Here is a 70,000-nt window from a genome sequence, read left to right as displayed (position 1 = left end):
TTGTTTGTTGTTGATAAAGTGTGTTTTTATCTCCTTCGTCTAAGTCCTTTCTGAGTTGAATTAAAGAACACCGAGGTCTCGTTTCAGGAGGGGATCAGACCTGGGGACACAACCAGCACTTTTTGTGGGACGCCAAACTACATCGCACCTGAAATCCTGCGAGGAGAAGATTACGGTACACAAGAAACACCCATCAATCAACACAAACACTAAACCTGTCAATCACCATCAACACTGAACACTAGATTTGACTTAATTACCTCACAGCATATTATAGCGTATAGAACAGATCTCTCTCTCTGTCTCTCAGGGTTCAGTGTGGACTGGTGGGCTCTTGGGGTGTTGATGTTTGAGATGATGGCTGGTAGATCTCCCTTCGACATCATGACTGACAATCCAGATATGAACACAGAAGAGTATCTCTTCCAGGGTGAGACACACACACACACACACACACACACACTCTACATGCTTACATACCATACACTCTGTTTATTGTCTCGTACCTGGATGTTTGTGGTGCTTTTCATTTGCATAAAGCATAAACTGTAGAACAGGAAGCCACAACCAAATATAGAAAGGATATAAATATGGAATCCAGTTAGCATTAAGCATGACTGTTAACAAGAACAGGAAGCTGTTACCATGTAAGGAAAGTGGAAAACAACAGGGGACACAGATATGTGTGGAGTGTTTTGGCATGTGACGAAAAATTCCTTCATCATACACCCAAAGACACACACTCACTCACACACACACACACACACACACACATACACACACACTACCCATGCTGACATGGTCATCTGCTGCTCTGTCTGTTCGCCTCCACCCCCCCCAACTGAGAGGGTAGCATGCTGTTAGAGACACACACACACACACACACACACACACACACATGCACGCACACACATGCACGCACACACATGCACGCACACACACCCATGCACCTCTGTAACTTACCTCGTTGCCATAACCCTGACCCCCCATTCCTCACTGCTGCTCTGCAATTCTCCCATATGCTGCAGTAGAGCGCACACACACACACACACACACACACACACACACACACACACACACACACCTACCGCTGTGTTCTAATCCTTCCAGGCAGAGATTATATAGACAGCGAGAGAGAGTTGTCTATAATCCATCTTTCTCCAAAAATGGAGAGAAAGGTAGAGAGACAGATATTTATTGTTTGTATTTACATGATTGTAAACAGACTGCTGGAAGAGTTACTTCTATCAATACAATAAAAATGTGTGTGTGTGTGTGTGTGTGTGTGTGTTAGATCCACCCACCCTTCTTGCCTACAACACAATGGCAGCACTTAGCAGGAATGACTCACAATTTTTCTTCTCTCTCTCTCAGTGATTTTGGAGAAGCCGATCCGTATTCCTCGCTCGTTGTCAGTGAAAGCAGCGAGTGTGTTAAAAGGCTTTTTGAACAAGGTGAGAGAGCATTCTGTCCTTCACACACTCCTGGTCTGTGTTCACTTAAATATTCACTTCATCTTTCTTCTGCACTCTGTATGTGCGCGTGTTTCGTCCTCTAACCTTCATTACCTTTGCTTCATGACGTTTTTGGTTAATACATAGAGTTATGTCAAAAATATTTCCATGAGAGGTATTCAGTGTTATGCAGCTGCTGAAGACAATAAATCAAGGTGATGAAATTGTAATGTGTGTGAAACGTAAGAGTTTATCACACTTTTATTACACTATTTTTATTTGTAGAATTAATAAAATGAAATCAGTGTTTGTGTTAATTCGATGTGCTCTGCTGTAAAGAAAGAGAATGTGTCCACAGTGTGAAGGTGAATCTGACCCAGTGCTCATCTGCTACACTTACAGAGAAACTTTAACTTCATTCAGAATTTTATCCGTAAAATATTCTGTCCTCCAGATAAGACATGTCCCTGATTTAAGATGCGTCTCCTCTGATGTCATCTGTGTGAAAAATAAAATATTTACATGCACTTTAAAGGGATGAGATCATTAATTAATGAATTGTGTCATATTTATTGATCACAAGCAACATTCCACAGTGTGTGTGTGTGTGTGTGTGTGTGTGTGTGTGTGTGTGTTTACAGCCAAAACATATATTTCAGTAAGACGTTGTAGTTCCATCAAACTGCCAGATAGTGGCGCTGGACTAAATCCTGCTGCTGAATAATGTTTCAGTCTGGTGTTGTGTGTGAGGTCTGAGTACTGAAGTGTGTCATTTCAGTAGTAAATCCTCACTGTGTGTGTTCTGAATACAGAGCTGAGTGTAAATGTGTTTCTTTGTTTGTTTTGATGTTTCACTATTTTCCGACTCATTGACTCTCCAGAACTCAATGGGTTTCTCATCACATTGTGTGTTCTTCAGGATCCAAAGGAGCGGCTGGGCTGCCAGGTTCAGACAGGATTCACAGATATTAAATCTCACACGTTCTTCAGGAGCATCGACTGGGACCAGGTGAGAACTTCAATGAGATTTATGATATTGATGTTCTTTTAGTCTAGGTTCGTTAGTTCATGATCACTACTTTACTGGAAGACAAAAGTTACATGAAGATGAGTGACACTGTGTGACGGTGAACGCAAGTGTGTGATGGTGAACTTCAGTATGTGGTGAACATTGATGCGTGATGGCGAACATTGGTGCATGACAGTGAATTTCGGTGTGTGACAGTGAACATCAGTTTTTAATAGTGAATGCCGCTGTGTGACGGTAAATGTCAGTATGTGACAGTGAACATCAGTGTTTGATGGTGAATGAAGTTGTTTGATGGTGAATGAAGGTGTGTGATGGTGAAAGTCTGTGTGTGATGGTGAACATCTGTGCGTGATGATGAATATAGGTGTGTGATGGTGAATGTCGGTGTGTGATGGTGAACATCAGTGTGTGATGGTGAATGAAGGTGTGTGATGGTGAATGTCGGTGTGTGATGGTGAATGTCGGTGTTGGATGTGAATGTAGGTGTGATGGTGAACGTAGGTGTATGATGGTGGAGGTCAGTGTGTGATGGTGAATGAAGGTGTGTGGTGGTGAACGTCGGTGTGTGATGGTGAACGTAGGTGTGTGATGGTGAACGAAGGTGTGTGATGGTGAATGTCGGTGTGTGATGGTGAACGTAGGTGTGTGATGGTGAATGTCGGTGTTGGATGTGAATGTAGGTGTGTGATGGTGAATGTAGGTGTGTGATGGTGAACGTCGGTGTGTGATGGTGAACGAAGGTGTGTGATGGTGAACGTTGGTGTTGGATGTGAATGAAGGTGTGTGATGGTGAACGTCGGTGTGTGATGGTGAACGAAGGTGTGTGATTGTTGCGTCCGTTAAGTTATTAGTGAGTAGGAGGAGTCAAGTTGGGCAATCAATTAAAGCAATTGGATGCAATGAGTGGAGAGGACTTTCTTACTTACCTTGTTAAAGTGTTTGGAGCTGGTAAATCCTCATAGGCTGGTTTGTATCCAATGAATTTTAGACTGTATAAAAGTTGGAGTGCGCACAAAGTCAGTATTGCCACCTTGTCAAGAGAGCTACACGGCACTGGTAAGCTGCTGGTTTTATTCATTGCGCTGCTTGGGTTTGGTCTGCCGCTGTGCATGACGTATTGTTTGCTTAGTTAAGTCCTCTCCTTAGTTTTTGTGACATTGTGTGTGTAACGGTGGCTTAATAGTGACTGTTTGTTGTCCTGTGCTTCCACTCGCATCATATGTTTAAAACATTTCCTGGTTGCAAAGCAAGCGGTGCATGCTGGGTAGTGTAGTCGCTTGTTGGGAAATACTTACCTGTGTTGAGTAAGCTGGTAATGTAGTCTAGTTGAAACATTGACGTACTCAGTGTGGCTTTGGCTTTATTGTGAAGAAATGAAATCAGCATTTGGCCTTATACATTTGTCATGCTGCTTTGACTTGACTTGTCAGAATGAAATGTATGCTTAGTAGTTTGTGCATAGACATTTATTTATTGGTGTCTTGATGTTAAACATATTTAGGAGCCATCAATTAAATTAATTGTTGTATTTATAGTAAAGTGCTGTTGCTTATGGATGTTTGTATGAACACTTGATTTATATGTTGTGGGTTATACTGGTATTTATTAATTGTATTGTGGTTTTATTTGACTGTGTATTATGTGGTTTACATTGTTATCTTCATATGTGTCAGAATTGCTGGTTTACAATACAGCCTTTTGTTTCACAGGTTTATAACCTGCCAAACGCTGCTATTGTACTGCCACTAATGTATTGTACTGCCTAATACTGTAGCATGTACAGCTACTGAAGCAAATTGTGGACAAAATAAAATAAACCAAAGACGAGTTATAACCTTCCAGTGTGCTCTTTTGATGCCCCGTTCGGTGGGAAAATCAGGAAGAACCGAACAGTTGTAAACCACCGCCCACTGCATCGGAGGAAGTGCAGCAAATTAATCCCTGGGACTGATTCAAAAAGGACTCAATTATTTGCTTGTGGAATAGCCAGCCTGTCACTCCTGTGCCTGCCTGCACCATTGTCCAGCCCTGCCACTGACTACATAGCCCATTGACGAGGATTAAGAAGTTCTAAAGGCCCATTGGTGGCAACAGTTAGTTCCCCGGTCAACATAAAAGGAGTTCAAGTAAAATGGCAGACTTGGATAAATTTAAAAGTGCACGTTCAAGAGCACAAGCAGTATTCACCAAGAGGGCCAACGCACTCACCAAGCCAGGACTATTGGAGTCAACTGAAATTATTAAAGAATGGAAAAGTTTCAAAGCTGACTTCTCAAAAGTCACTGACGCGGGGTATGAGTATGTAGAAGTTCTACGGGAAACCCCTGGTGAAGAGGCTGAAGCATGCGCAAATGAGATTGAGAAAAAGACCCAGGAGTGTGAAAATCGCTTCCTGGAAGTTAAAAGGACCACTCAAGAGACTTTCTGGAATAATTATGCTGAGGAGGCATTTTTTAAACAAGCCAGAATGGCTGAGTCTGCTGTCACACAAGCCGAGGAGGAGGAAATCAGTTCTCAAGACTCGTTCAAGGACCGCAGACTGCGGAACAGAGTCCTGGACCGTGAGATTGTGGAGCTTGGACACATGCTGATGGAGTGGGAAGAGCTGATTCCGGGACCAAAGTCCTTGGACCTGCAAATGTGTTATGGTGGACTGAAAAAGCGAGTCCTGGTATTGTGTGACAAGTTGGAGGAAGACGAAGCAGAAGAGCTGAGGAGTGGAGGAAGAAAAGGAGTGGATGGAGACATCGCTGCTGATCGAATAAAGGATCCTTCCTTCCTCTCCCTTCCTGACCTGTCGGTTGACACAAAGATAAAGCCCCGTATGAATGTCGGGGTGTCAATCATAAATACTCAGCCACCCTCCCGGCAAAGCAGCCCAAGACCAGCCCAAGTAGACAGTAATTCCAAGCCCCAAATCAGCCTTCAACGAGCACGATTGCCCACATTCTCTGGTGAGATGAGGGATTATTATCGCTGGAAGTCTGAGTGGGAGGACTTGCAGGAATTGGGCAACCCAGAAGGTGTGGACTGCATTGCAAAATTCCACCTATTAAATAGTTTAGATGAGAAGGTCAAAAAGGAGCTTGTCCTAACCAGTTGTGGATCAACTAAAGATGTGTTTAAATTGCTGGATAATAAATATGGGAACAAGGCAAAGATAGTTTTGCTCATCATTAACGAGGTCCAGTCTCTGCCCCCCATCAAAGGAAACAACCCGAGGAAAACAATCGAGCTCATTCAGGCTGTGGAAAGAGCGCTGTGCAGCCTCCAGATCCTGGGCGAAGAGGATGCTGTAAAAAACCGCATTGTTGCTCAATCCCTAGAAAGCAAGCTGCCCAGTTCTCTTAAGAAGGAGTGGATAGTGTATAAAATTGACCCTGCAAATCATTTCTCTCCACTAAATCACTTTGATTCTCTCCTGGAATTCCTAAAAAAGCAGGAAGAAATTTTGGAAGAATTGGATCAGTTGGAGCAGAGTCCAGCAGAAAAAGGCCCTGGAGGTCTCAAAGGCCACTCAAACAAAACAGTCCAGAAGTCTTTCACCAAGTCTACGGCAGGTCAAAAGGATGATCAGCTAAGCTGTCCTGTCTGTGATGATAACTCCCATGCCGGCAAGCTGTTTTCTTGCAAAGTGTTCAGAGAACAAAACTTTTCAAGTAAAATGGCCCATGTGAAAAAAATGGGGTTGTGCACTAAGTGTTTACGGTCTCACCCCAAGGATGGGAAAGGATGTACGCCCAGATTTCTCTGCCCAAAGGTAGACTGTCGGAAGGAAGGGGGTTCGGACCACAACTACCTGCTGTGTTCTAAGCCACCAACTGCTAAAAGGGATGGTAGCAGTGAAGGGCAAAGTGGCACAAGAAACAGAGGGAAGGTACCCCTGGGCCTAACCACTCAACAGGAGGTGTTCCTAGCTGAGCTCACTCCGGACCTGCGGGAAAAGTACAAGAAGGCGTTCTCAAATAAGGCGTCATCAACTGCTTGCACAGAGTACAGAGATGGGGCAAAAGAACATCCAGTGGTGATGATGCTACTGGAGGTCACCACAAACTCCGGCTGTTTAATCGGCACCTTGATTGACCTTGCCTCCGACACAAATTACATCACCCATGTGGCGGCTGATCGCCTTGGACTGTGTGGTGAAAACATTAAACTTATAGTCCATGGAGTTGGGGGCATGAAGAGGACTGTCCTGACCAAACGTTACTTCCTGCGGCTGAAAGTGAAAACTTCCAAAGGAAAAGTTGCAGTGCACAAGATCCTTTGCTATGGCCTTGAGAGCATTGCAGAGGTAACTTATGCTGTATCTCCTGAGCGGCTGCAAGAGTTCTTTCCAAATGTGTCAAGGGACGAATTGGTCCGTCCCACAAAGATAGACCTATTGATCAGTCACCGAGAAGGTCGACTTGTTCCCCAGCCAATCAACATTGTGGGGGACCTAGTACTTTGGGACGGTCCATTGGGTAAGACCGTCGGAGGAACCCATCCCAACCTTATTGAGAGGGTGGACTTGACTGTGCACCGCTCTGACACCCACCTTGCTAGGAGTATGAGGTCAGCCTCAGCTGTATACATAGAGACAATCATACCCCAGCAGGGAAATGCCCAAGCCTGGAGCACAGCAACGTCCAACAAGGAAGTCCTTGAATGGTTTAAGTGGGACAGCATAGGAGCGGCCTGCAGTCCTCAGTGTGGTGGCTGTAAGTGTGGCATGTGCCCCCCAGGAGGAAAAGAAATGACCCTCAAGGAAGAGCGGGATCTTGAAAAAATTAAAGACTGCCTTACTTACATGCTGGCAGACAAACACAGTAATTCTCCTCATTGGGATGCTGCATATCCCTGGAAAGGAGATCTTACAATGCTTCCAGACAATCGGCAAGCAGTGAAGGCAACATTTAAAAATATGGAGAAACGTTTGGAAAAGGAGCCTGCATGGAAGTCTGCATACCGGGACCAAATCAATGAAATGGTCTCCAGAGGAGCTGCTGTGAAACTTTCACAGGAAGAAATTAATGTTTGGAAGGGGCCCAAATGGTATATTAGCCATCTCGTCGCCCCTAACCCTCATTCTTCTTCAACCCCTGTAAGAATTGTTTGGAATAGCAGTCAGGAGTTCCATGGCATTAGTCTTAACGATCTCCTTCACAAAGGCCCTGATGTCCTCAACCCCATTAGGGGAGTCCTTTTGCGGTTCAGAAGTGGACGTTATGCTGCACTGGGTGATGTTAAGAAAATGTATAACTCAGTGTGGCTTAAAGACAATGAAGTCCACCTCCATCGTTTTCTATGGAGAGACAACCCAGAAGATGACATTGAGGAGTATGCAGTCGTTAGGGTCAATATTGGCGACAAACCTGCAGGTTGTATCGCCCAAGTTGCCATGAGGGAAACGGCCAGCCTTCCTCAGTTCGCTAACATGGCTGAAGAACGGCGAGTCCTAACTGAGGACAGTTATGTGGATGATATTCTAACCTCCCACAATAATCTTGAGACTTTGAAGAGGATCATTAAAGGAGTGGAGGAAATTCTGGAAGCAGGAGGCTTCTTTCTTAAGCCTTGGGTCCTGTCTCATCAAAGTGGGAGGAGTGAAGATCTTTCTGGTCCCAGTGAAGATGGTGCTGCACCCAAGACACTAGTACTGCCTAATCAAATGTCCGATAGTGAGAACAAAGCACTTGGCGTTGGCTACGAACCCGGAACAGACCAACTTCGGCTTCTCACATCTGTTAACTTTTCAAAGAAAAGGGGAAAAATGAGGACTGGACTCAATCTGCATATGGATGAAGTTAGGGAAGAAACGCCCAACCCCCTGACTCGACGTATACTCCTTAGTCAGATTGCTGGGTTCTATGACCCAATTGGTCTTGCCTCACCAGCAAAGCAGAAGGGAGTGATGCTGGTTAGGGAGTCATTTCAGGAGGCTGGTAAGAACAACCAGGACACGTGGGATGTCCCACTTTCGCCCAAGCTTCGAGATGCTGCAGTAAACCTTTTTGAAGAATATGTGAGACTGGGCCAGATTAGGTTTAATAGGAGCCTTACACCACCTGATGCCTTGGGCCCACCGATGGGAATAACATTCTCTGATGGAAGCGAGTCCTCATATGGAGCTGTACTCTATCTCCGGTGGGAGACTAATGGAGAAGTCATAGTGACCTTAGTAGAGTCAAAAGCAAAGCTGACACCCCTTGATCAAAAGGGAGATGTGATAAAGGCGGAACTGTGTGGTGCAGTTTTTGCTACTCGTCTTAAGAAGTACTTTGAAAAGCATTGCTATATAAAAGTCAGGTGCTGGATTCACTTTGTGGACAGCCAGACAATCCTGGCAGCCATACAGAAAGACAGCTACGGTTACCAGACCTTCTTCGCTAACCGAATTGGTGAGATCCAGAAGGATACTCAAGTGGAGAACTGGAGATGGATCGAAGGCAACCGAAATATCGCTGATATACTTACCAGAGGTGCAACTCCTGAGGAACTCGATGAAGGCTCAGAATGGCAACAAGGCCCCAAATTCTTGCAATTGCCTGAATCAGAATGGCCAATGAAGATGGTCAATGAAGTCATATCTTCTGCTGCTGAAGTTGTGGGAAAATTGCAGCGAAAGGCCTTTTCGGCAGTGGCTACTCGGACCCAGTCAAAAGTGAAAACTGAGTCCAACACCACAGAACACCCTGACATCAAGGATGAAGGAGCCAAAGATGGATCGCCTCCACAACATGTATCAAGTACAGTATCTGCAGACAGACAAAGACCCTGGGGAATTGGGCTGGTGTGCCTTGTCAATCCCGAGCGCTTCAGTTCTCTGTCCAGATTGTGCGCTGCAATAGCATGGACGCGACGAGCTGCAAAAGTTTGGCTGGGAAAATTCCAGGTCTCTGTGCATCCAAAGTGGGAGGTAACTCGCCCTGCATTGTCTGCTGAAGAAAGGGCACAAGCCTTCCAAGACCTGGTCCTTGCAGTCCAAAATGGCAGTCAGTTTCTGGACTCAACATTGAACCGCTTGGTTGTGTACAAGGACAAGAAGTCAGGACTCCTCCTCTGTGGAGGCAGAATCCAGTCTTGGACTGTAGATGGAGCAGCTGTTCCTCTCCTCCCCTTTAAATCCTGGATCGCGACCCTGGTGGCAAGAGAAGCGCATGATGAGAATCATGAAGGTGTTGCTGCCACTCTATTACGTACCAGAAAAAGGACGTGGATTGTACAAGGGCGGAGAATAGTGAAGAAAACTGTTATTAACTGTGTCAAAAAAAAAAAAAAAAAAAAAAAAAAAAGTTGTGATGTATAATGGGTATGGCTGTGACCTCTTTGAATCATTTTTGATCAGTCGGTCAAGTGGGAGGTGTTGCGTCCGTTAAGTTATTAGTGAGTAGGAGGAGTCAAGTTGGGCAATCAATTAAAGCAATTGGATGCAATGAGTGGAGAGGACTTTCTTACTTACCTTGTTAAAGTGTTTGGAGCTGGTAAATCCTCATAGGCTGGTTTGTATCCAATGAATTTTAGACTGTATAAAAGTTGGAGTGCGCACAAAGTCAGTATTGCCACCTTGTCAAGAGAGCTACACGGCACTGGTAAGCTGCTGGTTTTATTCATTGCGCTGCTTGGGTTTGGTCTGCCGCTGTGCATGACGTATTGTTTGCTTAGTTAAGTCCTCTCCTTAGTTTTTGTGACATTGTGTGTGTAACGGTGGCTTAATAGTGACTGTTTGTTGTCCTGTGCTTCCACTCGCATCATATGTTTAAAACATTTCCTGGTTGCAAAGCAAGCGGTGCATGCTGGGTAGTGTAGTCGCTTGTTGGGAAATACTTACCTGTGTTGAGTAAGCTGGTAATGTAGTCTAGTTGAAACATTGACGTACTCAGTGTGGCTTTGGCTTTATTGTGAAGAAATGAAATCAGCATTTGGCCTTATACATTTGTCATGCTGCTTTGACTTGACTTGTCAGAATGAAATGTATGCTTAGTAGTTTGTGCATAGACATTTATTTATTGGTGTCTTGATGTTAAACATATTTAGGAGCCATCAATTAAATTAATTGTTGTATTTATAGTAAAGTGCTGTTGCTTATGGATGTTTGTATGAACACTTGATTTATATGTTGTGGGTTATACTGGTATTTATTAATTGTATTGTGGTTTTATTTGACTGTGTATTATGTGGTTTACATTGTTATCTTCATATGTGTCAGAATTGCTGGTTTACAATACAGCCTTTTGTTTCACAGGTTTATAACCTGCCAAACGCTGCTATTGTACTGCCACTAATGTATTGTACTGCCTAATACTGTAGCATGTACAGCTACTGAAGCAAATTGTGGACAAAATAAAATAAACCAAAGACGAGTTATAACCTTCCAGTGTGCTCTTTTGATGCCCCGTTCGGTGGGAAAATCAGGAAGAACCGAACAGTGATGGTGAACGTAGGTGTGTGATGGTGAATGTTGGTGTTGGATGTGAACGAAGGTGTGTGATGGTGAACGTAGGTGTGTGATGGTGAATGTTGGTGTTGGATGTGAATGAAGGTGTGTGATGGTGAACGTCGGTGTGTGATGGTGAACGAAGGTGTGTGATGGTGAATGTTGGTGTTGGATGTGAATGAAGGTGTGTGATGGTGAACGTCGGTGTGTGATGGTGAACGAAGGTGTGTGATGGTGAACGTTGGTGTTGGATGTGAATGAAGGTGTGTGATGGTGAACGTCGGTGTGTGATGGTGAACGAAGGTGTGTGATGGTGAACGTAGGTGTGTGATGGTGAATGTTGGTGTTGGATGTGAACGAAGGTGTGTGATGGTGAACGTAGGTTTGTGATGGTGAATGTTGGTGTTGGATGTGAATGAAGGTGTGTGATGGTGAACGTCGGTGTGTGATGGTGAATGAAGGTGTGTGATGGTGAATGTTGGTGTTGGATGTGAATGAAGGTGTGTGATGGTGAACGTCGGTGTGTGATGGTGAACGAAGGTGTGTGATGGTGAATGTTGGTGTTGGATGTGAATGAAGGTGTGTGATGGTGAACGTCGGTTTGTGATGATGAACGTCGGTGTGTGATGGTGAATGTTGGTGTGTGATGGTGAACGTCGGTGTGTGATGGTGAACGTAGGTGTGTGATGGTGAATGTTGGTGTTGGATGTGAATGAAGGTGTGTGATGGTGAACGTCAGTTTGTGATGATGAACGTCGGTGTGTGATGGTGAATGTTGGTGTGTGATGGTGAATGTTGCTGTGTGATGGTGAATGTCGGTGTGTGATGGTGAATGTCGGTGTTGGATGTGAATGAAGGTGTGTGATGGTGAATGTAGGTGTGTGATGGTGAATGTCGGTGTTGGATGTGAATGTAGGTGTGTGATGGTGAACGTCGTTGTGTGATGGTGAATGTCGGTGTGTGATGGTGAACGTCGTTGTGTGATGGTGGAGGTCAGTGTGTGATGGTGAACGTAGGTGTGTGATGGTGAACGTAGGTGTGTGATGGTGAATGTCGGTGTTGGATGTGAATGAAGGTGTGTGATGGTGAATGTCGGTGTTGGATGTGAATGTAGGTGTGTGATGGTGAACGCCGGTGTGTGATGGTGAATGTAGGTGTGTGATGGTGAATGTAGGTGCGTGATGGTGAACGTAGGTGTGTGATGGTGAATGTCGGTGTTGGATGTGAATGAAGGTGTGTGATGGTGAATGTCGTTGTGTGATGATGAACATCGGTGTGTGATGATGAACGTCGGTGTGTGATGATGAACGTCGGTGTGTGATGGTGAATGTAGGTGTGTGATGGTGAATGTCGGTGTTGGATGTGAATGAAGGTGTGTGATGGTGAACGTCGGTGTGTGATGATGAACGTCAGTGTGTGATGGTGAATGTAGGTGTGTGATGGTGAATGTAGGTGTGTGATGGTGAACGTCGGTGTGTGATGGTGAATGTCGGTGTGTGATGGTGAATGTAGGTGTGTGATGGTGAACGTAGGTGTGTGATGGTGAACGTAGGTGTTGGATGTGAATGTAGGTGTGTGATGGTGAACGCCGGTGTGTGATGATGAACGTCGGTGTGTGATGGTGAATGTAGGTGTGTGATGGTGAATGTCGGTGTGTGATGGTGAATGTAGGTGTGTGATGGTGAATGTCGGTGTTGGATGTGAATGAAGGTGTGTGATGGTGAACGCCGGTGTGTGATGATGAACGTAGGTGTGTGATGGTGAATGTAGGTGTGTGATGGTGAATGTAGGTGTGTGATGGTGAATGTCGGTGTTGGATGTGAATGAAGGTGTGTGATGGTGAACGCCGGTGTGTGATGATGAACGTAGGTGTGTGATGGTGAATGTCGGTGTTGGATGTGAATGAAGGTGTGTGATGATGAATGTCGGTGTTGGATGTGAATGTAGGTGTGTGATGGTGAACGTCGTTGTGTGATGATGAACGTCGGTGTGTGATGGTGAATGTAGGTGTGTGATGGTGAATGTCGGTGTTGGATGTGAATGAAGGTGTGTGATGGTGAATGTCGGTGTGTGATGATGAACATCAGTGTGTGATGGTGAATGTCGGTGTTGGATGTGAATGCAGGTGTGTGATGATGAACGTCAGTGTGTGATGGTGAACGTCGGTGTGTGATGATGAACGTAGGTGTGTGATGGTGAATGTCGGTGTTGGATGTGAATGTAGGTGTGTGATGGTGAACGCCGGTGTGTGATGATGAACGTCGGTGTGTGATGGTGAATGAAGGTGTGTGATGGTGAACGCCGGTGTGTGATGATGAACGTAGGTGTGTGATGGTGAATGTAGGTGTGTGATGGTGAATGTAGGTGTGTGATGGTGAATGTCGGTGTGTGATGGTGAACGTAGGTGTGTGATGATGAACGTAGGTGTGTGATGGTGAATGTAGGTGTGTGATGGTGAATGAAGGTGTGTGATGGTGAACGTCGGTGTGTGATGGTGAACGTAGGTGTGTGATGGTGAACGTAGGTGTGTGATGGTGAATGTCGGTGTTGGATGTGAATGAAGGTGTGTGATGGTGAACGCCGGTGTGTGATGGTGAACGTAGGTGTGTGATGGTGAACGTAGGTGTGTGATGGTGAATGTCGGTGTTGGATGTGAATGTAGGTGTGTGATGATGAACGTCGGTGTGTGATGGTGAACGTAGGTGTGTGATGGTGAATGTCGGTGTTGGATGTGAATGTAGGGCCCAATCCCAGTTCTAATTTCTACCCCTCCCCCTTCCCCTCCGCCTTCCCCTTGGCCCTTCCCCTTGAAACTGAGCTACAAGGGATAGGGCTTGAAATTCAACCCTTACGTATTGGGATAGCCCTTCAACGATCGCATACGTCATCGCGTACCTCCGTCAGCGTTTACGTTAGCAAAACGCGACCAAATGCGTCATTGGCTGCGACCAGCCGCTACAGTCAGAGCCAGAAATCTCTGCTGGCAGGGTGTGATTTGTTAACTAACACCACTGAATGGGATATCTTTGGCGCTTCGTGCACCACATCCGACAGAATGAGGTGTCAGAACACTCATGTAAACAATAAAAGCGAGAATAACAGAACAAAACGTACGCAGTAAAGCAACCGAAAATAATACTCACTCCCAAAGCTTTTTAGCAGCAGCTTGGATTTCAGAAATCGCTGCTCATTCTCAGCTCGAAAGCGAATCAAGCGGCGTGTTTCCTCTGGATAACAACTTAAAACATGTAAATAATGGAGAAAATACATTTATGACAATCTTTCGCCGCGGGAACCGCCATCTTTCTGAAATCCACATGAAATCTCGCTGAAATCCGCATGGCATTGTGGGAAATCACTCAAACCCCTTCGTTCGGAGTCAGCTCCATCCAGGAAAATCTCCGTTTGGAGGGGTACAGAAGCCCTCCCCCTTCCCCTACCCCTCCGCGTTAACTGGGATTGGGATACCCCTACCCCTTCACGTGAACGCGCAAAATGGAGGGGAAGGGCCAAGGGGTTGGTCCAAGGGGTGAAATGGGATTCGGCCTAGATGTGTGATGGTGAACGCCGGTGTGTGATGATGAACGTCGGTGTGTGATGGTGAATGTAGGTGTGTGATGGTGAATGTAGGTGTGTGATGGTGAATGTCGGTGTGTGATGGTGAATGAAGGTGTGTGATGGTGAATGTCGGTTTTGGATGTGAATGAAGGTGTGTGATGGTGAACGCCGGTGTGTGATGATGAACGTCGGTGTGTGATGGTGAACGTAGGTGTGTGATGGTGAATGTCGGTGTTGGATGTGAATGTAGGTGTGTGATGGTGAACGTCAGTGTGTGATGGTGAATGTAGGTGTGTGATGATGAACGTCAGTGTGTGATGGTGAATGTAGGTGTGTGATGATGAACGTCAGTGTGTGATGGTGAACGTCAGTGTGTGATGGTGAATGTAGGTGTGTGATGGTGAACGTCAGTGTGTGATGGTGAATGTAGGTGTGTGATGATGAACGTCAGTGTGTGATGGTGAATGTAGGTGTGTGATGATGAACGTCGGTGTGTGATGGTGAATGTAGGTGTGTGATGATGAACGTCGGTGTGTGATGGTGAATGTCGGTTTTGGATGTGAATGAAGGTGTGTGATGGTGAACGCCGGTGTGTGATGATGAACGTCGGTGTGTGATGGTGAACGTAGGTGTGTGATGGTGAATGTCGGTGTTGGATGTGAATGTAGGTGTGTGATGGTGAACGCCGGTGTGTGATGATGAACGTCGGTGTGTGATGGTGAATGTAGGTGTGTGATGGTGAATGTAGGTGTGTGATGGTGAATGTCGGTGTGTGATGGTGAATGAAGGTGTGTGATGGTGAATGTCGGTGTTGGATGTGAATGAAGGTGTGTGATGGTGAACGCCGGTGTGTGATGATGAACGTAGGTGTGTGATGGTGAATGTCGGTGTTGGATGTGAATGAAGGTGTGTGATGGTGAACGCCGGTGTGTGATGATGAACGTAGGTGTGTGATGGTGAATGTCGGTGTTGGATGTGAATGTAGGTGTGTGATGGTGAATGTCGTTGTGTGATGATGAACGTCGGTGTGTGATGGTGAATGTAGGTGTGTGATGGTGAATGTAGGTGTGTGATGGTGAATGTAGGTGTGTGATGGTGAATGTCGGTGTTGGATGTGAATGAAGGTGTGTGATGGTGAACGCCGGTGTGTGATGATGAACATCAGTGTGTGATGGTGAACGCCGGTGTGTGATGATGAACGTCGGTGTGTGATGATGAACGTAGGTGTGTGATGGTGAATGTCGGTGTTGGATGTGAATGTAGGTGTGTGATGGTGAATGTCGTTGTGTGATGATGAACGTCGGTGTGTGATGGTGAATGTAGGTGTGTGATGGTGAATGTAGGTGTGTGATGGTGAATGTAGGTGTGTGATGGTGAATGTCGGTGTTGGATGTGAATGAAGGTGTGTGATGGTGAACGTCGGTGTGTGATGATGAACATCAGTGTGTGATGGTGAACGTCGGTGTGTGATGGTGAACGTAGGTGTGTGATGGTGAATGTCGGTGTTGGATGTGAATGTAGGTGTGTGATGGTGAACGTCGTTGTGTGATGATGAACATCGGTGTGTGATGGTGAATGTAGGTGTGTGATGGTGAATGTCGGTGTTGGATGTGAATGTAGGTGTGTGATGGTGAACGTCGTTGTGTGATGATGAACGTCGGTGTGTGATGGTGAATGTAGGTGTGTGATGGTGAATGTAGGTGTGTGATGGTGAATGTAGGTGTGTGATGGTGAATGTCGGTGTTGGATGTGAATGAAGGTGTGTGATGGTGAACGTCGGTGTGTGATGATGAACGTAGGTGTGTGATGGTGAATGTCGGTGTTGGATGTGAATGTAGGTGTGTGATGGTGAACGTCGTTGTGTGATGATGAACGTCGGTGTGTGATGGTGAATGTAGGTGTGTGATGGTGAATGTCGGTGTTGGATGTGAATGAAGGTGTGTGATGGTGAACGTCGGTGTGTGATGATGAACATCAGTGTGTGATGGTGAATGTCGGTGTTGGATGTAAATGTAGGTGTGTGATGATGAACGTCAGTGTGTGATGGTGAATGTAGGTGTGTGATGATGAACGTCAGTGTGTGATGGTGAATGTAGGTGTGTGATGATGAACGTCAGTGTGTGATGGTGAATGTAGGTGTGTGATGATGAACGTCAGTGTGTGATGGTGAACGTCAGTGTGTGATGGTGAATGTAGGTGTGTGATGGTGAACGTCAGTGTGTGATGGTGAATGTAGGTGTGTGATGATGAACGTCAGTGTGTGATGGTGAATGTAGGTGTGTGATGATGAACGTCGGTGTGTGATGGTGAATGTAGGTGTGTGATGATGAACGTCGGTGTGTGATGGTGAATGTCGGTGTTGGATGTGAATGTAGGTGTGTGATGATGTACGAAGGTGTGTGATGGTGAACATCAGTGTGAGAAGGTGAATATTGGTGCATGATGGTGAATATTGGTGTTTAGTTATTTATGTTTACAGGAGTAATAATTAAAGAAGCACCTGATTTTCCTCTTTAGTTTGATTGAAATGTTTCCATGTGTGTAATATTGATTACACAGAAAGATCACGCTAAATACAAGAAATATTTGTCTGTGTGTTTGCTGAGTAAGTCACAGAAACTGCTAAAAGGCAAAATATATCTGGAAAACAAATATATGGTAATAGTATCTCATTTATCACCTCAATGACAGTGTGTGTGTGTGTGTGTGTGTGTGTGTGTGTGAGAGAGAGACTCATGAGGCTGTAGAATGACGCAGTTGGATGGTGACGAGAGCGTGCTCATGCTTGCCTCTATAGCAAGAGACCAATTACACACATCCATACACACACACACACACACTCTTTTTCTGTGCAGTCTGTAATACACTGGGTTGATATTTAATAATTATATATTTATGAACACGCTTCAGGGTCAGAAACTCTACCGCCCTAAAGCAGAGGCAGAAACAGAGAGAGAGATACATACATAAACCGAGGATGTGTATTTGTGTAATTTGTGTGTTTGGTGTGTTTGGTGTAATTTGTGTATTTGGTGTAATTTGTGTGTTTGGTGTAATTTGTGTATTTGGTGTAATTTGTGTGTTTGGTGTGATTTGTGTATTTGGTGTAATTTCTGTGTTTGGTGTATTTGGTGTAATTTGTGTATTTGGTGTGTTTGGTGTAATTTGTGTATTTGGTGTGTTTGGTGTAATTTGTGTATTTGGTGTGTTTGGTGTAATTTGTGTATTTGGTGTAATTTGTGTATTTGGTGTGTTTGGTGTAATTTGTGTGTTTGGTGTAATTTGTGTGTTTGGTGTAATTTGTGTATTTGGTGTGTTTGGTGTAATTTGTGTATTTGTTGTAATTTGTGTATTTGGTGTGTTTGGTGTAATTTGTGTGTTTGGTGTAATTTGTGTATTTGGTGTGTTTGGTGTAATTTGTGTATTTGTTGTGTTTGGTGTAATTTGTGTATTTGGTGTAATTTGTGTATTTGGTGTGTTTGGTGTAATTTGTGTATTTGGTGTAATTTGTGTATTTGGTGTGTTTGGTGTAATTTGTGTGTTTGGTGTAATTTGTGTATTTGGTGTGTTTGGTGTAATTTGTGTATTTGTTGTGTTTGGTGTAATTTGTGTATTTGGTGTAATTTGTGTATTTGGTGTGTTTGGTGTAATTTGGTGTGTTTGGTGTAATTTGTGTATTTGGTGTAATTTGTGTATTTGGTGTAATTTGTGTGTTTGGTGTATTTGGTGTAATTTGTGTGTTTGGTATAATTTGTGTATTTGGTGTGTTTGGTGTAATTTGTGTATTTGGTGTAATTCGTGTATTTGGTGTGTTTGGTGTAATTTGTGTATTTGGTGTAATTTGTGTGTTTGGTGTAATTTGTGTATTTGGTGTGTTTGGTGTAATTTGTGTATTTGGTGTAATTTGTGTATTTGGTGTAATTTGTGTGTTTGGTGTAATTTGTGTTATTTGTGTGTTTGGTGTAATTTGTGTATTTGGTGTGTTTGTTGTAATTTGTGTATTTGGTGTAATTTGTGTATTTGGTGTAATTTGTGTGTTTGGTGTATTTGGTGTAATTTGTGTGTTTGGTATAATTTGTGTATTTGGTGTATTTGGTGTAATTTGTGTATTTGGTGTAATTTGTGTATTTGGTGTAATTTGTGTGTTTGGTATAATTTGTGTATTTGGTGTAATTCGTGTATTTGGTGTGTTTGGTGTAATTTGTGTATTTGGTGTAATTTGTGTGTTTGGTGTATTTTGTGTATTTGGTGTAATTTGTGTGTTTGGTGTAATTTGTGTGTTTGGTGTAATTTGTGTATTTGGTGTAATTTGTGTGTTTGGTGTAATTTGTGTTATTTGTGTGTTTGGTGTAATTTGTGTATTTGGTGTGTTTGGTGTAATTTGTATGTTTGGTGTAATTTGTGTAGTTGGTGTAATTTGTGTATTTGGTGTAATTTGTGTGTTTGGTGTAATCTGTGTGTCTGGTGTAATTTGTGTATTTGGTGTAATTTGTGTATTTGGTGTAATTTGTGTATTTGGTGTAATTTGTGTGTCTGGTGTAATTTGTGTATTTGGTGTAATTTGTGTATTTGGTGTAATCCGTGTATTTGGTGTAATTTGTGTGTTTGGTGTAATCTGTGTATTTGGTGTAATCTGTGTGTCTGGTGTAATTTGTGTATTTGGTGTAATTTGTGTGTTTGGTGTAATTTGTGTAGTTGGTGTAATTTGTGTATTTGGTGTAATTTGTGTGTTTGGTGTAATCTGTGTGTCTGGTGTAATTTGTGTATTTGGTGTAATTTGTGTGTCTGGTGTAATGTGTGTATTTGGTGTAATTTGTGTATTTGGTGTAATCCGTGTATTTGGTGTAATTTGTGTGTTTGGTGTAATCTGTGTATTTGGTGTAATTTGTGTGTTTGGTATAATTTGTGTATTTGGTGTATTTGGTGTAATTTGTGTATTTGGTGTAATTTGTGTATTTGGTGTAATTTGTGTATTTGGTGTAATTTGTGTATTTGGTGTAATTCGTGTATTTGGTGTGTTTGGTGTATTTTGTGTATTTGGTGTAATTCGTGTATTTGGTGTAATTTGTGTATTTGGTGTAATTCGTGTATTTGGTGTGTTTGGTGTATTTTGTGTATTTGGTGTAATTTGTGTGTTTGGTGTAATTTGTGTAATTTGTGTGTTTGGTGTAATTTGTGTATTTGGTGTGTTTGGTGTAATTTGTATGTTTGGTGTAATTTGTGTAGTTGGTGTAATTTGTGTATTTGGTGTAATTTGTGTGTTTGGTGTAATCTGTGTGTCTGGTGTAATTTGTGTATTTGGTGTAATTTGTGTATTTGGTGTAATTTGTGTGTCTGGTGTAATTTGTGTATTTGGTGTAATTTGTGTATTTGGTGTAATCCGTGTATTTGGTGTAATTTGTGTGTTTGGTGTAATCTGTGTATTTGGTGTAATCTGTGTGTCTGGTGTAATTTGTGTATTTGGTGTAATTTGTGTGTTTGGTGTAATTTGTGTAGTTGGTGTAATTTGTGTATTTGGTGTAATTTGTGTGTTTGGTGTAATCTGTGTGTCTGGTGTAATTTGTGTATTTGGTGTAATTTGTGTGTTTGGTGTGTCTGGTGTAATTTGTGTATTTGGTGTAATTTGTGTATTTGGTGTAATTTGTGTATTTGGTGTAATTTGTGTGTCTGGTGTAATTTGTGTATTTGGTGTAATCCGTGTATTTGGTGTAATCCGTGTATTTGGTGTAATTTGTGTGTCTGGTGTAATTTGTGTGTTTGGTGTAATTTGTGTGTTTGGTGTAATTTGTGTATTTGGTGTAATCTGTGTATTTGGTGTAATTTGTGTGTTTGGTGTAATTTGTGTTATTTGTGTGTTTGGTGTAATTTGTGTGTTTGGTGTAATTTGTGTGTTTGGTGTAATTTGTGTTGTGTGTTTGGTGTAATTTGTGTGTTTGGTGTAATTTGTGTATTTGGTGTAATTTGTGTATTTGGTGTAATTTGTGTATTTGGTGTAATTCGTGTATTTGGTGTAATTTGTGTGTTTGGTGTAATTTGTGTTATTTGTGTGTTTGGTGTAATTTGTGTATTTGGTGTGTTTGGTATAATTTGTGTATTTGGTGTAATTCGTGTATTTGGTGTAATTTGTGTATTTGGTGTAATTCGTGTATTTGGTGTGTTTGGTGTATTTTGTGTATTTGGTGTAATTTGTGTGTTTGGTGTAATTTGTGTAATTTGTGTGTTTGGTGTAATTTGTGTATTTGGTGTGTTTGGTGTAATTTGTATGTTTGGTGTAATTTGTGTAGTTGGTGTAATTTGTGTATTTGGTGTAATTTGTGTGTTTGGTGTAATCTGTGTGTCTGGTGTAATTTGTGTATTTGGTGTAATTTGTGTATTTGGTGTAATTTGTGTCTTTGGTGTAATTTGTGTGTCTGGTGTAATTTGTGTATTTGGTGTAATTTGTGTATTTGGTGTAATCCGTGTATTTGGTGTAATTTGTGTGTTTGGTGTAATCTGTGTATTTGGTGTAATCTGTGTGTCTGGTGTAATTTGTGTATTTGGTGTAATTTGTGTGTTTGGTGTAATTTGTGTAGTTGGTGTAATTTGTGTATTTGGTGTAATTTGTGTGTTTGGTGTAATCTGTGTGTCTGGTGTAATTTGTGTATTTGGTGTAATTTGTGTGTTTGGTGTGTCTGGTGTAATTTGTGTATTTGGTGTAATTTGTGTATTTGGTGTAATTTGTGTATTTGGTGTAATTTGTGTGTCTGGTGTAATTTGTGTATTTGGTGTAATTTGTGTATTTGGTGTAATCCGTGTATTTGGTGTAATTTGTGTGTCTGGTGTAATTTGTGTGTTTGGTGTAATTTGTGTATTTGGTGTAATCTGTGTATTTGGTGTAATTTGTGTGTTTGGTGTAATTTGTGTTATTTGTGTGTTTGGTGTAATTTGTGTGTTTGGTGTAATTTGTGTGTTTGGTGTAATTTGTGTTGTGTGTTTGGTGTAATTTGTGTGTTTGGTGTAATTTGTGTATTTGGTGTAATTTGTGTATTTGGTGTAATTCGTGTATTTGGTGTAATTTGTGTGTTTGGTGTAATTTGTGTTATTTGTGTGTTTGGTGTAATTTGTGTATTTGGTGTGTTTGGTGTAATTTGTGTGTTTGGTGTAATTTGTGTGTTTGGTGTAATTTGTGTGTTTGGTGTAATTTGTGTTATTTGTGTGTTTGGTGTAATTTGTGTGTTTGGTGTGTTTGGTGTAATTTGTGTTATTTGTGTGTTTGGTGTAATTTGTGTATTTGGTGTAATTTGTGTATTTGGTGTGTTTGGTGTAATTTGTGTGTTTGGTGTGTTTGGTGTAATTTGTGTATTTGGTGTAATTTGTGTGTTTGGTGTAATTTGTGTATTTGGTGTAATTTGTGTGTTTGGTGTAATTTGTGTATTTGGTGTAATTTGTGTGTTTGGTGTGTTTGGTGTAATCCGTGTATTTGGTGTAATTTGTGTGTTTGGTGTAATTTGTGTATTTGGTGTAATTTGTGTGTTTGGTGTAATTTGTGTGTTTGGTGTAATTTGTGTGTTTGGTGTGTTTGGTGTAATTTGTGTATTTGGTGTAATTTGTGTATTTGGTGTAATTTGTGTATTTGGTGTAATTGGTGATGCACTAAGAGAAGTACCATCTGTTCCCATTTGTAGAAACCAGCATGAAGAACATCACTGCAGGAGAGATATCCTCAAAACAGATAGAGAGAGACAGACAGATAGAGAGAGGTAGAGAATCAGGCAGATAGAGAGAGAGATAATATTGACAAAACACTGGATATTTGGGCTTTGGGTGTTTATACCGAACCAAATAAAGCGCCAGTGTGTGTTTTTACACATCGTGCCAGTGTTCCAGAACTACAGGCACGACATGGAACACAACAGAGTGTCGGCGTCTTGTGTGATGTATAGGACACACGCTGGAAATACCAATTCCAATTTATATTATTGGGACAGGAACTGTGACCTGATTGGTTACAGTGGCTTTTTGGGGGCGGGAACTTCAGTCTCTTTTCTTTATTTCCTGTAATGAGTCTTTGATGACAGTGCAATGTTGACGTCTCTTTCTCTCTCTCTCTCTCTCTCTCTCTCTCTCTTTCTTTCAGTTGGAGCAGAAGCAGGTTACACCTCCATTTAAGCCTCAGATCACTGATGATTATGGATTAGAGAACTTCGACACACAGTTCACCAATGAACCTGTACAGCTCACACCGGACAATGAGTGAGACACACACACACACACACACACACACACACACACAATAACACCACTCTGTAACACACACACACACACACACACACACACACACAATAACACCACTCTGTAACACACACACTATAACACCACTCTGTAACACACACACACACACACACACACACACACTATAACACCACTCTGTAACACACACACAATAACACCACTCTGTAACACACACACTATAACACCACTCTGTAACACACACACACACACACACACACACACACACACACAATAACACCACTCTGTAACACACACACAATAACACCACTCTGTAACACACACACACACACACACACACACACACACACACACACACACACACAACACCACTCTGTAACACACACACACACACACAATAACACCACTCTGTAACACACACACTATAACACCACTCTGTAACACACACACTATAACACCACTCTGTAACACACACACAATAACACCACTCTGTAACACACACACTATAACACCACTCTGTAACACACACACTATAACACCACTCTGTAACACACACACTATAACACCACTCTGTAACACACACACAATAACACCACTCTGTAACACACACACACTATAACACCACTCTGTAACACACACACACAATAACACCACTCTGTAACACACACACTATAACACCACTCTGTAACACACACACACTATAACACCACTCTGTAACACACACACACTATAACACCACTCTGTAACACACACACAATAACACCACTCTGTAACACACACACACTATAACACCACTCTGTAACACACACACAATAACACCACTCTGTAACACACACACAATAACACCACTCTGTAACACACACACTATAACACCACTCTGTAACACACACACTATAACACCACTCTGTAACACACACACAATAACACCACTCTGTAACACACACACAATAACACCACTCTGTAACACACACACTATAACACCACTCTGTAACACACACACTATAACACCACTCTGTAACACACACACTATAACACCACTCTGTAACACACACACAATAACACCACTCTGTAACACACACACTATAACACCACTCTGTAACACACACACTATAACACCACTCTGTAACACACACACAATAACACCACTCTGTAACACACACACAATAACACCACTCTGTAACACACACACTATAACACCACTCTGTAACACACACACTATAACACCACTCTGTAACACACACACTATAACACCACTCTGTAACACACACACACTATAACACCACTCTGTAACACACACACTATAACACCACTCTGTAACACACACACACTATAACACCACTCTGTAACACACACACTATAACACCACTCTGTAACACACACACTATAACACCACTCTGTAACACACACACTATAACACCACTCTGTAACACACACACTATAACACCACTCTGTAACACACACACAATAACAACACTCTGTAACACACACACACTATAACACCACTCTGTAACACACACACACTATAACACCACTCTGTAACACACACACACAATAACACCACTCTGTAACACACACACTAACACCACTCTGTAACACACACACACTATAACACCACTCTGTAACACACACACACTATAACACCACTCTGTAACACACACACAATAACACCACTCTGTAACACACACACACTATAACACCACTCTGTAACACACACACAATAACACCACTCTGTAACACACACACAATAACACCACTCTGTAACACACACACTATAACACCACTCTGTAACACACACACTATAACACCACTCTGTAACACACACACAATAACACCACTCTGTAACACACACACAATAACACCACTCTGTAACACACACACTATAACACCACTCTGTAACACACACACAATAACACCACTCTGTAACACACACACAATAACACCACTCTGTAACACACACACTATAACACCACTCTGTAACACACACACTATAACACCACTCTGTAACACACACACAATAACACCACTCTGTAAAACACACACACTATAACACCACTCTGTAACACACACACACTATAACACCACTCTGTAACACACACACACTATAACACCACTCTGTAACACACACACTATAACACCACTCTGTAACACACACACAATAACACCACTCTGTAACACACACACTATAACACCACTCTGTAACACACACACTATAACACCACTCTGTAACACACACACAATAACACCACTCTGTAACACACACACACTATAACACCACTCTGTAACACACACACACTATAACACCACTCTGTAACACACACACTATAACACCACTCTGTAACACACACACTATAACACCACTCTGTAACACACACACAATAACACCACTCTGTAACACACACACAATAACACCACTCTGTAACACACACACTATAACACCACTCTGTAACACACACACACTATAACACCACTCTGTAACACACACACTATAACACCACTCTGTAACACACACACACTATAACACCACTCTGTAACACACACACTATAACACCACTCTGTAACACACACACTATAACACCACTCTGTAACACACACACTATAACACCACTCTGTAACACACACACTATAACACCACTCTGTAACACACACACAATAACACCACTCTGTAACACACACACTATAACACCACTCTGTAACACACACACTATAACACCACTCTGTAACACACACACAATAACACCACTCTGTAACACACACACACTATAACACCACTCTGTAACACACACACACTATAACACCACTCTGTAACACACACACAATAACACCACTCTGTAACACACACACTATAACACCACTCTGTAACACACACACACTATAACACCACTCTGTAACACACACACTATAACACCACTCTGTAACACACACACAATAACACCACTCTGTAACACACACACTATAACACCACTCTGTAACACACACACTATAACACCACTCTGTAACACACACACTATAACACCACTCTGTAACACACACACTATAACACCACTCTGTAACACACACACTATAACACCACTCTGTAACACACACACAATAACACCACTCTGTAACACACACACTATAACACCACTCTGTAACACACACACAATAACACCACTCTGTAAAACACACACACTATAACACCACTCTGTAACACACACACACTATAACACCACTCTGTAACACACACACACTATAACACCACTCTGTAACACACACACTATAACACCACTCTGTAACACACACACAATAACACCACTCTGTAACACACACACTATAACACCACTCTGTAACACACACACAATAACACCACTCTGTAACACACACACACTATAACACCACTCTGTAACACACACACACTATAACACCACTCTGTAACACACACACTATAACACCACTCTGTAACACACACACTATAACACCACTCTGTAACACACACACAATAACACCACTCTGTAACACACACACAATAACACCACTCTGTAACACACACACTATAACACCACTCTGTAACACACACACACACACACACACAATAACACCACTCTGTAACACACACACACAATAACACCACTCTGTAACACACACACTATAACACCACTCTGTAACACACACACTATAACACCACTCTGTAACACACACACAATAACACCACTCTGTAACACACACACTATAACACCACTCTGTAACACACACACAATAACACCACTCTGTAACACACACACACTATAACACCACTCTGTAACACACACACACTATAACACCACTCTGTAACACACACACTATAACACCACTCTGTAACACACACACTATAACACCACTCTGTAACACACACACTATAACACCACTCTGTAACACACACACAATAACACCACTCTGTAACACACACACTATAACACCACTCTGTAACACACACACACAATAACACCACTCTGTAACACACACACACAATAACACCACTCTGTAACACACACACTATAACACCACTCTGTAACACACACACACTATAACACCACTCTGTAACACACACACTATAACACCACTCTGTAACACACACACAATAACACCACTCTGTAACACACACACAATAACACCACTCTGTAACACACACACACTATAACACCACTCTGTAACACACACACTATAACACCACTCTGTAACACACACACTATAACACCACTCTGTAACACACACACAATAACACCACTCTGTAACACACACACAATAACACCACTCTGTAACACACACACTATAACACCACTCTGTAACACACACACACAATAACACCACTCTGTAACACACACACACACAATAACACCACTCTGTAACACACACGCTATAACACCACTCTGTAACACACACACACTATAACACCACTCTGTAACACACACACTATAACACCACTCTGTAACACACACACAATAACACCACTCTGTAACACACACACAATAACACCACTCTGTAACACACACACTATAACACCACTCTGTAACACACACACACTATAACACCACTCTGTAACACACACACTATAACACCACTCTGTAACACACACACAATAACACCACTCTGTAACACACACACACTATAACACCACTCTGTAACACACACACAATAACACCACTCTGTAACACACACACTATAACACCACTCTGTAACACACACACAATAACACCACTCTGTAACACACACACTATAACACCACTCTGTAACACACACACACACACACACACTATAACACCACTCTGTAACACACACACACTATAACACCACTCTGTAACACACACACACTATAACACCACTCTGTAACACACACACACTATAACACCACTCTGTAACACACACACACTATAACACCACTCTGTAACACACACACTATAACACCACTCTGTAACACACACACTATAACACCACTCTGTAACACACACACTATAACACCACTCTGTAACACACACACACTATAACACCACTCTGTAACACACACACTATAACACCACTCTGTAACACACACACAATAACACCACTCTGTAACACACACACTATAACACCACTCTGTAACACACACACTATAACACCACTCTGTAACACACACACTATAACACCACTCTGTAACACACACACTATAACACCACTCTGTAACACACACACTATAACACCACTCTGTAACACACACACACTATAACACCACTCTGTAACACACACACACTATAACACCACTCTGTAACACACACACTATAACACCACTCTGTAACACACACACAATAACACCACTCTGTAACACACACACTATAACACCACTCTGTAACACACACACTATAACACCACTCTGTAACACACACACACTATAACACCACTCTGTAACACACACACACTATAACACCACTCTGTAACACACACACTATAACACCACTCTGTAACACACACACACTATAACACCACTCTGTAACACACACACTATAACACCACTCTGTAACACACACACACTATAACACCACTCTGTAACACACACACTATAACACCACTCTGTAACACACACACTATAACACCACTCTGTAACACACACACACTATAACACCACTCTGTAACACACACACACTATAACACCACTCTGTAACACACACACACTATAACACCACTCTGTAACACACACACACTATAACACCACTCTGTAACACACACACACACTATAACACCACTCTGTAACACACACACTATAACACCACTCTGTAACACACACACTATAACACCACTCTGTAACACACACACTATAACACCACTCTGTAACACACACACAATAACACCACTCTGTAACACACACACAATAACACCACTCTGTAACACACACACAATAACACCACTCTGTAACACACACACACTATAACACCACTCTGTAACACACACACACTATAACACCACTCTGTAACACACACACACTATAACACCACTCTGTAACACACACACACTATAACACCACTCTGTAACACACACACACTATAACACCACTCTGTAACACACACACACAATAACACCACTCTGTAACACACACACACTATAACACCACTCTGTAACACACACACACAATAACACCACTCTGTAACACACACACACTATAACACCACTCTGTAACACACACACACAATAACACCACTCTGTAACACACACACACACTATAACACCACTCTGTAACACACACACACTATAACACCACTCTGTAACACACACACACACTATAACACCACTCTGTAACACACACACTATAACACCACTCTGTAACACACACACTATAACACCACTCTGTAACACACACACAATAACACCACTCTGTAACACACACACAATAACACCACTCTGTAACACACACACAATAACACCACTCTGTAACACACACACTATAACACCACTCTGTAACACACACACACAATAACACCACTCTGTAACACACACACACTATAACACCACTCTGTAACACACACACACTATAACACCACTCTGTAACACACACACACTATAACACCACTCTGTAACACACACACAATAACACCACTCTGTAACACACACACTATAACACCACTCTGTAACACACACACACAATAACACCACTCTGTAACACACACACTATAACACCACTCTGTAACACACACACACTATAACACCACTCTGTAACACACACACACTATAACACCACTCTGTAACACACACACTATAACACCACTCTGTAACACACACACTATAACACCACTCTGTAACACACACACTATAACACCACTCTGTAACACACACACACTATAACACCACTCTGTAACACACACACTATAACACCACTCTGTAACACACACACTATAACACCACTCTGTAACACACACACTATAACACCACTCTGTAACACACACACTATAACACCACTCTGTAACACACACACTATAACACCACTCTGTAACACACACACTATAACACCACTCTGTAACACACACACTATAACACCACTCTGTAACACACACACACTATAACACCACTCTGTAACACACACACTATAACACCACTCTGTAACACACACACACTATAACACCACTCTGTAACACACACACTATAACACCACTCTGTAACACACACACTATAACACCACTCTGTAACACACACACACTATAACACCACTCTGTAACACACACACTATAACACCACTCTGTAACACACACACACTATAACACCACTCTGTAACACACACACACTATAACACCACTCTGTAACACACACACACTATAACACCACTCTGTAACACACACACTATAACACCACTCTGTAACACACACACTATAACACCACTCTGTAACACACACACAATAACACCACTCTGTAACACACACACAATAACACCACTCTGTAACACACACACAATAACACCACTCTGTAACACACACACAATAACACCACTCTGTAACACACACACTATAACACCACTCTGTAACACACACACACAATAACACCACTCTGTAACACACACACTATAACACCACTCTGTAACACACACACACTATAACACCACTCTGTAACATACTCTAGCACACACTGTAACACAGAGTGTATTTTAGCTTTAGTCAGAAGAAGCGCTGATCTTTTTAACTTTGTTGACGTTACTGAGATTCAGAAGGAGTTCAGTTCTTATTCTGATCGATTTTAAATCAGTGTTTACGGAGTACGGAACTTTAGTTAATGTTTTTAAATGCGTTTTATAAATGAACATGGCTTCGGGTTATTCAGGGGTTTGGGCTGCAGCAGCATATTAAAGAGTGAAATTCTCATCACTGTGTGTGTGTGTGTGTGGTTATTTTCTCTCCTCAGGGACGTGATAAAGAGAATAGACCAGTCAGAGTTTGAGGGCTTCGAGTACATCAACCCCATGCTGCTCTCCACTGAGGAAACAGTATGAGGGAGGAACACGACAGAACGGTTCTGTCAGCTCGCCCGCGGCTCGGAGTGAGCTACGGGGGGGCTTTACTTCTGACTGGGTGACTTCAGCAAGCGAGAGAGAAAAAACTCCCTCCATCACTGCATCTTCTCCAACCGCTCCTCTCTCACACTCGTCTTCTCATCGTCCTCTCGCTCACACACTCTCTCAGACTCATCTCGAGTTATTCTGGAGGCAAAAACACAACAAACGAAAAGAGAACTGGAGAAGTTTTACATTTAGCAAAACTGAGTTCCTTCAAAAATCATCCAGATTGTCTTCCTCCTTCCCATCATCCTCTCCGATTTCATTAGTTTTTGTGCCTGTGCTCGTCACTACCCAGAATCCCCTGCTACAGCTCATTGTTCTGTTTGAGAACTTGATTTAATGTGCACTTCTTCTTGTATTTGTTGTTTTTAACTGAATCTCAGATGGAGGCGTGTGCCGATGTTCAGGTTTATATGATCCAGTTCTGAAGCAGCACAGAGACGCCATGTGACTTACAGCTGCCTCTCAATCCCATCATCCACTTCACCAGACCAGAGAATGTGTGAAAGTCACGGATCATTTTATCATGATGTCATCATTCATGTGAAACGGGAAATGATCACGATCCGGAGCTGTAGTATCGGCACATGCTCACTCCGAACACGAATGTTAAACACAATGTTTAATTAAAAAGAAAAGTTTAATTATAATTTACGGCTGATGTATTTACATAATGTACAGTATCTTTTGTTAAAATCAGAACCATAATTCCTTTAAACAAATCAGCAGACAAACTGTTAAAAAACAAAAATGAAACAAAAAGTGCCTCAAAGATCAAATCTCCACACGAGTCCTCACTAAACTCTATAAACTTGAAATAAATTCTGAGTTTATAAACACGGATCTGAAAAGATCTCACACAGAACACTGGCTGTGTCTCAAACTGCACAAAGTGGTCTTCATTTAACATTCAGAACTCAGCCGCAACCACAGACTCAATTCAGAAGTTACCTGAGAGTTACACACCTGGGGGTGGAGCTTATCTAAATACAGAGGCGTGCTTCAGTTACATGTGATTCTGATCTTGAATTTAAGTGCGTTTGATTTTAGGAATCTGAAAGTGGAGCTGAGATGGCCCCGCCTCTTCCCCTACACAGATCGGTCTGCTGCTGCTGAGTGTAAACTCCGCCCCCTGGTGTTACTGCACCACGCCTCAGTGCAGGTCTGAGACACGGCGCTGTTCAGTGGATTAGATATAATCAGATTATAGTCCGATAATCGCGCTTACATCACAATACTCAACACACACACGTGGATAAAATGCAGATTTCTGTAAAAATCCCTCCCACTTTGTTCCATCTCAGGTTCTTTAATCAGGACGAATCTGAAGGTCTGAATGAGATGCATGAAGACGTGAGTTGCGGCGAGTATAAAACACACTGGTGATAAAAATGTTCTGAAACGATCACAGACTCGAACAGCACAACACAGGAGCGGACGCTGAAAACAAGAGTTTCAATTTCATTCTTCAATTCTTTTGCAGTCAATCAGCTGAGATGTGTTTGGATTGTGAAGCTATGAGGCTAACGCTAACGTAGCTAAGTCACGCTCAGTCATGAAAGTCCGTCTCGCCCACAATTTCCCGTCACTCATCACGGATCTGAACAACGGAACCTGATTTCTTCAGAACACCATCCTGAACATCTGGAATCACCTTTTCCTTTCACTCCGTTTGATATAGCCCCACCCCCTCTATGTCCCACATGCACATGGATGGTTATTATAATAATAATAATAATAATAATAATAATTCATTAAGATGAAAATCCTCACATCCCCGTAGTAATTAAAGCACACACACACACACACACACTAATGAACGCAGACTCAGTCCGGTGATGCAGAATCTGAATCTCGGCCTAATCAGAGAAAATGATGAATAAAAACACAGAGAAATGTTTGCATTGTTTTTACTGCAATCTTCAGTTTATTTCGGCCAATCACAGACGACTTCGGCGAGAACGTTTTGATGTCTTTGCTTTGTTTGGATGTGGAGATGGAGTTTAGCGTTCATCCGCCCTGCGTGAGGAATGCTCGCAGTGCTAATAGGATTATTTAGCGCTGTGTGTGTGTGTGTGTGTGTGTGTGTGTGTGTGTGTGAGTGAGATAATGAGCTGATGATGAAGCATGTTGTTAATGAAGCAAAGATTTCAGGATGATATTCTATTCAAATAAAACACACATTATACAAATAAATATATTAACTAATAATATTTAAACTCAGTCATGTGATGATCTGATTAATGATTGTAATTTTTGCCATCAAAATCGTTATCATGGTGACAGTTCATGTAATTCTTTGCTAAAAGCTTCGCTAAGCTAACAGCTAGCTAATGTAGCGAGTGAACAGTATTCTACTTTAAATTCGTTTTATTTTTCATGACACGTGATGCGTATCACCACAGTTCGGCTAATTTTTCTAGCAGTATACGCTAGTCAGCTTGTTTCTTCTACAAGTGCAAACAGTTTTTGTTGCTAAGCCAAGATGCTAATTACTGAATTTAAAGTCGGATGAAACTGAATCCTGAGTGCTAACCAGTGAGAGCAGCGTTGTGACATCATCACCTCAACACAAAAACAGTTAGCATGTGTAGCAAACATTGAGCTGACTAGCATTGCTCGCTAGCATGTTGAGTTCGTCAGTTTTGAACCGCAGCTGGTTCTGATCTCTTCAGCAGTAACTCGAGCCTCGCTGTGGGCCGTGTGTCTGTTTAATGTTGTGAAAAATAAAATCGTCTTTAAGGTTTTTGTTACATAATAATTTTAGATCAGCGAGCGGCGAATCATGAGTTAAGTCCTTAAATCACTCCATACACATTTCTCTATTTTAGCTCTGTATAATATTTTCCTCCTGCGGTTTTATTTTTATTGCATTTTAAGAAACAAATCTATTTTTAAAAGGCAGCACATTTTCATCCAGGACCAAATGTGGAGCATTGTAGCCTCCGATGCTACACTAACGATGCTACGCTAACAGTTCACGCATTTCACTGTTGCTGTTGTTTGTCTGCTGAATGAGGTTCTGTAAATATGTGTTTATTCTAAAAAACTATAAGAAAAAAGAAGTTTTAGCTCCAGAGATGAAAAAAAACAAACACACACATGCACTTGAATAGATTTGGATCATCAGCCGTACAATTCGTCAGCGTTTCATTCATCCTGATCAGTGGCGATGTCGAATTTTAAAATCAGCACAAAACCTGCAGAAAATTAAACCAGTTTTTATTTCACATAAATCACACACCACTCCTCATCAATCCACCCTGAAAAACACTGAAATTCTCACGAGCTTTTCTGTTTTTAAGTTTTTCTTGGTTTTGTTTTTGAAATCTCACACTTCTTCAGCACCAGGGAAACTTTTATATCCGGTGTTTGTTTTATAAATTATTCTAAATTAAATATATAACGGAGTGTAAATGAGCAGAGAGACGCGACCGTGTTTTTGGTCTAATGAAGATAGAAACTGAAGAAATGAAATGAAGCGACTGTAAATCAGTAAATGTTGGCTGTAAAGCTGCTCTGAGTTGCTGTGTGCTGATTGGTGGGTTTGGGGGGAAAAACAACAAACAAACAATATCTCAGAAATCCAAATAACATGATTTATAAAAATCAACCTGTGTTTATTAGCACAGTGTCTGTTAGCATGTTTACATTAAATGAATTGTGTGTGCTGGTTTATTAGCGTATTTACAGTAGACCTGTTACTGCAGACTTTATGCTAATTTACTTGTGTCTTTATGTTTTGAGGACTTTCTACAACTGAGAGAAATTAACATCAGAACAAAATCTTCAGATTTATTTTCTGATTTTTAAGAATATCTGAATGTTCAGTTTCAGTGTCGCTAACTGTGAAGCTCTGGCGGTAACATTAACCAGCTAACTCCACTGAATACTGATTTATGGAGACATTACCTCGTGAGTTATTTATACTCGGCTAATGGACGTAAATTACAGCAACTCACTACTACATTACTGATGGTTCATTGTAGCGCTGGAACTTCTTTCTTTAGAACAGTGTGTGTGATGTCACATGATCACGTGAACAAAGGATGATGATGATGATGATGATGATCACCACACCATGTCGACATTCATCTCTGATAAACACTGGGCGAGATGACCATCACACTCCATCTGAGAGAACCTGAAAAAAAACACACACACTGTTATGCTCCTGAACGAGCTAACTCATATAAAGGGCTGTTGTTAGCAGTGTGAGGTCACATGTTAGTGCTCCTCGGAGTAGTGAAGTTTATGCTCACTGACCTGAAGTATCTGTTCCTCACAGTAATACAATCTACTGTCTGTGATCAGTGTTAGTGTAAATAGTGAGAAACAGAACCACGTTGACTGTTCACTATTAGCCTTCACTCATTGTAGGAGCCATTTTGTGTTTAAACTAAAGTTAGATTCAATATGTACTATAGGAGTACAGATTATTAGTGGATATGTTGGGTCTTTTATTTTGCCTGAGGACTTTTAGTTTGATTAGATTAGATTAGATTAGATAGAACTTTATTGATCCCTTTGGGAGGGTTCCCTCAGAGAAATTAAAAGCTTTGGTAGGCCTTAAGGATAAGATGGCTGTCACTAACCTTTGACCTCAGTCTACTTGAACAAAGGAGTTGAGGACTTGAGCAGCAAAAAAGTTCTTTACAGGCTACACAGGTTATTTTTGACTTAATTAGATGTCTTTATCTTTGTTTGGATTATTGGAGTCCTCCAGTTTCTACTATTTGTTTGTCCTGCTCCTACCTGCCTGCCATATTCACCCGCTTGCCTGCCATATTCACCCACCTGCCTGCCATACTCACCCGCTTGCCTGCTTATCATCCCATTTCAACCAAAAAGGTGCAATAAAAAAAATTTATTGGATAGCCAGTCAAAGAAGCGTGATAATCAAGTTGAATCGAATGGCTATTTAACCAATTTGGAAATTTGAAAATACGCCATTACATAAAAGGTAAAGAACTTTTGCCATCGCTTCTGCTGCTTGGAAAGGCAATGCTTTGAATTGTTTGGAAAGCATGGACCTTTGTTGGACTGCAACTGAAGTGTTGGAAGCTTGATTTGAAGAAGTTGAGTTAAAGTTTTGGATCCTTTTGTGTGTTCATTTTTGAAATTTTTTAAATCGGTTTACTATTGGAGTAGCCTTTTGTTTGACATTGGATTTGGAATGGCCTGTTGTTTGAAAATCATTTGAGTGGATCATGATTTTAATCCACATTTGTGAAAATATTGAAGTGAATGTGAAGACGCAATTGTGCTGTGCTGAAGTTTGAACATTTTGAAGAATTTGAATTTAAAAATTTGAAGTATATTTATTTATTTTTTTGTTAATTGATAAAACCTGAAATATGGCTGATAAAATATTTCAGCAGCTTTGCGGAACATGCAGAGGACAACTTGGCGTGTGTACACGCAAAATGAATGCATTAAAGGAGTCATTAAATAATGGAGATGTTGAAGCTGTTAACACAAGCCTTGAACAGTTTCATCAGGCGTTAGATGAGTTTAAAGATGCTCATCAGTCTGTCCAAGAAATGCTTGATGAAGCAGAAAAGAAAGCTGATAATGATGAATGGTATCAACCAAGAATGCAAACCTTTGAAACATTTCTGAATGATGTAGAAACATGGAAAGGTTCTCAAAATGATCCACAAACTGCAGTGTGTCCTTTGGGTAGCATATCCAATATTGGTAAAGAAAACAAAATCACAGTCTCTTGTAAGTCGTGCCTCCAAATCTTCATCAGTGTCCTCTGCACGTCTAAAGGCTGAAGCCGAAAGGGCAGCCCTGCTGCAGCGCACCACAGCTCTTCAGAAAAAACACGCTTTGGAAAGGGAAAGAGTTGCAGTGGAAAATGCAATGGAAAGAGTTGAACGGGAAACAGAGCTGGCTGCTGTGCACGCTAAAGTGCAAGTGTTGCAGAGTACTGATGTTGAGGCTACAAATTCTAAGCTTACCTCCACAGAACTTTCAAAGGAACCTGGACATGGCATGAATGCATATTTGGAGAGTCATTATGACAGAATCAAGGATCTTCATCCTGAACCTTCACCAGTGGAATATGCCAGGATCCCTGTAATACCCAAAAACGCCTCTGCAAAACGTTTTATCTCAAGTTACAAGGCCAGAGAGGTCTCAAAGGCCTGTTCAAACAATACCACTGGGTCAGACCAGTCAAAATGCTGCAGGCACCTCACCACTTGCGCCTTCAAGCTCCAGCAGTAACAACTTGGGTGCAATCACTGAGCTCATTGTACAGCAGTAAAAGATGACTTCTCTTCCACCTCGGACCATACCTATATTTAGTGGTGAACCTTTTAATTTCATACCATTTATGCAAGCATTTGAACATTGTATTGGAAGAAACACCAGCAGTAGCCTAGACAGGCTATATTTTCTTGAACAGTACACATCTGGACAGCCTAAGGAGCTGGTGAGAAGTTGCCTTCATATGGATGCAGAAAGGGGTTATGCAGAGGCAAAGAGGCTATTGGAACAGCACTTTGGGGATGAATTCAAGATCACTAGTGCTTACATGGACAAAGCCTTGAATTGGAACAATATCCCATCAGACAATGGAGATGCTTTGCACAGTTATGCTCTTTTCCTCTGTGGATGCTGCAATGTGATGCGCACTATGAGATACATGGATGAACTAAATCTTCCATCAAGTCTTAGGCTTCTAATCTCAAAGGTGCCTTACAAACTAAAGGAAAAATGGAGATCACATGCCTTTGACATTAAGGAACGAACAGGAGCCAGAGTCACATTTGGTGATCTTGTCCATTTCCTGGAAAGGCAAGCCAGGATTTTACAAGACCCCATTTTTGGTAACTTGCAAGATGCCTCCGCAGCCAAAAGGGCACCAAAGGCAACCGCAAGCACCACCAAGCCCATCCCAAGTCCGAAGCAAAAGAGCAGAGGGAGCAGTTTTGCCACAACTGTATTGGCAGTGCCAAAGGACAATGCAGAGAGTTCTACTGCAGGGAGCACAATGCAAGTGTCCAAGGTATCCAACAGCAACATGCCAAAACTCTGTTCTGTCTGCAATGGTGGACATGAAATTGCATCATGTCAAGAGATGAAGAGCAAGTCTCATAATGCAAGAGTCGATCTGTTGAAGACGAAAGGCATCTGCTTTGATTGTCTGGTTAAAGAGCATATGAGTCGGAATTGTAAAAACAGACAAACCTATTCAGTGTGCTCAAAACTCCATCCTACCATCTTGCACATACCACAAAAGGAAGGCCAGAATATTGTTGATGCACGCAGTGCTCCTGAAAGGACAGTGTGGCAGCGGGGGCGTGGTCTAGCATCGGTCTGTGACAGGAGGGCGGAGTCGGGGAAGTTAAGTGGCAGAATCATTACACCTGTTGTTAATTGATGTGTTTGTGTGTCTTCCCAGTGACCGCGCCCTTCTTAAGGAGAGAGAGTGAGAGCAGAGGGAGTCTCTCCACAGCAGATAGCTGATGTGTGCGCGTGTGTGTATTGACAGCTGAAAAGCTGAATAAAGAGTTTTTTTGTACTCTCAGTTCTGTCCTGCCGTCCTTCTGTGCTCCACCCATTTACACGAACTGCCACAGTGGTGCCGAAACCCGGGAAATGAGCACAGAAGACAACAGCCCCATGGAGTCCTCCACCTTCGCCGACCTGATCCACACCCTCGCCACGGCCCAACAGAGCCAGCACCAGGGGCTGCTCGCCCTCCGAAAGGAGCAAGAACAACGGTTCGAGGCCCTGGTGCTGGCGCAACAGGAAGATCGTCGGGCGTTCCGGCACCTCCTCGCGTCGGCGGGGTCCACCAACTCCACCGCCGCGGGCCCTTCCCCCCTCACCCTCACAAAGATGGGCCCGCAGGACGACCCCGAGGCATTCTTCACGCTCTTTGAGCAGGTAGCAGAGACCTCGGGGTGGCCGGTGGAACAGCGCGCGGCGCGCCTCCTCCCCCTGCTAACGGGAGAGGCGCAGCTGGCTGCGCTACAGCTCCCCGCCGACCACCGGCTGGCCTACGCGGACCTTCGCCGGGCCGTCCTCCAGCGGGTGGGACGCACCCCGGAGCAACATCATCAGCGTTTCCGCGCTCTACGCTTGGAGGAAGTCGGCCAGCCGTTCGCGTTTGGCCAGCAACTCCGGGACGCCTGCTGGCAGTGGTTGAGGGCCGACAGCTGCGACGCCGAGGGACTCATCGACCAGGTGGTACTGGAACAGTTCGTCGCACGTCTACCAGCAGGAACCGCAGAGTGGGTCCAGTGCCACCGCCCGGCGTCGCTGGATCAGGCAATCGAGCTGGCGGAGGATCATCTGGCGGCTGTCCCGACAGCAGGACAGCAGACGACCTCTTCTCTTCTCTTTCTCTCTCCCCTCCTCCTGTGTCTTCTCCTCGCCCCATTCCCCCACCGCGGAGACGGGGGCCGGCGCCACCTCAGCCGGCCCGCCGCACCCGCGGTGCCCTTTCGTGTCTCCCTTCTGTGTCTGTCTCTCCCCCCCCTCAGGTGAGTGAGCCCCAGAGCACTAGTGCAGAGAGGAAGCCCGGGCCGGTTTGCTGGCGCTGCGGGGAACCGGGCCACCTCCAACAGCAGTGCTCGATAATGGAGGTGGGCGCGGTGGTTCGGATCCCCAACGCGCCAGGAGCCGCCCTCGATCGGGCCGGAGCGTATCGCATACCGGTGAGTATCCAAGGGGATACATATCAGGCGTTGGTGGATTCGGGCTGTAATCAGGCCTCAATCCACCAAAACCTGGTGCAAGACGAGGCATTAGGGGGAGCACAATTGGTGAAGGTGTTATGTGTGCACGGGGATGTTCACAACTACCCTTTAGTGTCGGTCCACATTATTTTCAGAGGGGAAAAATTTATAGTAAAGGCGGCGGTTAATCCTCGCCTTACCCACTCTTTAATTTTGGGGACGGATTGGCCGGGATTTCGGGGTTTAATGACACAGTCAAGAGTGGGTCCTGCCATTTGACAGGGGGAGGTCCCAGTGTCGCTTTGGCGGGAGCAGCTGTCACAGAGCCGTCTACGTCCTCTCCGCGCCAGAGTGAGGAGCCGCCGGCTCCTCCTCTCTCTATTGGGGAATCCCTCGCGGATTTCCCGTTAGAGCAATCGCGAGACGAGACTCTGCGGCATGCTTTTGACCAAGTGAGAGTAATCGATGGTCAAACGCTCCAGCCGAACGCCACCCCGTCCTTCCCCTACTTCGCGATTATGAAGGATAGATTATACCGAGTGACGCAGGACACTCAAACGAAAGAGCGAGTCACGCAGCTTTTAATTCCGAAGAGCCGCCGGGAATTGGTATTTCAGGCGGCTCACTTTAATCCCATGGCTGGACACTTAGGGCAGGATAAAACACTAGCCCGAATAATGGCCCGATTCTATTGGCCGGGGATTCGCGGCGATGTCCGTAGGTGGTGTACGGCATGCCGCGAATGCCAGTTAGTAAACCCAGCGGCCATTCCAAAAGCGCCTTTGCGCCCTCTACCGTTAATCGAGACCCCGTTCGAAAGAATTGGGATGGATCTCGTCGGGCCATTAGATCGGTCAACACAAGGGTACCGCTTTATATTAGTTCTAGTGGACTATGCAACGCGATACCCGGAAGCGGTGCCTCTTCGCAATATCTCAGCACGCAGTATTGCGGAGGCACTCTTCCGCGTCATCTCCCGAGTTGGAATCCCGAAAGAGATTCTGACTGACCAAGGCACCTCGTTTATGTCACGAACACTGAAGGAACTGTATGGGTTATTAGGTATTAAGCCGATCCGCACCAGCGTTTATCACCCACAAACGGACGGCTTAGTGGAATGGTTTAATCGCACCCTTAAAAACATAATTAAGAAATTTGTAAGTGAGGACACGCGTAACTGGGATAAATGGCTCGAACCCTTGCTCTTTGCAGTGCGAGAAGTCCCCCAAGCCTCCACGGGGTTCTCCCCGTTTGAATTACTATATGGGCGTAAGCCGCGTGGCATTTTAGATGTGCTGCGAGAAAATTGGGAGGAGGGACTTTCACCAAGCAAAAATGAAATTCAATATGTTATTGACCTGCGCGCAAAACTCCACACACTCACACAACTAACCCAGGAGAATTTGCGGCAGGCCCAAGAACGGCAAACCCGCCTGTACGACAAGGGTACGCGCCTTAGAGAGTTTGCACCGGGAGAGAAGGTACTCGTACTCTTGCCCACATCGAGCTCTAAATTAGTCGCCAAGTGGCAAGGACCCTTTGAGGTCACACGGCGAGTCGGGGACGTCGACTATGAGGTGAAATGAACGGACAGGGGTGGGGCGCTACAGATTTACCACCTCAACCTACTCAAACTCTGGAACGAGGAGGTCCCCGTGGCGTTGGTGTCGGTGGTTCCAGAGAAGGCGGAGCTGGGGCCGGAGGTTCAAAAAGGAACATTGGCATCACGTCCCTCTCCGGTCCCCTGTGGAGACCACCTCTCCCCGACCCAACTCGCGGAGGTTGCCCAGTTGCAGACCGAGTTTTCGGACGTGTTCTCGCCCCTGCCCGGCCGCACTAACCTCATAGAGCACCACATTGAGACGCCCCCGGGGGTGGTAGTGCGTAGCCGCCCTTACAGGTTACCCGAACACAAGAAAAAGGTAGTTCGGGAAGAACTCGAGGCCATGCTCGAAATGGGCATCGTCGAGGAGTCCCACAGTGACTGGAGCAGCCCGGTGGTCTTGGTACCCAAGGCCGACGGGTCGGTCCGGTTCTGTGTGGACTATAGAAAAGTCAACGCGGTGTCTAAATTCGATGCGTACCCAATGCCTCGTATTGATGAGTTGCTCGATCGGCTAGGCACGGCTCGTTTTTACTCGACACTGGATTTAACAAAGGGTTATTGGCAGATCCCCTTGACTCCATTATCCCGTGAAAAAACGGCCTTTTCCACACCGTTCGGCTTACACCAATTCGTCACACTTCCTTTTGGGCTGTTTGGGGCGCCTGCTACGTTTCAGCGGCTGATGGACAGGGTCCTCCGCCCCCATGCCACCTATGCGGCCGCGTACTTGGATGATATTATTATTTATAGTAATGACTGGCCGCGGCACCTCCAACACCTGAGGGCCGTCCTTAGGTCGCTGAGGCGGGCGGGTCTCACGGCCAACCCGAAGAAGTGTGCGATTGGGCGGGTGGAAGTACGGTATCTGGGCTTCCACTTGGGCAACAGGCAGGTGCGTCCCCAAATTAACAAGACTGCAGCGATTGCGGCCTGCCCGAGGCCCAAGACCAAAAAGGGGGTGAGACAGTTCCTGAGGCTGGCTGGCTATTATCGTAGGTTTATACCTAATTATTCGGACGTCACCAGCCCGCTGACTGATCTGACTAAAAAGGGGGCACCAGATCCGGTCCAGTGGACGGAGCAATGCCAGCGGGCTTTTTCTAAGGTTAAGGCTGCACTGTGTGGGGGGCCACTTTTACACTCCCCTGACTTTTCTCTCCCTTTTATGTTGCAGACGGATGCGTCGGACAGAGGGCTGGGGGCTGTTTTGTCCCAGCAGGTGGAGGGGGAGGATCGCCCTGTCTTGTACATTAGCCGCAAGCTGTCGGTGCGTGAGGGGCACTACAGTACCATCGAAAAGGAGTGCCTGGCAATCAAGTGGGCGGTCCTCACCCTCCGGTACTACCTGCTGGGACGCCCTTTCACCCTCTGTTCGGACCACGCGCCCCTCCAGTGGCTCCACCGAATGAAGGATGCCAATGCGCGGATCACCCGTTGGTATCTGGCACTCCAACCCTTTAACTTCAAGGTGATCCACAGGCCGGGGGCACAGATGGTCGTGGCGGACTTCCTCTCCCGTCAAGGGGGGGGGGGGGGAGTCGGCTGCGGGCCGGCTGCCCGGCCTGAGTCGGGCGGTGGGGGTATGTGGCAGCGGGGGCGTGGTCTAGCATCGGTCTGTGACAGGAGGGCGGAGTCGGGGAAGTTAAGTGGCAGAATCATTACACCTGTTGTTAATTGATGTGTTTGTGTGTCTTCCCAGTGACCGCGCCCTTCTTAAGGAGAGAGAGTGAGAGCAGAGGGAGTCTCTCCACAGCAGATAGCTGATGTGTGCGCGTGTGTGTATTGACAGCTGAAAAGTTGAATAAAGAGGTTTTTTTGTACTCTCAGTTCTGTCCTGCCGTCCTTCTGTGCTCCACCCATTTACACGAACTGCCACAGACAGTAAACAGTGGACTGGTTTCATTGAAGACTGACATAGTTGACTGTAGTGATAAGCAATGCGCTCCTGCAATCATACCAGTTCGAGTCAAACTAAACAACTCCAATCATGTAGTCTAGACATATGCTTTCCTTGACCCAGGGAGTTCGGCAACGTTTTGCACAGAACAGCTTAGAAAGAAGTTGGATGCCAAGGGCAAGAACACACAGATACTTCTGCACACAATGGGGCAAAAAAAAAAAACCTGTGAACAGCCTAGTAGTCAAGGGCCTGGCAGTGTGTAGTCTGGAGGGTAAGGACTTCATAGACCTACCATAAGTTTTCACTCAGCAAGAAATTCCAGTCAGCAAGGAACACATCCCTAGACAAGATGATGTTAGGAAATGGCCCTATCTTCAGGATGTCCGGATACCCAACATTGATGCTGGAATTGACCTTCTTATAGGGATAAATGCACCCAAATTAATGGAACCTTGGAGAATCATCAATAGCCAGGGTAATGGGCTCTTTCCTATCAAGACACTGCTAGGTTGGGTGGTGAATGGACTTCTCCATAGTGATGATGCATGCTTCAACAAGCAAGGTCAAAAACATGTCCATGTGCATAGGATATCTGTTGAAAAACTGAGTGAGCTTCTAATTCAGCAGTACAACCATGATTTCCCTGAAAAGGGTTTTGAGGAAAAGAAGCAAATGTCAGTTGAAGACACCAGATGGAAATAATAATGAAAAAATAATGGAAAGCTCTGTGAAGATGGTTAATGGACACTATCAGTTACCTTTGCCATTCAAGAAGAACAATCCTACAGTACCAAACAATTGTCTCCTGGCAGAGCAACGTGCCTTGTCATTGAAAAGGAAGTTTCAGAGGAACAGTGACTTTCACAGGGAATACATAGCCTTTATGGACACTGTTCTGTCAAGTGGACATGCTGAACTTGTGCCACAAGCCCAAGTGAAACAGGAAAATGGAAAGGTGTGGTACATACCTCATCATGGTGTGTTTCATCCGAAGAAGGGGAGTTTACGTGTGGTGTTTGACTGCTCCGCAGCTTATCAAGGGACCTCACTGAATACTGAGCTTCTTCAAGGCCCCAATCTTACAAACACCTTACTTGGAGTTTTAGTCGCTTTCGCCTGGGCAGAATTGCCATCATAGCTGATGTGGAAAAAATGTTCCATCAAGTGAAAGTCCCACCTCATTACATGAACTTCCTGCGCTTCCTTTGGTGGCCTGATAGGGATATCAGTCAACCACTGAAAGAATACAGGATGGTGGTACATCTTTTTGGTGCAAGATCATCATCCAGCTGTGCAAGTTATGCTTTAAAGAGGACAGCTGAGGATAACATAGGGTGCTTCTCAGTTGAAGCAACTAACACAGTCAAAAACAACTTTTATGTGGATGATCTGCTGAAAGCTGTTGATATAGAAAGCCATGCTATTAAGCTCTGCAGGGAGTTGAAGTTACTCTGTGCAACTGGAGGTTTCAAGTTGACCAAATGGATTAGTAACAAAGCTGTCCTGACCTCCATTCCTGAGTCTGAAAGCGCAAAGGATATAAGGAATCTTGACCTTGATGATCTGCCAATTGAGAGAGCACTGGGTGTGCAATGGTGTGTCAAGGAAGATACCTTCACATTTCAGGTGACCATCAAAGAGCGTCCATGCAGTAGGCATGGAATTCTGTCCATGGTCAGTTCCATATATGATTCACTTGGATTCCTTGCACCTCTCACCTTTACAGCAAAATCCATTCTACAGGAGTTATGCAAGCTGAACATTGGATGAGATGAAGAATTGCCAGAAGTCCATGCTCAAGCCTGGAAGAAATGGTGGCAACATCTTCCAAGAGTGAGGGAATTCAAGGTCAGCAGATGTTGTACCAGACTACTTTGGAAGTGTCAAAATGGCACAGATGCACCATTTCTGTGATGCGAGTGAATTTGGGTATGGTACAGTTACCTACCTGAGATTGACCAGCTGCAGCAAGGTCCACGTCACCTTTCTAATAGGAAAGGCCCGAGTTGCACCTCTAAAGCTGATGACCACACCACAGATGGAGCTTACTGCTGCTGTTCTGGCAGTACATATGGACAGGATGCTGTCTGAGGAGTTGCAGATGGATTTGGAAGCATCTCTTTTTTGGACAGATAGCATGACTGTTCTAAGGTACATTCGAAATGAAAGCAGAAGATTACAAACCTTTGTGGCCAATCGTATGAACATCATCAGAAGTGCCTCGGAAGTGTCTCAGTGGAAGTACGTAGTAACAAAACTGAATCCTGCTGATTATGCCTCCCGGGGACTGCATGTGGACGCAAAGGAAAAGGAAAGACTTAGATCAATGGCCCAGAATTTTTAAAGGAACTACCCCAATGCTGGCCAGACCCTCCTGTTGAACTTGTCTTGTCTCCAGATGATCCTGAATTGAGAAAAGGAGTTATCAGTGTTAATGTTGCTGTGAAGGAAAACCATGATGCTACTACTTACCTGATGAATTACATGTCAACATGGATGAAGCTCAAGAAAGCTGTGGCATGGATCCTCAGATTGAAGTCTATTCCTTTGGATCTTGTTAAAAAATTCAAGAAAGACAAAGATCAAAACAAGCATGTTATGATCACAAGAAAACAGAAACAAGAAAAAAAACTGGTCCATATATGCTATCGGTCAATGACATGGAAAATGCTGAGGTGGCATTTGTACAGTTTTGTCAGAGGCAAGGCTTTCCAAAAGAGAGGGCTTGTTTGCAGAGAGGTACAGTGGGGCAAAAAAGTATTTAGTCAGTCACCAATTGTGCAAGTTCTCCCACTTAAAAAGATGAGAGAGGCCTGTAATTTTCATCATAGCTACACTTCAACTATGAGAGACAGAATGGGGGGAAAGAATCCAGGAAATCACATTGTAGGATTTTTAATGAATTAATTGGTAAATTCCTCGGTAAAATAAGTATTTGGTCACCTACAAACAAGCAAAATTTCTGGCTCTCACAGACCTGTAACAACTTCTTTAAGAGGCTCCTCTGTCCTCCACTCGTTACCTGTATTAATGGCACCGGTTTGAACTCGTTATCAGTATAAAAGACACCTGTCCACAACCTCAAACAGTCACACTCCAAACTCCACTATGGCCAAGAACAAAGAGCTGTCAAAGGACACCAGAAACAAAATTGTAGACCTGCACCAGGCTGGGAAGACTGAATCTACAATAGGTAAGCAGCTTGGTGGGAAGAAATCAACTGTGGGAGCAATTATTAGAAAATGGAAGACATACAAGACCACTGATAATCTCCCTCGATCTGGGGCTCCACGCAAGATCTCACCCCGTGGGGTCAAAATGATCACAAGAACGGTGAGCAAAAATCCCAGAACCACACGGGGGGACCTAGTGAATGACCTGCAGAGAGCTGGGACCAAAGTAACAAAGGCTACCATCAGTAACACACTACGCCGCCAGGGACTCAAATCCTGCAGTGCCAGACGTGTCCCCCTGCTTAAGCCAGTACATGTCCAGGCCCGTCTGAAGTTTGCTAGAGAGCATTTGGATGATCCAGAAGAGGATTGGGAGAATGTCATATGGTCAGATGAAACCAAAATAGAACTTTTTGGTAAAAATTCAACTTGTCGTGTTTGGAGGAGAAAGAATGCTGAGTTGCATCCAAAGAACGCCATACCTACTGTGAAGCATGGGGGTGGAAACATCATGCTTTGGGGCTGTTTTTCTGCAAAGGGACCAGGACGACTGATTCGTGTAAAGGAAAGAATGAATGGGGCCATGTATCGTGAGATTTTGAGTGAAAACCTCCTTCCATCAGCAAGGGCATTGAAGATGAAACGTGGCTGGGTCTTTTAGCATGACAATGATCCCAAACAGACCGCCCAGGCAATGAAGGAGTGGCTTCGTAAGAAGCATTTCAAGGTCCTGGAGTGGCCTAGCCAGTCTCCAGATCTCAACCCCATAGAAAATCTTTGGAGGGAGTTGAAAGTCCGTGTTGCCCAGTGACAGCCCCAAAACATCACTGCTCTAGAGGAGATCTGCATGGAGGAATGGGCCAAAATACCAGCAACAGTGTGTGAAAACCTTGTGAAGACTTACAGAAAACATTTGACCTCTGTCATTGCCAACAAAGGGTATACAGTATAACAAAGTATTGAGATGAACTTTTGTTATTGACCAAATACTTATTTTCCACCATAATTTGCAAATAAATTCTTTAAAAATCAGACAATGTGATTTTCTGGATTTTTTTTTCTCATTCTGGCTCTCATAGTTGAAGTGTACCTATGATGAAAATTACAGGCCTCTCTCATCTTTTTAAGTGGGAGAACTTGCACAATTGGTGACTGACTAAATACTTTTTTGCCCCACTGTATGCAGTGTGTGAGTAGAAACAGCACCATCTTCAGGTTGGATCCTTTTCTTGATGATGGCATCTTGAGGGTCGGTGGCCGTCTCAGCAAAATGGCAATGCCCAGCGAACAAAAACATCCTGCGATCCTCCTTAAAGACCACCATGTTTCCAAGCTCTTACTTCAGCATATCCATCATGAAGTTGGACACAGTGGAAGGAATTTCATGCTTTCCCGACTCAGACAAAGGGCACTAGATTCCTTGTGCCAATGCTTTGGCCAGAAAGGTCATTCATGAATGCACAACATGCAGAAAATTCAGCTCCAGTGCAGGTGAACAGAAAATGGCAGACCTTCCTGTTGATAGGTTGACCCCTGACCTTTCACCTTTTACTCATGTAGGGGTTGATTATTTTGGACTACTGGAAATCAAACGAAGCCGTAGCCTTGTGAAGCACTATGGAGTGATTTTTACGTGTCTTACCAGCCGTGCTATACATCTGGAAGTTGAAAATTCACTTGATACTGATTCTTGTATCCATGCCTTCAGACGTTTCATTGCCAGAAGAGGGCAGGTGTCTGAACTGCGATTGGACAAGGGAACAAATTTTGTTGCAACGGAAAAGGAACTAAAAGAGGCTCTGAAATCCTGGAACATACAACAGATTGAACAGAGTCTGCTCCAAAAGGGAGTGAAATGGACTTTCAATCCACCCCATGGTGCCCATTATGGAGGAATATGGGAGAGGCTTATTTGCATGGTCAAAAGAATACTCCAGTCAATCACCAGTCAACAGCATTTGGATGATGAGGGCCTTCAGACTGTAATGTGTGAGGTTGAGGCCATTCTAAATAGCCGTCCACTCACAACTGTCTCTGACAATCCAAATGACTTGGAACCACTAACACCTAACCATTTACTGCAACTCAAGGTGCAGCCAGGTCTTCCTCCAGGATTGTTTGTGAAAGAAGACCTTTATGTCAGACGTCGCTGGAGGCAGACACAATACATTGCTGATTTATTCTGGAAACGATGGGTCAGAGAGTATATTCTTCTTCTACAAACACTGCAAAAGTGGTCTCGTGTCAGACGCAACTTCCGTGAAGGAGACATTGTGCTGGTAGCTGACGCCACAGCACCAAGAGGATCATGGATGTTGGCCAGAATCATTGAAGCCCTCCCTGATTCCAAAGGCTTGGTGCGCAGCGTAAGGGTTCAAACAAAGATGAGCCAGCTTGAGAGACCTGTCAGTAAGATCTGTTTGCTGGTAGAGGGCCCGCAACCTAAGACTGATTGAGGCCTCACTGAATTGTGCATGGGCATACTATACACTCACATGCAGATGCATACACTGATTCTTACACACAGTTTTGTAAATAGTATATGGCTCCTTTAGAAAATTTACATTTTGTTTATTATAGCTCACTTCCTGCAGTCGCTATAAGGGGCCGGCTGTGTAGGAGCCATTTTGTGTTGAAACTAAAGTTAGATTCAATATGTACTATAGGAGTACAGATTATTAGTTGATATGTTGGGTCTTTTATTTTGCCTGAGGACTATTAGTTTGATAGCCCTTTGGTAGGCCTTAAGGATAAGATGGCTGCCACTAACCTTTGACCTCAGTCTACTTGAACAAAGGAGTTGAGGACTTGAGCAGCAAAAAAGTTCTTTACAGGCTACACAGATTATTTTTTACTTAATTAGATGTCTTTATCTTTGTTTGGATTATTGGAGTCCTCCAGTTTCTACTATTTGTTTGTCCTGCTCCTACCTGCCTGCCATATTCACCCACCTGCCTGCCATACTCACCCACCTGCCTGCCATATTCACCCACCTGCCTGCCATACTCACCCACTTGCCTGCCATACTCACCTGCCTGCTTATCATCCCATTTCAACCAAAAGGGTACAATTAAAAATTTCTTGGATAGCCAGTCAAAGAAGCGTGATAATCAAGTCCAATCGAATGGCTATTTAACCAATTTGGAAATTTGAAAATACGCCATTACACTCATTATTCATGTTTGTATTTGATGTATTGTTGTGAATTGGGATGTAAAACATGTCTCACTCTGCAGGAAACGGCATCAGACACATCGGACAGCATTCCAGTCTTAATCCGTTTGATTCCGATCCTCTTTCCGACATTCCGGCTTCATTACTAATTTCAGGTTCAGATCCAGATGTCATTCCAGATCCAGGCACTGCTCCTGCTTCACCCTCATGCTCCGGACCAGAATGTTCCGTTCCAGATTTTCCTGCAGTGGCTCCATTCACATCCTGCTCACACTCACTAACATCAGACTGATCGTTCCGCTGACTGAGGGATTTTGGAGCGCTGTGGACCGAGAAGCAGCCGGTTCGGTTCTGTGGACTGGGAGTGGAGACGGAAGATGATAGGGGGAGACTGGAGTGAGGAAGGGGATAGGGAGCGAGTGGATTTGGAAAGGGAGCAACACCTTCATCCAGACTGCACCAGCGCCGCTCAAACCATTCCTCCTCTTTCTGAAAAAAAAACAAAACAACCAAAACCCATACAAATATGAACACAATATTTAATTTCATTTTATTTGTTATTTTGGAAGTGTGTGTGTGTGTGTGTGTGTGTGTGTGTGTAGAATTCCGAGTAATTCCAGCACTGATCCTACATTTTCTTATAAATGAACACGCCAATATTGAATGCTGAGAAAGTTCTGTTCACACACATTCTGCACTTCAGCTCCTGTGTGTGTGTGTTCCACTGAATAATGCATCTTCTGCTACGTCTCATTAGCTGTCCATCTCTCTGCAAACTCAAGTGCGATGTATCCGGAGCTGAAACCTGCCAAACCAGCACTAAACCCATTCGGCGCCGTCCATCACCCCGTTTCCATGGACACCACCACCAAAATCCACCCATCATCCTCACACACTGCTCTGTGCTTCACACTAATTGGCAGCCATTCTGACAGCAGGAGTGTGAAGCAAGTGTTTTTCCTCAGGGGAGAAACTCGGCACTGCAGACTCACAGAGCCACAGCCAGAAAAAAATTTATATAAATAAAATAAAATAATGGATGCTGAGATCAGCTTCACACACACACACACACACACACACACACACACACACACACACACACACATCACTTCCACTTCATATCTCAGTAATCACATGATTCATGTGTGAAACATACATGTGTTTTTTGGGGGCTAAGCAGAGAAGCAACGTGTTTCTACCTTCTTCCTCCTTGGGTGTGTCACAGCCCAAAGAACCATAGAATAAAAAGTTTTGAAATTCGGCACCCTGATTGGGGACAGTCCCTTGATTCACCAAGTTTCATGTTTGCATGTCGACTGCTGTCACGCCACCAATGGGTCAAAGTTGGAGGTGTGTTTATGCGTCTATAACCTTTGACCCGTATGCCTGATTTTCCAAAATGAGGCATCATCAGATTCCTTGGCTCAAGCTGAATTCAACACATGATGTGAATTTTTTTTTTCCACAGGCCACTTTTGTCTAATTTCCAACAAATTTACTACAGATGATCTTCAGACCAACCTTCACAGAAGTTATCAGATGAATTTTTGATTTTCAAAAACATTTTTACATGACAGCCAATCGAATTCAGGGTTCCCGCGGGTCCTTAAAAAGTCTTAAATACAACTTTCGGTTTTCAAGGCCTAAAAACGTCTTAAATTGTTTGGAATGACTGGAATTTTCGAAAGGGAGGTATTAAATTTAATATTGGACCAAACGAGTGAAATGTCTCCATCCAGTTTGGGGTATTTTTTTAACCATAATTTTAAAAGTGACCAGCGCACCTTTTGGGGGCAGCATTGGTTCTGTGCGTTCTGTGCATTCCGTAGATCAAGAGCTAACGTTAGGAGGCTACTGGAGGCAGTGTGGTGCGGTGTGGTGCGGTGGAGGCAGTGTGGGTGTGGTGCGGTGGGTGTGGTGCGGTGGGTGTGGTGCGGTGGAGGCAGTGTGGGTGTGGTGTGGTGCGGTGCGGTGTGGTGGGTGTGGTGAAGAGTGAGAGATGCGCAGGTAGCTTACGCGGGCGCTAGAAAGCGTTGATAATTATGGGAAGATGTCTGTTTAACGACAAGTGGTTGGGGGATGACAAATACCCCCAAAATAAGGAGAAGAATCGTTTGCGATTAAGGCTACGTTCACACTGCAGGCTGAAGTGACTCAAATCCGATCTTTTCGCCTATATGTGACCTGTATCCAATCTTTTATTGACAATATGAACGACACAGATCCGATTTTTTCAAATCCGACCCAGGCCGTTTGGATATGTGGTGCTAATTCCGATTCCTATCCGCTCTTTTCATATGCGACTTCAGTCTGAACCGCCAGGTCGCATTCATCCGACTTACACGTCATCAACAAGCCACAAACGTCACTATTCTGCGCTGAAGTAGGCGGCGGGTCTCTCAAAAAAAGTTACAACAACATGGCGCATAATCACGGGCGCAGATAGAGGGTGGGACGAGTCATATTTAAATTCACCTCGTTCGGTCCCCCCCACTTATAGGGAGGAAAAAACGTCTATGCTGTCTTTCTTTGCATAAGGCAAACCTCACGGAAAAATCAAAAGACTAATTACCATTCGGTTTATTGAGGTGCACAGCAGTGTATACATATAGTTGCAACAACTCACATAAAACAAAACAAAGACTGATATTCGGTTGGTTGAGCTGCGCAGACTGCACAGGTTGCGAGCTCGAGCTTGGTTGCTATGGTTACTAACAACAAGTTTGACAGGCATGTTGGGGTTGGTTTGCTGGCAGCTTTGTCCCCCCCAGTTTTTTGTCCCTCCCAGTTCTAAAAACGTATCTGCGCCCCTGCGCATGACATCAATGCGAGGGACGCTTCGGGCTGTGAAGGTTCTGAATCTTCTCAATGGAAGGACGCAGAGGTTAGGGAGCTGATTTCCATTTGGGGGGATACAGCTATTCAAGCTAGATTGGATGAGTCATACCGCAACCGGGCGGTTTTACTTCCGTAAACACTGGCCATGCTCACTGCGTGTGACGTCGTCGTATCCTGCAGTGCGCATGCAGAACACTTTTAGGTCGCTTTTCATTCATACTGAGGATCACATACAAGTCGCATATATTTGTTAATGTGAACGACCTCACAAAAAAATCGGATTTCACAAAAAAATCGGAATTGAGCATTAAGCCTTGCAGTGTGAACGTAGCGAAAAAGCGCTGGATCGCACAAATGTGTTTAAAGACGGTACCGCAGCGCTGGGGCCACGGCGGACTGGGAAACTGGTTTTTCATGGACACGAGGCGCGCGCGTGTTAGAGGTCAAGCGCTCCGGAGTGAAACGCAGGGGGGTTCGCGCATGCGCACAAGAGTCAGGTGGAAAATGGGACTTATAGGAAATACTACTACTAATAATAATGATTAGCATCATTTTTTACATAATTAACATTGTTTATTGTACTAAGTTTAATATAAATATATAAACAACATTTATTTCAAAACTCAATTAAAAAGAACTCCAGAAAATACAATAATTCTAAATATAGTACAATATAAATAATTTGTATAAAACGTTTTTTAGTTTTATTACCTATCATCTACAACAGTGTTTTTAATATAATAATAAGAATAATATTAACAACCACTGATAATAATTAGTAGTAGTAATTATTATTGATTATTAATCATTACTACTTATGAATTAGTGATTAATAAGTACTAGGGATGTTAAATGTTATAAAATTAAGTTATTAAAAATTATTACAAATAATTATTAAAAAGTAGCAATTGGTAGAATACAAACAAATTAAATAGTGAACACTGACATAAAATAACTGTACTACTACTACTAATAATAATAATACTTGTTGTTAATGTTATTATTATTATCAGTACAATTGTTATATCAATGTTCACTATTAAAAACAAATTATTATCTATAATCCATGAATAATTGTTTGTATCACTACTACTACTACTAATAATAATAATAATAATTACTACTTTTTTAATAATAATTTTAACTAATCTTATAACTCAATTTTATAGCATTTAAATAATCACTACTTATTAATTATTAGTATAATTAAGTAGTAGTTGATAATAATTACTAATTAATTATTAAATTAAATTTTGATAATCACTGCTTATTAATTAAGTAGTAATTAATAATACTGAATTATAATGATAGCTACTCTATTAATTATTAATTAATATAGCTAATAAGTAGTGATTATTAAAATGTAATAAAATTGAGTTAATTTTTTTATTATTATTTAAAAAGTAGTTAGTAGTAGTAGTAGTAATACAAACAATTATTCATGGATTATAGATAATAATTAATGATTATTTTTGAATAATGAACATTGATGTAACAATTGCACTGATGATTAGTTTACAGTTATTACAACACATTGATTAATATTGATAATGGTTATGAAAGGTGACAGTAGTTTTTCTGTGTTTAATGTAACGCTCTGATGATTGTATGGCTGCATAAACAGGTTTACGCTGTTACCTGCTATAATGCAGAAGATACTCGAGAACTTCCTCAGCCAGCTGTATACTGTACCACACTCACACTGATTTTGCTGTCGGACGCTAAATCACACATCAAAGATGATCTTTGGGGATTGAAATAATGCCGGCTAAGGTTGTTCAGCTGGTTCTACTTGCCGTTTATTGTTTTGGTTTTTGAAATGATTCCTGGTGTTTTCTCCAGTAAACCCCAGTCTTCTCCTTGCTGCTACAGTAGTTCTGCAGCCCAAAACACACGACTTTGCTTCAGCTGTTTGCTGTCTAACAGTTGCCATTGATGCACCCTGTTGTTCACCAATTGTGTGCATTCTTCTTAAAGTTAGTAAAAAAATATATATATATTGCAGAAAACATGTCTGTGAAGATTCTCAGTCATCCAGGTCATAGTAAACTGCGGGTGGTAGAAAAGGGCAACTGGACTTGCTTGAAGATTCTTGAAAACGTTTCACCTCTCATCCGAAAGGCTTCCTCAGTTCTGTCTGACTAATAATATGTATTGCAGAAAACAGTTTTAAGTTGTCGTATTTATCATTTTCTTTGCCATGGTACAGTCTTAATTTTTCCATTTAGAGGTCTTGAAAAGGTCTTAAAAGTCTTTAAATTTGTACTTGAAAAATGTGCAGATACCCTGGAATTCAGGGGCAAAGCCACCAAACAGGAAGTAAGCGCATGTCTCAGCAACGCTTTGATGTGGTGACACCAAACTTGGTATGTGGACTTGAGAAACCTTCCTGAAGATGTGCAAAATAAATGAGTTATTTGACCACTGGGGGTCACTGCAATAAGCGAGAACAGATTTTTGCATTGTAAGAGCTGCTGTGTTTCCCTTCAGGAAAGTGATTCTTGTGTCAGGTGATACTTTGGGAGATTCCAAATATGAGATGTGACAAATTGTCATCTCAACTTAACTGATACAGCTTCCATTTTTTTAATAAAAAAATTTAAGAGAATTTTCACAGGCCACAAGTTTTGTCCAATTCATCAAACTTGGCACAGATCATCTTCAGAAGCCTCAAAAAAAGTTCTCTGATGCATTTTTGATTTTCAAAAATCCATCCATTACAGCTAAATCAAAAGCAAACGCTCCAAACAGGATGTGAGGTCATATCTCAGTGACGCCCAATATTTGCCCTGTTGCTTGTTTGGCCCCCTCATCGCTGCTTGTAGCTAGATTAGAATTGGACATTTTTCCACATGTATAACCTGCTTTTTTGTTTAAGTAATTTTATTTAGTGTAAATAACTATTTTTCATGTGCTATTTGAGGATGAACACTTTCACGTGTTTTTCACACACATGCTTTTTCACAGTTATGTGTGAAAAAAAAACCAACTTCTGATCACATGTTAAGTGCTGTGGGAATACAGTGGTACTTGAAAGTTTGCGAACCCTTTAGAATTTTCTACAACCCCGATTCCAAAAAAGTTGGGACAAAGTACAAATTGTAACTAAAAACGGAATGCAATGATGTGGAAGTTTCAAAATTCCATATTTTATTCAGAATAGAACATAGATGACATATCAAATGTTTAAACTGAGAAAATGTATCATTTAAAGAGAAAAATTAGGTGATTTTAAATTTCATGACAACAACACATCTCAAAAAAGTTGGGACAAGGCCATGTTTCCCACTGTGAGACATCCCCTTTTCTCTTTACAACAGTCTGTAAACGTCTGGGGACTGAGGAGACAAGTTGCTCAAGTTTAGGGATAGGAATGTTAACCCATTCTTGTCTAATGTAGGATTCTAGTTGCTCAACTGTCTTAGGTCTTTTTTGTCGTATCTTCCGTTTTATGATGCGCCAAATGTTTTCTATGGGTGAAAGATCTGGACTGCAGGCTGGCCAGTTCAGTACCCGGACCCTTCTTCTACGCAGCCATGATGCTGTAATTGATGCAGTATGTGGTTTGGCATTGTCATGTTGGAAAATGCAAGGTCTTCCCTGAAAGAGACGTCGTCTGGATGGGAGCATATGTTGCTCTAGAACCTGGATATACCTTTCAGCATTGATGGTGTCTTTCCAGATGTGTAAGCTGCCCATGCCACACGCACTAATGCAACCCCATACCATCAGAGATGCAGGCTTCTGAACTGAGCGCTGATAACAACTCAGGTCGTCCTTCTCCTCTTTAGTCCGAATGACACGGCGTCCCTGATTTCCATAAAGAACTTCAAATTTTGATTCGTCTGACCACAGAACAGTTTTCCACTTTGCCACAGTCCATTTTAAATGAGCCTTGGCCCAGAGAAGACGTCTGCGCTTCTGGATCATGTTTAGATACGGCTTCTTCTTTGAACTATAGAGTTTTAGCTGGCGATGGCGGATGGCACGGTGAATTGTGTTCACAGATAATGTTCTCTGGAAATATTCCTGAGCCCATTTTGTGATTTCCAATACAGAAGCATGCCTGTATGTGATGCAGTGCCGTCTAAGGGCCCGAAGATCACGGGCACCCAGTATGATTTTCTGGCCTTGACCCTTACGCACAGAGATTCTTCCAGATTCTCTGAATCTTTTGATGATATTATGCACTGTAGATGATGATATGTTCAAACTCTTTGCAATTTTACACTGTCGAACTCCTTTCTGATATTGCTCCACTATTTGTCGGTGCAGAATTAGGGGGATTGGTGATCCTCTTCCCATCTTTACTTCTGAGAGCCGCTGCCACTCCAAGATGCTCTTTTTATACCCAGTCATGTTAATGACCTATTGCCAATTGACCTAATGAGTTGCAATTTGGTCCTCCAGCTGTTCCTTTTTTGTACCTTTAACTTTTCCAGCCTCTTATTGCCCCTGTCCCAACTTTTTTGAGATGTGTTGCTGTCATGAAATTTCAAATGAGCCAATATTTGGCATGAAATTTCAAAATGTCTCACTTTCGACATTTGATATGTTGTCTATGTTCTATTGTGAATACAATATCAGTTTTTGAGATTTGTAAATTATTGCATTCCGTTTTTATTTACAATTTGTATTTTGTCCCAACTTTTTTGGAATCGGGGTTGTATATTTCTGCATAAATATAACCTAAAACATCATCAGATTTTCACACAAGTCCTAAAAGTAGATAAAGAGAACCCAGTTAAACAAATGAGACAAAAATATTATACTTGGTCATTTATTTATTGAGGAAAATGATCCAATATTACATATCTGTGAGTGTCAAAAGTATGTGAACCTCTAGGATTAGCAGTTAATTTGAAGGTGAAATTAGAGTCAGGTGTTTTCAATCAATGGGATGACAATCAGGTGTGAATGGGCACCCTGTTTTATTTAAAGAACAGGGATCTATCAAAGTCTGATCTTCACAACACATGTTTGTGGAAGTGTATCATGGCACGAACAAAGGAGATTTCTGAGGACCTCAGAAAAAGCGTTGTTGATGCTCATCAGGCTGGAAAAGGTTACAAAACCATCTCTAAAGAGTTTGGACTCTACCAATCCACAGTCAGACAGATTGTGTACAAATGGAGGAAATTTAAGACCATTGTTACCCTCCCCAGGAGTGGTCGACCAACAAAGATCACTCCAAGAGCAAGGCGTGTAATAGTCGGCGAGGTCACAAAGGACCCCAGGGTAACTTCTAAGCAACTGAAGGCCCCTCTCACATTGGCTAATGTTCATGAGTCCACCATCAGGAGAACACTGAACAACAATGGTGTGCATGGCAGGGTTGCAAGGAGAAAGCCACTGCTCTCCAAAAAGAACATTGCTGCTCGTCTGCAGTTTGCTAAAGATCACGTGGACAAGCCAGAAGGCTATTGGAAAAATGTTTTGTGGACGGATGAGAACAAAATAGAACTTTTTGGTTTAAATGAGAAGCGTTATGTCTGGAGAAAGGAAAACACTGCATTCCAGCATAAGAACCTTATCCCATCTGTGAAACATGGTGGTGGTAGTATCATGGTTTGGGCCTGTTTTGCTGCATCTGGGCCAGGACGGCTTGCCATCATTGATGGAACAATGAATTCTGAATTATACCAGCGAATTCTAAAGGAAAATGTCAGGACATCTGTCCATGAACTGCATCTCAAGAGAAGGTGGGTCATGCAGCAAGACAACGACCCTAAGCACACAAGTCGTTCTACCAAAGAATGGTTAAAGAAGAATAAAGTGAATGTTTTGGAATGGCCAAGTCAAAGTCCTGACCTTAATCCAATGGAAATGTTGTGGAAGGACCTGAAGCGAGCAGTTCATGTGAGGAAACCCACCAACATCCCAGAGTTGAAGCTGTTCTGTACGGAGGAACGGGCTAAAATTCCTCCAAGCCGGTGTGCAGGACTGATCAACAGTTACCACAAACGTTTAGTCGCAGGTATTGCTGCACAAGGGGGTCACACCAGATACTGAAAGCAAAGGTTCACATACTTTTGCCACTCACAGTTATGTAATATTGGATCATTTTCCTCAATAAATAAATGACCAAGTATAATATTTTTGTCTCATTTGTTTAACTGGGTTCTCTTTATCTACTTGTGTGAAAATCTGATTATGTTTTAGGTCATATTTATGCAGAAATATAGAAAATTCTAAAGGGTTCACAAACTTTCAAGCATCACTGTATTTTGTGAAGATGGAGGAAGAGGTCATGTGAGAGTCTTTTTTTTTTAATTAATTGAGTAACTCCGCCCCTCATGGTTAGAAGAACCATTGAGATATTTCCAGACTTAAGTTCCAGGAGGATAAATTTGATTCTCTCAGCAGGTGATGAATGAATTTTGATGTGAATTCGTACCGTAGAGTGTTGAGGGAGATGAGGAACACAGAGCATCATGTCCTGAGATGTAAACTGTGAACAGAAAGCCTGCAGTGTTTCCATCCAGAGCTTCTCCACATCTGAGAGATCAGATGAAGTCCACCATAAAGATCCTGAACCTGCAGGAGAACTACAAAACACACACACAGAAATTAAACACCCACCAGGTGATTAGAACAATGTCATCACTCATCAAATCCCAATACACTCAATGTCAATTATTATAATAATTCATGCACACAACAGTATACATTATTATTACTACATGGCCCTTACAAGACCTCCCCCCTCCCCCACCTGGGTCTCTCTTACCCCTTTTCCACCAAATCAGTTCCAGGGCTGTGTTATGTCCCTCTTCTACCTCTAGGTGGCTGTAGGTTCTCCCGTATTTTTTTGTGTTTTGCCTGTTGATTGTCTTCCAGGTGTTCCCTGTTGGTGGGACGTCTCCAATTGGTCTACCTGGCATGTTGCGCACTATGAATGGGAGCTGTGACCAGGAGCAAGAGGGGTTGTCTTCACGCCAGCAGCTGATGCCGTTATTTACCCTTATCATATTTAGTTATTGTCTTTATTTTTATTTACTATTTTCTTATATTGTAAACCCCTTACTTGTAATAAACCCCCTAGACTTGAGTCTGTTGGTTTTTTGGTCATTCGTGTGTTATGCTGGTTAGCTGGTTGTAACAGGCTGGTTCGGAGCCAGTGCTGGTGCTGGTTCACAACTCGTTCAACTTGCGAGCCAGCTGAGAACCAGTTTGCTTTTCCATCGCTCGCGGTGCCACGTCATTACGTCGCTGTATACGTCAGTTACGTCGCTGTATGCGTCAGTTACATCACTACGTTTGCTTAAACCTTGGCGCAAATATCGAAGCAAAAACAACACGGAAGAGGCAGCAGCAGCAACAACAACAATAATAATAATGGATGACTTCGCGTTTGTACAGCTGCGGCTTCTCGCCGCTTAAAAATGGCGATCTTTCGCGGTCTTGTTATTGTTGTTGGTCTTAACAACTCCGCCCCCCCCCCCCCCCGCTGACGTAAGCGGTTCTTTCCTCTGGCCCAGCAGAGAGTTGGTGCTAGCCTGGAACCGGTTTTTCTGGCCCCAGAGCCAGTTCTTTGTCAGTGGAAACAGAAAACCCGGTTCCAAACTAAGCACTGGCCCCGAACCTCTCATGAGAGGATAAATACCTGATACTCCCTACCAGTCAGACAGAACTGAAGAAGCCTTTCAGATGAGAGGTGAAACGTCTTCAAGAATCTTCAAGCAAGTCCAGTTGCTCTCTTTTACCACCCATAGTTACTATGACCTGGATGACTGAGAATATTCACAGACACATACGGTACATTGCAAAATGCACTGATGATGTCACTCACTGTAAAACCATCACTGTTCGTGCTAACCAGAAGCCTTGGCTGACAGGAGAGGTTCACAGGCTCCTGAGGGCTCGGGACGCAGCCTTTAGGGCTGGTGACACCACAGGACTAGCAACAGCCAGAGCCAACCTGTCCCGCGGCATCAGGGAGGCAAAATGTCAGTACAGTAAGAAAATATCTGGACACTTCAGCAACACCAGAGATGCACAGTCTCTCTTGCGTGGCATTCAAACCCTCACAAACTACAAACCCCCACCACGGACCCGTGAAAGTGACAACACATTGCTAAATTGCCTCAATGACTTCTTTGGACGCTTTGAAACACAAAACAACACACCAGCACAGAAGACCACTCCTCCCCCAGATGAGCAGGCCATATGTCTGGCTCCAGCCAGCGTGGAGAGGACCCTCTCCAGGATCAACCCACGTAAGGCAGCTGGACCAGACAACAAACCTGGTCGTGTTTTGAAGGACTGTGCCATGGAGCTCAAGGATGTCCTCGCTGACATCTTTAACATCTCCCTGAACCAAGCTGTTGTTCCCATGTGTTTTAAAGCCACAACCATAATACCAGTGCCAAAGAAATCCCTCCCATCCAGCTATAATGACTATCAGCCCGTAGCACTGATTTCTATTGTCATGAAGTGCTTTGAGAGGCTGGTCGTGCAGAACATCAAGTCCATCCTCTCTCCCTCCCATGACCCGTTCCAGTTTGCATATAGGTCAAACGGGTCCACAGAGGACGCTATCTCCGCTGCTCTCCACCCAGCCCTCACTCACCTGGACTCAAAGAACACCTATGTGTGAATGCTATTCTTGGATTACAGTTCAGCATTCAACACAATCATTCCCCAGCAGTTAATACAAAAACTCGGAAATTTGGGACTCAACACCTCTCTCTGTAACTGGGTGCTGGATTCTTACAGGGAGGACCTGTTAGAGAACGTGCGGGTCGGCAGTAACACCTCCAGGACCATCATGCTGAGCACAGGGGCCCCACAAGGGTGTGTGCTCAGCCCGCTGCTCTTCACCCTGCTGACCCATGGCTGTGTACCAATCTACAGCACCAACCACATCATCAAGTTTGCAGACAACACGACTGTGGTGGGCCTCATCACTAACAACGATGAAGCCAACTACAGGAATGAGGTGAGCCAACTGGTCCAGTGGAGCAAAGACAACAATCTCTTCCTGAACGTGGGGAAGACCAAAGAGATTGTGGTCGACTTCAGGAGAGGTCACTCACAGCATCCCCCTCTGGCCACTGACAGTGCTGGAGTGGAGAGGGTGAGCAGCACCAAATTTCTGGAGGTGCACATTGCTGAGGACCTTTCCTGGTCCAACAACACCGCATCACTGGCCAAGAAGGATCAAACTCGCCTCTACTTCCTCCGCAAACCGAGGAGTGCACGAGTCCCACCCCTCATCATCTGCTCATTCTACAGGGGCACCATTGAGAGTGTCCTCACTGGCTGCATCACTGCGTGGTATGAAGGCTGCACTGCCTCCTGCCGGAAGACTCTGCAATGCATAGTGAACACGACCAGTAAGATCATTGGTACCCCTCAGCCCTCCCTTACGAACATTTACCACTCCCGCCTCACCCGCAGAGCCATCAGCATCGCTGGTGACACCTCCCACTCTTCACACTCACTCTTCAGCCTCCTGCCCTCAGGGAAAAGGTACCGGAGCCTCCGGGCCTGCTCCACAAGGCTGCTGAACAGCTTCATCCACCAGGCTGTCAGGATGCTGAACTCTGTCCACTACCTACCCCTGGTCTGTAACACATTCACTTACACAAGAACCCGACCTCATACGCTTGCACATCACACCACAATCATTCGCATCATTGTTGTATCTGCTGCTATTGCTCATTTGCACTACTGTCCATGTACACCTCATAAGCTGCTCTTCTAAGCACCTTCTCCGTTACAGTTATAGTACTGTATTTGCACTACTGCTATTTTGTACATTGTTTGATTTTAGAGAGTTATCTCTCTCTCACACACACACACACACACATATATCTCCATCCGATTTTACAAGTAAGGGGAGAGAGAAACAGCATTTCGATTCTCCTGCATGTCCTGGATATACAGTGGAGTGAACTGACAAAAATATTTGAATCTTTTTCTTCTCTTATTATTATGTACAACAGGAGATTAACCCTAGTTTCATTGTACTCATACACGGACAATAAAGGAATTCTATTCTATAATTATACTTATTAATACTGTTTGTATCATTAATATTTATTATCTTCATTAATATGAACAAATAAAAACATTAGTGAGGATAAACTGCTTCTGCTCTGTAATTAGGTTTCACTTTTTAAACATTGCTATCAATGATGCATTCACAAACTGTGTTTATATTTTATTGATTTATTTTTACTGATGATGTTTCATAAGTTTTGGCACTGTCCTACCCCTCAGCTGGCGTGTGCAGCGCTGCGTCCGGGATGCGCAGACTCTCACTCCGAGCTGTGCGCCGAAACTGGGCTGCAGGTTTTATTTCCTCCACCGCAGGTTTTCTTCTTTTGAGTTTGGACATGATTTCTATTTCCTGTGGGGTTTTTTTTTGTTGCTGTTGTTGTTTATTTGTCTTTTTTCTTCAGTAAACAGAGAGCGCTATACCGCCGAATTTAAACAACTTCCGCTTAGCGGGCGCAAAGAAAGATGTTTTATCGTCTCAATACTGCGCAAATAATGCGCAGTCAAAGTCATGCATTTGATTTTAGTATCTATCTATCTATCTATCTATCTATCTATCTATCTATCTATCTATCTATCTATCTATCTATCTGTCTGTCTGTCTGTCTGTCTGTCTGTCTGTCCGTGGCCAAACTGGTTAAAAAGATATATAATATCCTTTAAGACTACTTTAATTCAAAGCTCTTTAGAATTATTCCAGTAAACCTGACTAAAAACACAGAGAGAGAGAGAGAGAGAGAGAGAGAGAGAGAGAGAGAGATGGATGGATGTCTTTATAGCCTGATGATGGAAGCCATAAGGAGGAAAAAGATGGAAAACAGAGAGGAAAATTAAGCATAAAGAGGGAGGTCACCACTAAAATAAATGACCCATATGGCTCCATGAGGAACCTCGGCCCTGAACCCTGGAGAGGATGAGACACGATTTGGAAAAGCTCTGACACGATGAATGAGAAATCCAGAGGAGAGAGTACAATAACAGTTCACAGAGAGAGAGAGAGAGAGATGGATGGATGGATGGATGGAGACACACAGAATGGGTCCAGGAAAGAACACTTATGTCATTAGAACTGTTGTTCTCTGTCTCCATGGTTACGGAACGGGAGATGTAAAAATAGCGGGCAGTAAACACACTCCCAAAAAGCAGCTGAAAAGAAGAGAGAGGGGAAAAAAGACACGAGGAAGGGAACAGGACATTTTTATACAAAATCAGCCAAATCATTGGAAATGTTTATTTTAAAAAAAGGACAGGGGTTCCAGTGTCTTTACTGAGGTGTGCCAAAGGTTTCTGAGGTTAGATTTATCCATTTATCACTCGACTAAAGGCCTTTTTTTCTGATCCAACAGCAGTGGACTCTTCCATGAGGGGTCCAGTAACTCAGCACTGTTCACATTCATTTCATTGTTTACTGAATAATGTGCTTCAAGATGAATAAGTAATAAACTCAGAAGTGACTCATAATTGGAGATTTAGGTATTGCAGGATGACATTAATAACAACAGATACTCAAACACATGGGAGTCGAGAAACTTTCACAGGTGACTAATGCTTCAGGCGACAATCCAGTGAATGAACTGCAAAGTAACTCTGTAATAAACAGCCGAGAATCGACAATATAAAAGTGCAGTCTTATCAACAAAGGGCTGGTGTGGCTGCCCTGAGCTTTTCATTACAGCCAGACTGGACACACACACACACACACCTGATAGTTGATTGGAGAACTGATTAAATAAGTAAAACCAGGTGTAGCTCCTGCTTGGTTGTAACAAAAACCTACAACCACACCAACCCTTTGTGGACAAGACGAAAGACCAGTGACATGCAGTCATCCAGTATACAGTCTAACAGCTTGGTTTAACTGTGTTCGAGGTAATTTCATTAACCAGCACAGCTTTATTTCAGCAAAACTTTCAGGATAACTACATCTCAAAAACCACACAAAAGACCTGAAACTAGCTCAAAACATTCACTGGAAAACTCCCACTCTTTACAACATATCTTACAATAGCAATGGTTCGGTTCTGTACATCATACCCACACCACCTGCATTTAAACTTTACACTTTGTTTGGTGAAATCTGTTAGAAGTATTTAAGTATTTAAACTAACCCAATCTGGCAACCATGTTATTAACTGTCCTGTCTGCTGCAGCCCCACCCACCCCCTGAGCATGGGGCAGCATGATTTCTACCCCAATGTACCTCCATTCGTGCTTGTTGCAGTTCCCATCTTTGACCTTTAGGGTGCAGTAATAACTCTGTGGAGCTGAATGGGGCAGTGGACATGCAACATCTCGAAAGGTGAGTAAATCAATGGAGCATTGAATATTGGCTAAAATCAAGTTAAATCAAGTTTATTTTTATAGTTCTTTTAAATACAGACATTGTCGCAAAGCAGCTTTACAGAAATTTAAAGACTTTAAACATGAGCTAATTTTATCCCTAATTTATCCCCAATGATGAAACCTGAGGCAACAGTGGCAAGAAAAAACTCCCTCAGACGACACGAGGAAGAAACCTCGAGAGGACCCAGACTCTAAAGGGAACCCACCCTCATCTGGGTGATAACAGATAGCGTGATTATAAATAACTCACTTCTATAACTGTGTCCTATAGAGTCACAAAGTACAACTGTGTAACCAGGAAATTCATTATAGTTTAACAGGAAGTCTGTTTTGTTGAAGTTATCAACTGTTCATTGATGGAGACTTGAGTGTAAAACTGTTCATGACAACTGCAGTCCTAAAGTTATCACATCAACTGTAGTCCTCAGCCATAAATGCATTACTGTAAGTGTCCAAAGTGTCTTCCAAGTGCGACTTAAATCTGTCCAGTGGTGACTTTTTCCAATTTTGGTCACTGAAAGAGATCATTAGCATTAGTCACATTGGTTAAACTGCTGATATTTCAGATATACACAACTAAATAAACTGAAACTTTTACTTTTTCCAAATAGTAAAGTTTAATTAGTGACCCGTGATTCATTCTAGATGTGTAATGGTGCCTGATAGTCTCTGAGGGTGTCTGTGTGATAAGAAGCTTCGGTTTAATAGTTATTCATTAAAACCTAATGGACTTTCTGTGATCCTGAAATAATAAACCACATAATGCACTGCAGTACATAATAAATTCAGAATACCTACAATGCACTGTGGAGCATGAAGTGCCCTGTGTAGTGAATGGTGAATAGGATGTGTGGTTTGGAACATGGTAAGATGATCAAATATATTAAATATCATGTTAGATTAGGTTAGATTCAACTTTATTGTCATTGCACATGTCACAGGTACAAGGCAACGATAATCAGATACATGATGTATCATGTATCTGATTATCGTGTCTCAGTATGATATAAATGCAGCGTTAGTTCACTAATTGAGCTGAAACACTGTGTCATGATTGAGGATTAATGGTGTGTCAGTGTATCAGAGCTCTGTGTGTGTGTGTGTGTGTGTGTGTGTGTGTGTGTGTGTGTGTGTGTGTGTGTGTGTGTGTGTGCTAAAATATTTTTTAGGTTTTTTTGGAGAAGTCATGAGTGACTCGGTTTGGTTTGGCTTCTCCAAAAATCCATGACGCAAATCCAAATGAAAAAATAAAAGGTGTTGGCTGCAGCCTGGTGTCTGGAGAGGTTCCCCGTCTTCATGCAGGAACTCACCATGAATATTCACGCTGATGGAATGTGAATAAACCACATGAAGAGGCAGAGGCGGTTGCTGCAGGCTGCGTCCCAATCGCCTGTGTGTGATAGAAGGGCTTCTAATGAAACTCAGAATAATGAGAAACACTGAACAGAGCAAGTAGATTCAGATGTAGATGCTATGACATGAATAACACTTACTAGAACTGAGAAACATTCAATTAGCATAGCATGTAGCATATAGAATATTTTACAGCTTATATAGAGTCATGTACAGAATTTAAAGGTTGTCAATATTTATATCAGGAAAGTTTCTGGTATTCAGAGTCAGGTTACACAGCTACCAAAAGGGATTTTCTGAACTTCACATTTATATTATTAAAGTCACCTGCATATAGTTGATGCCTCTGAGATTTTTCTTGAGTAGAAGAGTCCAACACAGGGTTTTTCAGTAGTGTCTAGACCACTGTCTTTAAACACAAACAGGTGACTTTACGTTCATTCATAATTTTATCCATAAAAAAATTCAGTCCTCAAGATAAAGGAGCTCTTTGATTAAAACGTGTCTCCTCCGATGGACTATATAGTGAATATTGTAAGAGTAAACACTAGTATGTGGGACACAACCCTGATGTTTGGGGTGTAGAGCTTCTCAAGAACTAGTCATTGACAATAATGTGTATTGTGACAGCGCCCTAAGGAAACCGCCGCCAAAGCAACGCGTTGCTCCTCACTCCACTGCTCCAAGAGTGCTGAAAAGACAGCAACATTTCAGCACCACTGTTTTGGACTGCTGAAAGCAGCATGGCCACAGGGCGGAGCCCGCTGATTGCGCATGGTTGGAGTGGCTTAAGCGGCACCTCAATCTACCCTCCTCGAGCAACCAGGGGAGTATAAAGAGATGGCGCCACAAACACGTTTGTTAGGTTTTTGCAGCACATGCTTACTGATTTGTGCCGTCTATCCTTACAGAGGTCATCTTGCTGATACCGAGGACAAAGAAGAGGACGATGGAGAAATCAATCCTCAACTGCCTCCGCTCCCGCTTCCAGCAGTAGAGCAACAACAGACGCAGTCAGCCCCTGCCGGCAACCCAGCACTAAGTCGGCTCTGGTCCTCCACTGCCTGCACCTGCTACACTTCTATCACCCCTCGCACTTCCCCTGCCCTTTTCTAGAAATAAAGGAGCACTTAACTTTTCCACTGAACCCTAGGTTGAGTGTCTGTTTCCCCCCGCTGCAGCTGCGAGTGCCACGCTGGTGGAGAATTTGAGCATGAACATGACACCCCCACCCACCCTCCACATGGAACCTCTTGTGCAGCATCTCCTGGAAACCAATCTCAAGCAGCAAAAGGTGATGCAGACACTTGACAGGGGCCTCCAAGTCGCCACCCAGGACCTGCTGCAGCAGCAACAAGCCAGAGCCACTCCCCTCCCTGACCATCTTCCAGATCGCCACCAAGAGGCTCTTCAAGTGCTGTCTAAGATGTCTGAAGATTCTCAGTCATCCAGGTCATAGTAAACTGTGGGTGGTAAAAGAGAGCAACTGGACTTGCTTGAAGATTCTTGAAGACGTTTCACCTCTCATCCGAAAGGCTTCTTCAGTTCTGTCTGACTAATAGGGAGTATCAGGATAGAGGATAAATACCTGATACTCCCTATTAGTCAGACAGAACTGAAGAAGCCTTTCGGATGAGAGGTGAAACGTCTTCAAGAATCTCCAAGCAAGTCCCAGTTGCTCTCTTTTACCACCCACAGTCTGCTGTCTAAGCTGACTCCATCTCACAACATCGATGCTTACCTCTACACCTTCGAACAATATGGGAAGGCTGGCCTGAGGAGTTGTGGGCCCAGGCTCTGGACCTTTTACTCACCACAGAGGCCCAGCTAGCCTGCTATGGTCTCCCACCAGCCTCGGCAGAGGATTACCTGCTCTTGAAAGAGTAAATCATGAACTGCTATGGGTTCTCTGCCTGCCGGGCCGTGGCTAAATTTCACTGCTGGGAGAACACCTGCTGCCAAATGGATGCCCTGCTGAGAATCACCAAATGATGACTGGAGCCCAAACAACACTTGGCTACACAGGTCAGAGAGCGGGTCACCATGGACCGTGTCATTCGGGCGTTACCACCTGTGGAGTGCATGGCTGTGGAGATGAAGGTGCCCAAAATGCCCACCCAGCTGGTCAGGACCCTGGAGCATGACCTCATGATGTTGGACATCAGCAAAAAAAAAAAAAATACAAAAACTCACCAGGCTCACACCAAGCCCATGCACACCCCCTTCTGGGCGAATGCCGAGCCCCAAAGATGCCCACCAAGACCAGCTCACCCTCCATCACTGCTCGATGAGGCTATGCCCACTGTTCCCAAACCTCCGTCACCCACCCCAGCCCAGAAGCCGTGACTCGCTGTCCATGTTGTCCACTTACCCACAAGCTATCAACTTCCAAGCACCCCTGTGCGAATAGAGGGATGGCCGGTGCAAGTTCTCCTTGACTCTGGCAGCACCGTTACACTGGTTCAACCCTCCGTCCTGTCTGAGGCTGTGGGGTGCCGCAGCACTGTCAAGGTCACCTGCGTGCAAGGGGACACACAAGAAGTAGCCACCGCCCATGTCCAGATTGGAAATGAGCGAGGTGAGTGGAAACTAACCGTTGGTGTGGGTCCTGACCTCCTTATCGCTCTCCTCCTTGGTGGAAATTGGCCCGGGTTCCCCAAGGATCTGCCTGCTGCCAGAAGGAAGAGGAGACGATGAGCATCCCAGAGGCCTGAAAACTGCATCACACTGCTCCAGAATGTGTGCCTGGCTGGGAAGCTGATGCCTGCATTGCTAAAAGTGAGTCAAACAGCACCTCTAGGCCTCTCTCTCATGTGTATAATCAGGTGACTAGAGAAGGGAATTTTGGGCAGGAGCAGAAACAGGATGAGTAGCTAAAGAACTGTTGTGGGCAGGTGCACATTGTGGAAGGCAGAGACCAGCAGCCGGGGCACCCCCTTCCCACTTCCTGGTCTGCCATGGCCTCCTCTACCACCACACAGAGTGGTGTGGCCAGCCTGTGGACCTGCCCTGCACATGCCTCTGCCCATTATGGGCATCCCCTTTGAGAGAGTGGGCATGGATGTGGTGGGTCCCCTTTCCAAGTCTGCCCAGGGCCACAAGCACATATTCATCATTGTGAACTATGCCACTTGATACCCCAAGGCAATCCCCCTTCTTAAGGCCACATCCAAGAACATTGCCAGGGAACTGAATCTGCTGTTCTCCTGCATGGGGCTCCCAAAGGACCTCCTTAAGGAACAAGGTATTTCCTGTGTGCCAAAGTTAATAATGGATGTGTCCCAGTTGTTGCAGGTCAAACAGATCCACACCTCAGTCTACCACCCCCAGACCAATGGACTGGTTCAGGGGTTCAGTCAGACCCTGATAAGGATGCTGCAGCAAGTAGTAGATGAGAATGGCAGGAACTGGGATATCCTTCTCCAGTATGTGTTGTTTGCAATCTGGGAGACTCCGCAAGCATCAATAGGCTCCACACCATTCGAGCTCTTGTTTTGGAGAAGGTCCCGAGGCTTCCTGGATGTGGCAAAAGAGGCCTGGGAGGAGAAGCCTTTTCACTTCTGAACCACCATCACGCACATGAAGGAAATTCAGGACCACATTGAGATAGTATCTCCCATCATCCGCCAACACATGCTTGCTGCTCAGGCTGAACAGAGTTGCCTCTATAAATGCTCTGCCCAACCCTGGGAGTTCCAACCCAGCACCCGTGTCCTACTGCTTGTCCCCACCACCAATTGCAAGTTCCTTGTGAGGTGGCAGGGCCCCTTCACTGTGTCTGAGTGTGTCAGACCTGTCAACTGTTGCCTGCAACAACTGGGTAAGAGAAAGAGCACACGCATCTACCACATAAACCTGTTAAAATGTTGGATTGAGCCTGTCCCACTGCTCTCAGCCCATGCTACTGTCTCCCCAGAACCAGGCACACCCTGGTCAAGCAAGGCAAGTACACTCCCACTACCAGCAGTAGAGCAACGAAAGACCCAGACACAGCCAGTCCCCACTTGTGACCCAAGTACTAGGCCGGCTCTGGACCTCCAACGCCTGCACCCGCTACACTTCTCTTACCCCTTGCACTTTCCCTGCCTTTCTCTAAAAATAAACGAGCACTGAACTCTTCCACTGAGCCCTGGGTTGAGTGTCTGTGTTCCCTGCCACAGCCGCGAGTGCCACAGTATTATTGGCATTATTGTGAGAAT

At 43.5% G+C, this 70,000-nt stretch overlaps 2 protein-coding genes and 1 long non-coding RNA gene across 5 annotated transcripts in view; 1 reads left to right on the top strand and 2 right to left on the bottom strand.

Annotated features, from left to right (window-relative positions):
• prkcz (protein kinase C, zeta) overlaps positions 1–32,885 on the top strand; it is a 185,085-nt gene extending 152,200 nt beyond the window's left edge. For all 3 annotated transcript variants that reach the window (XM_060932674.1, XM_060932677.1, XM_060932675.1), the window contains 6 exons: positions 88–175; positions 311–430; positions 1,375–1,454; positions 2,374–2,463; positions 22,578–22,693; positions 30,560–32,885. In XM_060932674.1, the coding sequence (XP_060788657.1) occupies positions 88–175; positions 311–430; positions 1,375–1,454; positions 2,374–2,463; positions 22,578–22,693; positions 30,560–30,647 (582 nt within the window). In that variant the 3' untranslated portion in view covers positions 30,648–32,885. The remainder of the gene's footprint in view (positions 1–87; positions 176–310; positions 431–1,374; positions 1,455–2,373; positions 2,464–22,577; positions 22,694–30,559) is intronic.
• A 1,033-nt stretch (positions 32,886–33,918) lies between these two features.
• Positions 33,919–62,552, bottom strand: si:ch73-70k4.1 (Fanconi anemia core complex-associated protein 20). Its single transcript, XM_060932673.1, has 4 exons — positions 62,321–62,552; positions 58,498–58,648; positions 49,318–49,751; positions 33,919–34,857 (listed from the first exon to the last, which is right to left on the bottom strand). Exons 1-4 carry the CDS (start codon positions 62,443–62,445, stop codon positions 34,785–34,787), a joined length of 783 nt encoding a protein of 260 aa, XP_060788656.1. The 5' UTR covers positions 62,446–62,552; the 3' UTR covers positions 33,919–34,784.
• Positions 62,553–64,496: 1,944 nt separating this feature from the next.
• Positions 64,497–66,972, bottom strand: LOC132893485 (uncharacterized). Its single transcript, XR_009655564.1, has 3 exons — positions 66,129–66,972; positions 65,759–65,838; positions 64,497–64,962 (listed from the first exon to the last, which is right to left on the bottom strand). It is a non-coding gene; the product is annotated as an uncharacterized LOC132893485 (long non-coding RNA).
• Between the last annotated feature and the right edge of the window lie 3,028 nt (positions 66,973–70,000).

The sequence above is a fragment of the Neoarius graeffei genome, chromosome 10 (assembly GCF_027579695.1).
Source record: "Neoarius graeffei isolate fNeoGra1 chromosome 10, fNeoGra1.pri, whole genome shotgun sequence".
Lineage (NCBI taxonomy): Eukaryota > Metazoa > Chordata > Actinopteri > Siluriformes > Ariidae > Neoarius > Neoarius graeffei.
This window is presented reverse-complemented; position numbering and strand designations above follow the sequence as displayed.

Coding starts and splice junctions, on each gene's coding strand:
- si:ch73-70k4.1 (XM_060932673.1), bottom strand. CDS start 62,445: ATGTCCAAACTCAAAAGAAGAAAACCTGCGGTGGAGGAAATAAAACCT. Junction 58,649..62,320: donor CTGCACACGCCAGCTGAGGG/GTAGGACAGTGC, acceptor TGTGTTTTGTAG/TTCTCCTGCAGGTTCAGGAT. Junction 49,752..58,497: donor ATCTCCCTCAACACTCTACG/GTACGAATTCAC, acceptor TTTTTTTTTCAG/AAAGAGGAGGAATGGTTTGA.